Source organism: Rhinoraja longicauda, chromosome 7 (genome assembly GCF_053455715.1).
Source record: "Rhinoraja longicauda isolate Sanriku21f chromosome 7, sRhiLon1.1, whole genome shotgun sequence".
NCBI classification, from domain to species: Eukaryota; Metazoa; Chordata; class Chondrichthyes; order Rajiformes; family Arhynchobatidae; genus Rhinoraja; species Rhinoraja longicauda.
The window spans coordinates 30,302,815-30,374,903 of NC_135959.1; the positions used below are offsets into that span (position 1 = coordinate 30,302,815).

The following is a 72,089-nucleotide window of genomic DNA, read 5'->3' on the forward strand; positions in this document are numbered from 1 at the left end:
GGCTGACGTTGAAGGAGAGATTATTGTCCTGACACCATGTTACTAAGTTCTCTGTATCTTTCTTGGACTCCGTCTCTTCATTGTTCATAAACCAGCCACCACAGTGGTGTCATCTGCAAATGTGTCAATGGATAAGAGCAGAATTTAGCTGCACAGTCATGAGTATATAGGGTGCATAATAAGGGGCTGCGAACACATCCTTGTGGGACACCAGTTTTGAGAATCAATGTTGTGGAGGATCTTTTATTACCTATCCCTATTAATTGTGGTGTAGGGGGCAGGAGGTCAAGGATCCAGTGGAAGAGGGGGTACTGACCCCTTTGGTCCAGGTGTCTGGAGATGAGCTTGGTTGGGATAATAATGTTGAAGACAGAGCTATAGACAATTATAAACATAGACGTATGTTTCCTCATAATCTTGATGTTCCAGCAATGGGCCGGGGAGACGGTGTCTGCTGTGAACTTGTTGCAATGGTGGACAAACGACAGTAGATCAAAGCTATCTGGGAGGCTAGAATTAACGGCACCATGACCTGCCGCCTCAAGCACTTTACGATGGTGGGTGTCAGAGCCGCTGGATGGTAGTAATTAATTGTATAAAGTATTAGTTAGACTCACAGCCAAAGTACTGCTTTCTGCTCATCATTATAGGAAGGATACAAAAAGTGCTAGAAAAGGTATAGTGAATGGTGAGAAAGTTTCTAAGGTTGTAGAAATTTAGTTATTTGGAGATGTTGGCCAAGCTGGTATTGTTTTCTCCAGGACTGTGCAGGTGAAGAATAATTTAAGTGGATATTTCTTTCATTAAATAGACTGGACACATTGTCCTGAGTAGAATGAACAAGGACATAGATTTAGTGTTATAGGTAGATGAATTTATAGACATTAATGACTTGGATGAAGGGATTAAAAGTACCATTAGCAAATTTGCAGATGATACAAAACTGGGTGGTAGTGTGAACTGTGAGGAAGATGCTATGAGGTTGCAGGGTGGCTTGGACAGGTTGTGTGAGTGGGCAGATGCATGGCAGATGCAGTTTAATGTGGATTAGTGTGAGGTTATCCACTTTGGTGGTAAGAATAGGAAGGTAGATTATTATCTGAATGGTGTCAAGTTAGGAAAAGGGGACATACAACGCGATCTGGGTGTCCTAGTGCATCAGTCACTGAAAGGTAGCATGCAGGTACAGCAGGCAGTGAAGAAAGCCAATGGAATGTTGGCCTTCATAACAAGAGGAGTTGAGTATAGGAGCAAAGAGGTCCTTCTGCAGTTGTACAGGGCCCTAGTGAGACCACACCTGGAGTACTGTGTGCAGTTTTGGTCTCCAAATTTGAGGTAGGATATTCTTGCTATTGAGGGTGTGCAGCGTAGGTTTACTAGGTTAATTCCTGGAACGGCGGGACTGTCGTATGTTGAAAGACTGGCGCAACTAGGCTTGTATACACTGGAATTTAGAAGGATGAGAGGGGGTCTTATAGAAACATATAAAATTATTAAGGGGTTGGACACGTTAGAGGCAGGAAACATGTTCCCAATGTTGGAGGAGTCCGGAACCAGGGGCCACAGTTTAATAATAAGGGGTAGGCCATTTAGAATGGAGATGAGGAAAAACTTTTTCAATCAGAGTTGTAAATCTGTGGAATTCTCTGCCTCAGAAGGCAGTGGAGGCCAATTCTCTGAATGCATTCAAGAGAGAGCTCGATAGAGCTCTTAAGGATAGCGGAGTCAGGGGGTATGGGGAGAAGGCAGGAACAGGGTACTGATTGAGAATGATCAGCCATGATCACATTGAATGGTGGTGCTGGCTCGAAGGGCCGAATGGCCTACTCCTGCACCTATTGTCTATTGTAATTAAAAGGGAGTTAAGGGAACATTTTCCATCCAAATAGTGGTGGGTTTCTGGAATTTTACACCTGAAAGATTGACAGGGAAAGAAACCTTTATCACCAGAATGGGTATTTGACATGTAGTAATCTCAAAGGTTTCTAACCAAGTTGGAAAGATTTGGGATCTGGATGGATGATATTATTGATGCCGATGCTTCAGAGTCACATGGAGGAGTACAGTATAAATCAAAGTTGCCTTCTTTCAGATAAAGTGCTCTTTCAGAAGAATGTAACACCTGCTTTTATTTTGTTGTGTTCAGATTGCCTGGTGTCTGGGATATGATTTTTCCTCCAATCAATACCTCTCATTATTTGTTCATTCGCTGTTTATAAGATGACATCCAGTTTTGTTACTACTTTTACCTGCACAGCAACAATAATTACATATTGAGCATAACCCATTCTATGTAAAATGCTTTGTTCCATTAGGTGTGTGTGAGGTGATGATATTTAAATACAGGTTGTACCTACCTACCCATAACGATAGATATTTTCCAATGCATTCAAATATGTTTTACTTTTAATTTTCAACGGGTAAAGGAAAGAGAATATGACTTTTTTTCTACAATTCCAAGGGAATCTAGACTTCCTCTTATCCCCAATGAAGACAATTTAAGAGATCCTTGTGGTGATTTCTCGGAAAACCCTGTAAATCATGACTAAAGTTACTCCATCAGAAATAGTTGGCAAATAGTTTTACTTTGATACGTGATAGTCATGTGTGAAAGAATGGAACTTCAATCATTGCCAAATTCTTCTACAAAATTATATAAACCCAGTAACAGAAAAGAAACAGGAATACTGGACTTTTATGCAGAGATACTCTTTCAGTCACAAATTTAAAAGTGAGGTGGAATTCCTCCAATAAATTAAGCCACATCTCACGTATTTTGGTAAATTTTAATGTAATTTTCACCACATTGACATCAGTATGTGATAATGTAATTGACTTCAACTATAACTCAAATTCTCCCAAGGTGATTTTGAAATTCATGTTCATCTTTTGATAAAATAGTCCACCAATATCCGTTATTTGACATAGAGCCCATATTCCGCACGGCACAAAAGGAATAACTCAGAAAATGGTGAAAATACTCAGTGGATCTGATAGGTGAGAGACCTGCTGCGTTTACCACTATTTTTAGTTTTATTTCAGATTGCCAGCATCTCCAGTGGGTTGAAACTGTTATTAATCTAAAATATGAACTGTCCCTCCCCACAGATGCTACTTGACCTGCTGCATAAACTACTTTTTGTTTTATTTCTGACAACCACCATTGGAAATATTTTGTTCAAATATTTTCCCATTCTTTTCATGTTGAAATATTGCTTTGCCTCTTCTAAAGTCACCTGCCATCTCCTTTTCCTCAACCACTCCTCTGATGGAAAAGTTTTCTAGCGGTCTGATTAATTGTTTTTGAAAATAGTCAATCAATTTAACTCATACCTCACAATCAATCAGGGAATTCAGAAGCTTACACAATGTCTCCTTCAAATCTTAACACTTGGAAGTCCAGTTGATATTCTAGCAAATCTGTGCTGCATATCCTCTCAGGCTTATATCAGATCAGATTGAACTTGAGTCTCTGGAACAGTGAGGTAGCAGCTTCACCACTCACTTACATGGATTGCATCCCCTCCTAGGCCTCTATTATCCTTACAATTGTCACTAAATAAGTATCTCAGAAATAGCCTTTACTCATTGACAAAGAATTACCTCATTTTCTTGTTATGATGTCTAATTGTCCCAATTCTTCCACTAAATTTATTCAAGTTTTATTGTAATTTTATGATCCAGTCCACACTAAACATTGTACAATTCATAACCTGGATATATGGCTTTCTAATGTGTCAGCACAGATTTGGTATTCACTTATTCTGGGTCCTTACGGTTTGCATTATCTGGAGGTACCAGTTCTATCATGCAATGCTTTTATGCACAAAAATTACGTTTAGTACTTTGTGCCTACATAGGAATCAAAAGGTTGTTGGGTGCATTTGGATTTTGGGTGAGTAACGTCAATTGAAAATCAGTTTTACTTTGTGATTTTCAACAATGAAAAAGTGGTGTTTGAACCCCGATTGCAGGAGGAACCTTTTATGACTAACTATAGGCCTCAACTGTAAGAACATTCTGCCTCCAGATGAGGATTTGCTCTCATGTTACTTAAAGTACCAGAACCTACCTGGATTGCTCCCAGGGAATCCAGTAATAAAAAAAGTCAGCAGTGTGCGATGTTCTTCCTTCAAGCAAGTTGTCTTTCTTACCAGTTGACCACACCATCCACTCCTCCTCTTCCCCAGGGTCCTTTGTGTGCCTTGACCGCAGGTACCACAGTTCCAGGGTGCATCTTTGGTGACCAATGAAACATTGGCCTTTGGGAATGAAAGGTGGCTGCCCTAGCGCACCTTCCTGTCATTCAAGGCCAAATCAACCATAAAGCAGCTCCCAAAATTTATCTTGGGAACATTGGGCACATTAGAGATTCTCTGTGATAAGGCCTAACAGCAGACTGGATTGAGTTCCCTGTAACTTCACACATTAATGAATCTGTCTTCTAATGCCAGGACAAATTCCAAATAAGTTCAATAACTTAACTTCATTCCTAAAAGCCTTATCTTAAGCAAAGTGGAACCTTAACAAAAGGCTTCTGGAAGTTTTTGTAAATCATATCAGCAGGCATTTCCTTCCCCACTTAGTTAACTGGTTGGAGTTATAGGGCTATACAGCGTGGAAACCGGCCCTTCACCCAACTCATCAATGCCAACCAAAATTGTCTGACCATAGTCCCGCTTGCTTGCGCATGTCACATATCCCTCCAAAGCTACCTTTTCATGTACCCCAAGTGTCTTTTAAATATTGTAATCACACAAGCCTAAATCACCTCCACAGATAGAGGTGATTAGAAAGTGGTGGTTGTAAGAAAGGATTTGAAAACAGGCAAGAATTTTAATGTGAATTACCAATGTCATAGAGAAGCATAACAAAGAAACAGGCCTGTTGGTCTACCCGATCGTTGCCGACCATCGTTTATCCATTTACGCCAATACTACATCAATCTCATTTTTAAAAAATGATCCCCTTTTCCCCCTCCCCACAGATTCTACCACCTATTCACACATTAGCAGTAATTTACTGTGGCAATTATCCTCCCAATCTGCACATCTCTACAACGTGGGAGGAACCCAGAAGAAACACATGTGGTCACATTGAGAATGTGCAAACTCTACACAAGAGCCGAGGTTAGGATTAAACCATACCATTTCTGATACTGTGAGGCAGTGACTCTACTTGCTTTGCCACAAGGTCAACAAGTACAGGATGGGGAGTTTCCATGGAATGTCAGTGCACTGTTGAGTTCCTCTACCATAAAGACCTAAATATTGAACTGGCTACATTGAACCCTTCCGTATTTTCATTTACAAAATTATTCACATCTGTTTTTGGAACCCATATTTTCACTGTTTACCATTCGACAGCTAATTAAAAAAAAAAAAAATGTTGACCTTTATATCCCTCACAAGATACTTTTTGCTCTTCAGCTCTTCCTATCTTTTCCAGCACTTTGCTAATCTTTAGATTATTCTGACTTCGTGGAACCTGGCTTTCTTTGCATTTTTGCACACTCCTTTCTTTAGTTTCCTCTCACTTCTTTTGTCAGCCATGAATGTTTTATTTGGTAAGCAGAGCTCTTTGCCTTAGGGATATACCGGCCTGCATCAGGGTGCATTACTTTTTGAAACTCTGCCCACTGTGCATCTGCAGTTTCACCCAGTAACAGTTTGAACAGGTTGCTTGCGATGATTTATATTTTTTTAGTATAAAGTTAAACTAAAGTAATCTTGCACAATGAGCACGATATTTTGCATGACCATTTATATATTTTTTTGTACTCGTTTAGTGCTGGTCACAATCATGTCAAGTAGAAGCCCTTTTCTCCATCATCCGCATTGTCTGTGCCACACAACAGAATCAGATGCACAGGAAGTCAGAACGCTTTTCATTGTTGCCTGTGTATACAAAAAGGTTAGTCTACCACGGCAAGGTTGGGCATGTCTTAAAATAGAAACTCAAATTAGTCTGGAATACACAAGAGGGTTATCACAGAAAGCATCTTCAGTGAGTTGGTCTAGCTGAAAGTATCCTTTAAAAAAAAACTTCCTGGCCTGGCAAGCAGTTGGGAAACAGGACACTCGTACTCATCTCTTTTATCCTTCTAGTCACTGCTCTCTTGAATGGCTGTGATTAAAAAAAAGACGAGCAGGTTAAAAGGAACCGGGATTAAGTTTACATTTTTTTATGGAATAAAGAATATACAGACAATAAAGGCTGCAGACACAGAGGCTTTTCAGTTGGGGCACACCCAGGTGCTGCATAACAAGACAAATCTCAGTCAGACTGAGTTGAACTTTTTAAATAAAAAAAAATCACATGAAAAGATAAAAATTGAAAATTACAATTTGCAAATTAAATGAAAGTTGGCCACAAAACAGGCTTTTTAAAAAAAATGGTATCTGAATACAATGATGCCCACTGTACATAGTAGAAGCCGAAAAATGCCGGAGCACGTTAACTAAGTTTAAAAGGTGAAATAGATTAGATGGGGAAGCAGCCTGTCCCATCCAACCCCCCATTGACAAGAGGCAGGACTGCAACCTTTGCATCTCCAGTCTGGATAGTTGTTTGATTACTTAAGCCTGCTGGTCAGACAATAGGAACAGAAAGAATGGCTGCTTCCTTCCTTCCTTCCTGTTCTGTGTTCTGCTTCAGTGAGTAAATTCAATGCCATTTCTGCTCCACGGCAACACCGAACTGCACCGCCGAGTAAGATCAACAAAGAGTCATTCTCAGGCAGCTCCAGCTGCTCGGCGGCAAACCAATGAGCTGTGCAGGACAGGAGCAACACGAAACCCGAGCCGGACGGGGAGCTTAAAGAGAGGCGGGGGTGGGGAGAAAATACATGAAATAGACGTTGACCACATGTGCGGGGGGGGGGGGGGGGGAAAGCATGGGAGAAATGTTGGGGGAAATTGCAAGGAAAGGGGCGCAAACTAAACCAAAATTGCAATGCAAACCCTGATGTTTCACTCAAAATAAGGGCAGGGTCAGGGTAATCAAAACCTTTGGTCCTCCAATTGTTTACAATAGAAGTAATTGCAATGGAAATAAAATACTTAAGGCATTGTAAAGAATGAAAATGCCCCGAAGCCACAAAGAGACCCTGTTTTAAGACATTAACTTCCGACCTTTTCAAAACTCCAGTTGTAATCATTTTCGTCAGCTCTGCGTTATTCCCTGCGGATTTCTCTGAGCAGTAATGTATGTGGGTTCCAGAGCCCTAAGCCTGTTGATTTACCTGGTGTCTGGGTCCAAGCGGTGCAATTTATCATCTCAATCGAAAGCACCAGTGCGGTTGCTTTGGTGGCTCGATTGCAAATATTAACTCAGATGGCTTTAAGGTAGACACCCAATGTGTACATCGGGTGGAACCGAGAAGCAACATTAAATAAAACCCTGCTGCTGCGTACTTCCTCCGACTTCTCTCACATTCTGCCACGTTTTTCAGTTATTGACAGAAACATGCAACATCTGCTTGGAGCCCAGCACTTTCAGAGAGGCTTGCTAATTTTTGTTTGCTCGCAAGGTGTGTGTAAACAGGCAGCCATTCACGAGGTGTCGTTTTCCCATTTAATCAAGTCTTTGTGGAAAACTGCTTAATGCATCCATTACTGGAATTCAGCGTGACTCCCTGCCCATTCACAGCTTCCTGTTCTCTTCAGCGGTTAATTCGTCCCTTTTTAACACAAGAGACAGGAAACATACGAATAGACAGCTCCTCAGGAATACTAATTAGAGGCAGGGAACTGGGGAAGCCACAAGCGGACAAGTACAAAAAGAATTTTTAAAAATTGAAGCAATGGAAATCGCAAAGCATGAAGGAATTAAAATTACATGGTCCAAATGTTGCTGTGATAATTACTGCAAGTTCCTAACTGCATTGTAGTGGAATTACCACATGATGCAGCCTGTCCAGAAAATTGTGGTTATTTTTCTAACCAATTTTTTTTTTGTTGAGAAATGCAATGACTTCTGGAGTCAGATGCTTCAATTTCTTCTGCATTGCTGTTTAATACCGGTAATTGCCCGCACTCTGCATCAATTCATAAACCAAATTCGCATAAATTCCCAATTCCAATTGTCAATTGGCAGCACAGAAACATATTTGTGCATGCTTCACTTCCAGAAGTCCCAATCTGTAGTCCTCAGTGAGTGAGCAGTTTTGATACTTACAACAGCCGCTCTTGTTTTCAGCAAACTGCCGCAAAACTGGAACACAATATCCAGCAATCTGATACCGGATTGCAAGTGTTAATTTTGTACAAATTGCTCCCAGTTATCAAGATTAAAATGCAGAAACGTATATTTCCACCCCCATTCCTATTTGTCAAATTATGTGTGTAACTGGTAGATATGCACAAACTACATTCCCATGGAAACCATATATAACAACTCCTTTAATGTTACATTTTAACCTCAAACTTGTCCGAAGGGTCTCGACCCGCTGAGTTACTCTAGCATTTTGTGTCTATCTTCAACTAACAAGTGACTTATAGATGCAGAATTTGATGATGATTTTGTCCAAACAGTTCATTGGACAAAGTTCACTGTTTTAAGTTTGATTAATAATATATCACCATCTATGTTTCATTGCACCAGGAGGATCCCCATGCAATAATTATATATTGCCAATGCCACATCATTTATTTAAGTAAACCTCCTTTAGATTGCTAAAAGGCGTGTTCCAGTTTTGTGGCGGTTTGATAAAAACAAGAGTCAAGAGTGCAGCTTTCAAGTCAAAATTCTCGTGTGGCTGCATATTAATTTCTATAATTATAACTTTCCTAATGTATTTGAAATAACGTTTTTCAAGCTAAGTTGAGCTATTGGCTGGTGTACACACACAGACATACAGACAGACACAACTGGAGGATTAACAGAGCTGGGACAGTATTTAGACCAGACAAATCTAAAAAACCTTCCCAGGCTTCTCTGCCACAACTTCATATGTAGAGGCCGGACTAAAATTATTTTCAACTTGAATTCCCACCTGCTTTTCTCAGTGTTCAGCATACCACATTAGCGAAGCAAACTTACTGCGCATGGACCCACAATGTCATGTAGAAAATGCAATTAAATCTCAGAAAGTCACATGGGAGAAACCACTTTACTTTAAATATTACTTTAAATCAATTAAAATTTGTATTACTTTAAAAAAAAACTTTCCTTGCTTAGATCAGAGGATTGTCCATTAAACCCCCACTTTGAATATATCAATGATATTCATGTGCCTTCGTGGAGACCTCAATAATCCTGTAAACTGACAGGGTACCCATCTCATTATAACAAATTATACAGTCTTTGGATTTGGAATGGGATGGGCCAATGTCAGGTGGACAAGCAGAAATTTCTCCCAAATCGTATTGCCAGCAACGAGTGAGCTCCCATAAGTTTTTGAACAAGCTTTTTTTTGCACATAAAACAGAGTTCAAAGACTTGAGAAATTGTCCTCAAAGTTACCTAGCTACCAGAGCCTGCAAATCCATTGCTGTAGTTGACACAGCCAAAATGGATAGGAAATACTGACAGATCAATTTGCAATGGTGTTGACACAAGAGCATGACCAAAAATTATGGTAACAATGTCTGGATTGTGAAAGAGGAAATGAATGCTCTCTGCAAAGCTTTATATGTAAATACATGCAGTCGTAATCATTTAAGCAGCAGTTGCAGAAGCATTCATGAATTTCCAGGGCTGCCCTGTAACTTTGTTCCTTAGTAAGCAGCCACATGGAAGTATTGTGCAAATTGTAACTTGGAAAATAGTACAGCTAACCAGAAAACCCCAGGATAACTAAGAGATATTACAAATAACTACAGCTAGAATGGTCGTTACTCAAAACCCATGATGATCGACTGCATGAATTGAATAGGAAAATGACAGCCCGACATCATCAACAGAAACACATTTGCAATGCGTATATCTGCTTTACCCCTCATTGTTGGGATTAGCACAATGCTTGGCATACCATTACTTGATCTTAAAATTATTATTTTGTCTTTGAAATGTAAAATTACTTGAAAAAATGCGATTACGTGCAAAGATTCTCAAACAGAAAAGATTTGTGGTCGTGCAGCATTCCAGATTAAACTAGCTGGTTTTGCCTATGTGCGCTGTGAACATCTGGTATACAGTACTGCAAGTTCAGCCATGGCACACAATTCAAGTGAAACATATGGTGCTCCTGTGCTCAAATCTATTCCATGCAAGTCTGCAAAATCATTCACCATTGCACAACTTCCAGATGTGAAGTGGAATTTCAACCCCCACCCTACCATACACATATACACAGATTTCTGTAATGGCGGGACTGGAGGATGGAAGGGACTGACTGTATTTCTGTATTAGTGCATTAAAAGGATTAATAATTCCAGCTAAGAAAAATGACAGAGCAACTATTTACAAAAATATCTTGAGGTTGACACCCTGTCAGAAATGGTGAAACATTCACATTCTTTTGTAATATTTTATTATCAAACTCACTGAATCCCTGGAGTATGTTGTCAAATAGTTGGCAGAGCTGCAAATAAAATAAATACTCCTGTCCTATTAATGCAGGACATTCTTTCTTGAAAGAAGTTACAAGTACAGCTGTGCTTGACCAGTCTGACTCTCTTAAACTTCCAGCAGAAATGTGGAAGATTAAACAAGGTATTTCAGCAACTGGATCTGTTAAAAAAATATATATATCAAAAGGGGGGCAGGGGGGTAACGCTTTACATTTCTGTTTAAGAGGTTAAAAGGCATTTCTTGGTACCAAACTGCTAAACCTGGGGCCTGAAATGGTGAAAAACTATGTTACAATCCTTCTCATTTTAGTAACATTTTCACTGATGTTAATTAATTTCTCTGGACGTTTGGATCCTCTCAAAGGCTACATCCCCAGTGATAAGAAAAAAAGATGAAAAATACCAGAAATCTGAACTAGAAATAAAAAAATGACAGCAAGCGAATTAACACCACCATAATGCAAGGGAATTAGGAAGCATTATTTTATCTTCTACTTCTGCTGATGTCTGAAGCACTGTTACTCAGACCATTAAACCTGCAGTTCCTCTTTCCAGAGTCTGACTGCCCAGCTACCTACTTTGGCATTTTTAAGTTCCCAATTCCTAATTTCTCCTAAGTAACAATTATTCAAAACTGCACCATGCCAAGAACCACATTTTACTAAACAGAAAATTGGAACATTTTGATTTGCAACCATGGGGGGTCGAAGGGTCCAATCAATTTAGTCTTAAACTGCTAAAGATGGCTCTCAGACATCTTGTAAATGATGAATTTTCATTGGATGCATGTTACTTTCAGTCGAAGTCAAAACAGTATTAGTATGAAGCTGTCAAAAGTTGGGAAAACATCCTGGCACACATTTCCGTTCAACGAGTTTTCCATTTGAAACTTCCCAAAATGGTTAAGTGTGTGTGGAAACGTTTGATGAATAGGAAGGATATATTCATTTTGCCTGTGGTGTTAATTTACATTACAACTTGGGAATAGCTTTGTCCAAATCACTCTGTCGGCCCATTCTACACCTCCTTTCATTATCATCCTGAAATATAGACCATATGTCCTGCAGCTCAACAATCAGCAGAATCCTATTTTTTTTTTTAAGTGATGCTAGGGCTAAATACTGATTACCTGTACAGGAGCCATGATAGCTGTCTGGAACTGAGGTGTTGCAAATATTTCATCAACACTTTTTCTGCAGTTTACACAGTCCAACACTCACACATAAGCTCTGGAGATTCAAAATCAAATCATTCAAGTTTAAAGAAAGTAGACTAAAAGTTTTCAAAGTATTTCCACTTTTCCAACAGCTTTCACTTCAACTAAGACTTCAATGGTGATAGTATGGTTCCTAGACCAGCAATTAAGACAAACTGTAGTAAAGCTCAAAAGATGACTGGACTTATTCTAACAACAAAAAAATTAAAAAACCTCAAGATTTTATTTAACTTATTTAGACAATATATCATGGCTGGAGGTATGACATGATAAATATCTACACAAGCCACAACTTATTGGCTATATCACACAGGCACCAACGAATAGGAATTTAAAGTTTTTCTCAAAAACAGATTTTGTTGTCATTTATCATTGGCCCTGATTTTGAGGCTATATATTATGCAAAATATTTTTTATGATGTCAAACAAAATGATTGGAAAAATGAAGCATTTAAACTTGGGTGATGTTGAAACATTTCATGCAAATTATATATAGCCACAACTGTGTGTAAAAGTAAAATATTTTTCTCCCTCTCTCATAATTGAATCAACTATTGCCGCCCAGTAACGCCCAGTTGAATAGATCACGGTCTGATTCTTGATTCCATTAAGGCAGCACTGAGGCCCAGGGTCTCTGATCCACAGACCATAAGAATAAATGGTCAATAAATGGTCAATTCAAGTATTTTACACAGACTCCAGCTGTAAAGTACACTTCACCCTGTGGTCTGGTTTTGGTTACTTCTAATGTGCCACCATATTCATAAGAAGTCACTGAAACTTCCTGTTCCTTGGCTCACTAATAATAGTCACTTGATAAGATATTAACAAGGTTGCTGCTGCTTTTATAACCTTGTGCACTAAGAATCATGAAAAGTATGAGTATATTAAAAGTAGGTGGTTGGGAGAAGGTGAGAGGGGTAGGAAAGCAAAAGGCAAAACTCGACTTGTTGGGGTTTACAGTGTCAGTACCACGAGTTTCCTACAATATTGCTCTTAATATGTATTATCTAGCTTTTCATATACTATGATTAGTTGTCAGCATTGCTTGCAGGATTTACTAAGTATGCCACAAAGCCTCCAGCACCTTAGCAATGAACTGATGTGAAGGTGTTTTGTAAAACTGTATACCATATTTATAATAACTAAGCCCTAACACGAAGGAGGCACATATATAATATAGAACATATATAAGGAAACACTTAAAAGGCCTTTCCCCAATGGTTGTCAAATGTGAAAGTATGCTTGATAACCAAGAGATTACACCACTTATCTGACTGAAGATTGGCGAATGGATTCAACCAACATGTTTAGCAATGTGTAGGAAGGAACTGCAGATGCCGGTTTAAATCGAAGATGTTTACCTACTTGTTCCTCTTATAAACGAGAGTGAAAACAGAAAGGACAAAGTAGTACACAGTTTGATTTCAAAACGTTAATATATTTTCTATTTTATAATGAACATATGCATCTGATTTGCATCACCCTCATTTTCAGTAACCATGATGTTCCCATCGTTTTGTTTAATGGGTGAATTTGTAAGATGCCTTTTAAAATAAATATTTTATAAAATAATAAAACTTCAAATAAATATTCTTTACACTAACCAATATGTTGAAAAATTAGAAAATAAAGACCGAATTTATGGTAACTGTACAATATACATGATGTCAGGGATATCAAGAATGACATGATGGTGAATTTTGTAAGGTAAAGCATAGCCTAAACGTAATGATCGAATGATTCACATTTGGCTGAATGAACAACATATTAGTATAATATTTTGTAAATCTGCCATTTATATGGCACAATTTTCACAGTCTTAATATTATTGTATATACAAAAATATAACAAATTAACTCTGGCAGCAAAAAGGAGCCATTTGCCAATTTACATATTCTGCAAGAAGTATTCACATACAATACAGAAAGACCAGGAGTGTCATTGCATTACCTTTAGCTTTAGCTTATGGTGCCTCAAATACAATGTATATTGTGTATCATTCTGCTTGATCTAGCTGATTGGATTATTTTTATCCTCGTCTGTGTCGGTTAAGCGAGATGGAGTAAATGGTCAACAGTGGTATCACTGCAAACCATAAAAGTCCCCCTAAATTCCAGAAAATTGCAGTGCTATTACTACACACAGAATATATAAGGCATGTTGAGCTGGTCAACTAAAACATGAGCCCAAGAACAATGGGAGATACCTTTTTTTCTTTTAACAAACAATGGTCGTCTTAATGGTTGTAGATTATGTGGTTTACTCCTTTTAAGGCATTCAGATAAAAAAGGTATCCAGCATTGCGCTCAATGCTGGTACTGTAAATGCTTCCACTCAAGACTACTAAAGGACAGAAGGAAAGTATAGAAGGGTAGCTCAGAAATAGTACCCTCTCCTTTGCAGCTAGGAGGGCTTCTCAAGGTTCCGAGGAGGTAAGCTAGGAACCTTGCAACAAACAGTGTTTGAATTTTTGCAACGGCACCCAGGACGGTTAACCCTATCGTAGCACCCCTGGCACAACTTAAGGCAGCCTTTGGCAGGCAGGTAACACCACAGGCAGGGCATTAAGAGAGACATAAAGCCCATGGCTGACCACCGGGCACAGCAATGCGACTGACTGCAGGAGCACGGATTATCTGCACAGCTGTCTTCTTCGTCATAGTTTGAGCAGTGGTAAAAGACACACTTTACAAAGCAGACGCAGGTCCCATACTCCACTGCATTCTGTGCCGAGCAGAGACACCGCTTCTCGCAGAACCAGCAGGAAGGTAAAGTCCTTGGATAAGTGCATTCCTCACACTTGCATTTCCCACAGTCTTCACATCGGTAGATATGCTTGCCCAATTCTTCTTTGCCTAGAGGTTTCAGTTCATCAGATTTAAAATCCGGTTTGGGTTGCACCCTGATTATCCGATCAGAGACATGGCGAGTTGGTGATGAGCAAGGTCCCAAAAGCCTCTGGTCAGATGATGTACTACTTGTACTTGTCCTTGTGCTACTCCTAGAACCTGAACTCACAGTGCTTGTTGAACGAATTAAAGGCGCCCTCAATGAAGAATGCACATGGTGGTGTTGACTGCGGCTGTTAAGCCGCTGATGGTCTTGGTTGTTATTTAATCCAGGCATCCTTTCATTTTTATGTTGAGAAGATGGTCGGTACACAGACGTGCTCCCTGGCCTCGGGGCAACAGTCGGTCCCTCCGTGTACTCATTAGTGGCTCTTATAATTCGGATCTGATCAAGTGACAACACCTGAACCTGCTGCGCCTGTACATCCCTAGGGTCAGGTTCCATGTGTTGCCTTCCGCTGTCACGCTGCAACAGTAGCAGGGCTGGGGAACCACTGCCATTTTGAGTTCGCGTATCCATCTGTACAATGAAGAGTGATCACTCCAGCAGGCTTAGAACACATCTGAAGTCCTGTAAGAAAGCAGAGAAGAAATTCAGCATTTCATGGAAAAATAGTCAGCACTTTTTACAAAAGCAACAGAAAAAGATTTTTGTTTTAAATTCCTTGTTATTGGAACACCAAGGTTACAATAAGTGCTAAAAAGGAACTGCTGGCAAACTCAGATGGTTGAGCAACATCTGTAGGAGAAAGAAATGTTTCAGGTCGAGACCCTGCATCTCATCCGAAAACGTCAACAATTCCTTTCCCCCACAGGTGCTGCTTGACCTGCCGAGTTCCTCCAGCTGTTTTTGCCCTGGTTTCCAACATCTGTAGTCACTTGTATGTACAATATGTGCTAGGAATTTTAGCCTTTACCTACAGCAGAACCCAACAAATAGTTTGGACTTGCTCCAACATTAAATAATTTTCCTTTCAGCAATTTCACAATTCCATGCCACTATCACCACCTATCACCTCCCCCCCCACCCCCACCCACCCTCCATACTTACTGGATTGACTAATTCTATGTTTATGAAAATCGTGGACATTCAGTACAAAAAGAGTGCAAAAGCCCAAAACAGCCCAGTCACAGCCGCCAAAACAAAAGAGTTGCTTTCCAGCTGTAAAGATTATTACAAACTTTCTAAATCTCCAGACATTGTTAGAAGTTTCAATGGGTTATTTAAATAATGGTATGCTTTTGGGGATTAAGCATGAAAAAACCACTTAAAAGCAGCATCTTCATGTGCCATGTGTACTTTCATGTGGGTTTCCACTTTGATAGTTGGATGTGGAGCCCGTAGCAGATATTTTAGTGGATGATTCCCAGTTTGAGGTGCTGAAAAAGCTTGGCTAAAATGTACTTCAGACTTAATGTAATTCCAATATGCAGTCTGGAACACTACCAGAGCTAATTAAAAGCACAACTCTTGAACAGGACCCTGAGAGTACCACAGCAAGCTCAAGAAGTGTCAAAAAGGGTGCACCCTGGATTGGGAAGCACAATAACTCAAGATGGTTTGCAAAGATCTCTTGTCTTGGCAATCACTAAATATAAACAAGCAGCCATGAAAAAAAAAGTATGCATTCTCTGCACCTCCCCTGAAATTCTAAAATGCTTGGCCAATGATGAAAATGTCTTACCTTTCTTTGCCTAACTGGCACTACTACAATTTATATAGAAACATAGAAAAATAGGTGCAGGTGTGGGTCATTCGGCCCTTTGAGCCAGCACCGCCATTCAATATGATCATGACTGATCATCTAAAACCAGAACCCCGTTCTGTGCTTTTTCCCCCATATCCCTTGATTCCTTTAGCTTGAAGAGCTACAGTGCCCGCCATAATGTTTGGGACAAAGACCCATCATTTATTTATTTGCCTCTGTGCTCCACAATTTGAGATTTGTAATTTTTTTAAAAATCACATGTGGTTAAAGTGCACATTGTCAGATTTTAATAAAGGCCATTTTTATACATTTGGTTTCACATGTGGAAATTACAGCAGTGTTTATACATAGTCCCCCCATTTCAGGGCACCATAATGTTTGGGACACAGCAATGTCATGTAAATGAAAGTAGTCCTGTTTAGTATTTTGTTGCATATTCTTTGCATGCAATGACTGCTTGAAGTCTGCGATTCATGGACATCACCAGTTGCTTGGTGTCTTCTCTGGTGATGCTCTGCCAGGTCTGTATTGCAACCATCTTTAGCTTATACTTGTTTTGGGGGCTAGTACCCTTCAGTTTTCTCTTCATATAAAAGGCATGCTCAATTGGATTCAGATTGAGTGATTGACTTGGCCACTCAGGAACTGACCATATTTTAGTTTTGAAAAACTCCTTTGTTGCTTTAGCAGTATGTTTGGGATCATTGTCTTGCTGTAGAATGAACTGCCGGCCAATGAGTTTTGAGGCATTTGTTTGAACTTGAGCAGATAGGATGAGTCTATACACTTCAGAATTCATTATGCTACTACCATCAGCAGTTGTATCATCAATGAAGTGATCCAGCACCTTCAGCAGCCATACATGCCAAGGCCATAACACCCCCACCACCGTGTTTCGCAGATGAGGTTGTTTGCTTTGGATCATGGGCAGTTCCTTCTCTCCTCTATACTTTGCTCCTTGCTATCACTCTGATATAAGTTAATCTTCGTCTCATTTGTCCACAAGACCTTTTTCCAGAAAAAAGGTTGCTCTTTTAAGTACTTCTTGGCAAACTGTAACCTGGCCATCCTATTTTTGCAGCAAACCAGTGGTTTGCATCTTGCAGTACAGCCTCTGTATTTCTGTTCATCAAGTCTTCTGCGGACAATGGTCATTGACAAATCCACACCTGACTCCTGAAGTGTTTCTGATCTGTCGGACAGGTGTTTGGGGATTTTTCTTTATTTATAGAGAGAATTCTTCCGTCATCAGCCGTGGAGGTCTTCCTTGGCCTGCCAGTCCCTTTGTGATTAGTAAGCTCACCAATGCACTCTTTCTTCTTAATGATGTTCCACTGTTGATTTTGGTAAGCCTAGGGGTTGGTTGATGTCTCAGTTTTATTCTAGTTTGTCAATGTCATTATGGCTTCTTTGACTTTCATTGGCACAACTTTGGTCCGCATGTTGATAAACAGCATTAAATAAACCTGCATGAGATAGCCCAGCTGTTGGTGGTTGTGTAGTAGAAAACAGAATCAGAAAGTTTCTAAAGGTGATGGAAAGACTGGAGGAAACACAAGGTGCTGAGTGAGAGCTCTCTTATACCTGCATTAAGGAGGCAATTAAACACACCTGAACAATTACAAACACCTGTGAAGCCATGTGTCCCAAACATTATGGTGCCCTGAAATTGGGGGACTATGTGTAAACACAGCTGTAATTTCTACATGGTGAAACCAAAATGTATAAAAATGGCCTTTAATAAAATCTGACAATGTGCACTTTAACCACATGTGATTTCTTCTATTACAAATCTCAAATTGTGGAGTACAGAGGCAAATAAATAAATGATGGGTCTTCATCCCAAACATTATGGAGGGCACTGTAAATCTAACTCCCTCTTGAAAGCATCTAGTGAATTGACCTCCACTGCCTTCTGTGGCAGAGAATTTCAGAAAGCCTTTGATAAGGTCTCACACAGGAGATTAGTGGGCAAAATTAGTGTACATGGTATTGGGGGTATATTTTTGACATGGATAGAGAATTAGTTTGAAGACAGGAAACAAAGAGTAGGAATAAACAGACCCCTGTCAGAATGGCAGGCAGTGGCGAGTGGAGTGCCGCAAGGCTCGGTGCTGGGGCTGCAACTATTTACAATATATATTAATGATTTAGATGATGGGATTAAAAGTAACACTAGCAAATTTTCAGATGACACAAAGCTGGGTGGCAGTGTGAACTGCGAAGAGGATGCTAGGAAGTTACATGATGACTTGGACAGGTTGAGTGAGTGGGCAGATGCATGGCAGATACAGTATAATGTAGATAAATGTGAGGTTATCCACCTTGGCAGCAAGAACAAGGAGGCAGATTATTATCTCAATGGTGTCAGATTAGGAAAAAGGGAAGTGCAATAAAACCTGGGTATCCTTGTACACCAGCCAATGAAAGTAAACATGCAGGCAGTGAAGAAAGCTAATGGCATGCTGGCCTTCATAATGAGGGGATTTGCGTATAGGAGTAAAGAGGTCCTTCTGCAGTTGTACAGGGCCCTGGTGAGACCACTTCCGGAGTATTGTGTGCAGTTTTGGTCTCCTAATTTGAGGAAGGACTTCCTTGCTATTGAGGCAGTGCAGCGTAGGTTCATGAGGTTAATCCCCGGGATTACGGGACTGTCATATAAGGAAAGATTAGAAAGACTGGGCTTGTATTCACTGGAATTTAGAAGGATGAGAGGGGATCTTATAGAAACATAAAATTATAACAGGACTGGACAAGGTAGATGCAGGAAAAATGTTCCCAACATTGGGGGAGTCCAGAACCAGGGGCCACAGTCTAAGAATAAAGGGAAGGCCATTTAAAACTGAGATGAGAAAAAACTTTTTCACCCAGAGTTATGAATTTGTGGAATTCTCTGCCACAGAAGGCAGTGGAGGTCAATTCACTGGATGCATTTAAAAGAGTTAGATAGAGCTCTTGGGGCTAGTGGAATCAAGGGGTACGGGGAGAAAGCAGGCACGGGTTACTGATTCTGGATGATCAGCCATGATCACAATGAATGGCGATGCTGGCTCAAAGGGCTGAATGGCCTCCACTTGCACCTATTTTTTATGTTTCTAATTCTACAGATTGACAACTCTCTAGGTGAAAAAGTTTTTCCTCATCTCATTCCTAAATGTCCTACCCCTTATTCTTAAACTGTGACCCCTGGTTCTGGACTCCCCCAACATCAGGAACATTTTTCCTGCATCTAGCATGACCAATCCTTTAAGAATTTTATATGTTTCTTAAGATCTCCTCTCATCCTTCTAAATTCCAGTGAATGCAAGCCCATATATGAATATGCTATACAGTTTGTATTACTGCCCTATCCCCACCACTCCCATTTACACACGGTTTGCAGTGAATATTGATTGGAAGGAAGATAAAAAGGAGAAAGAGTACCTCCCAAAACAGGTAACGAATAACATCCAACAGGGAAACCAAAAAATAAATCCTTTTACAACTCCAGTAAATTAAACAAAATAGGGAGGTTGAATGTAATTTGAATACCAAATGCAACTGCCAAAACACATTGTTTCTGTCAATTCTGTTCTGGGTTATTTTGTTTTGACATAAATACTAGTGATATTGATGCTGGTTACCATATCTGTTTCGAGGTTCTGTCAAAGTAACTAATTAATGAACCTACATGTTTAGCTTAAACTATAAGCGAATCATGACACTTCAATGAATAATATAATAAAAACACAAGACAGAACTCAACTTCCACTAAGTTACAAAATGATATTAAAAGGGGCAAAATAACACAACAAATTAAAAATGTTAATTGGTGGTATCAGAAATACAGGCGAGGAGTCTTGGGTCACTGCATTTTTTGACCCAATACTCTAAAGCTGCAAGGTTCAATGCTCGGTAGGGACACGGACTATATGGATAAGTAGTCTAAAAACTTGGCTATCGTGAAATGTTTTCTGAAAGTTGTGGGTTCTCTGTGAAAACATTCAAGTGCCTTAACACTCGGCAAAAAGTTCACTTTAAAGGGCTGGCATAGGGGAGACAAATTTAATGGTGACGGGACATTTAATTGGTGATAATCTCCGTTTAATGTATTCTAATCACGCACATATTTAATCAAAATCTGGCATCATGCTCGAACTCAGAATATAATGCATATTGTTGGTGAGGCTTTGAACACTAGTCCAAGATCATGAAAATAAAAAAAATAGTGATATATGCAGCTAGTGCCGAGAGGTGACTGTAAATGGATTACGATCTGCTTCTTGCGCCAGCTCACTCTCTCCTTGAGACTCCAGGCAAAGTTTTATGCAATAGAAGTCGAAACGTCCTTTTTTTTTGGTTCAGTCTGACTCCCTTCCCTTTTCCTCTTCATAATAAATAACATCAAACACGTGGAAAGTTTGAGCAGCACCCGCTCCTTTTGCAAACACGCAACCGGATAAGGGGTTGGTTAATGGTGAGGGGGTGGGGGAATTGGAGCCAGTACCCAGCTCCAAAGGCAGGTGAGACTTGAAGTGAGCAAGCAAGCTGCATTCCCAAGACCCAGCATGGGACAAGGGTGGGAAGCGGGGGTATAATCGCTGGGTGGAGCAAAGAGAAGGGGCTAAGGCTTCCTTTGCAAGGAGGGACAGAGATGCACAAGGAATATCGAAGGGGCGAGTGGGGGACGGGGGAATGGGACGGGGAGCAGATGGGGCAAAGAGAGAAATGGGGGGGGAGGGGGTAGAGGGGACAAGGTAAGAGCAGACACCGAGGACGCCTGGGTGGAGGGTCAGGGGCGAATAATCTGGCGGGGGGTCGGGGTGACTACTAAAACGGCGCTCTCGGTCCCAGCACCGGACGAGGAATCGTTGGTCAAAACCGCTTCCGAAACCAAGATTTGTGTTTATTAACATTAAAATAAAATACATCGTCGACCTTCCCATGCATCATAATCGGCCCCTGTTTTAAATGCTGTGGTGTCAACTTGCTTGTGGCAACTGCGAGTGCCTGAACTACCCACTTTCTCTGCACACTTCGTCCCAACAAAATGTTATTTATTTTTTTAAAGAAACTAGAAGCCACGGTGCAAACTGAATCCCAATTGCCCATCCTGTTGACATTTTCAGTGTATTATTCCCCCTGGTCTGACTATACCTTACGGCAAGCGCTCGGATTTCAACATTAACACACGAGTCAAGAAAATGCAGCAATGTTTTCCAAATCAGGAGGGGGGAAATCCCTTCCTAACTTTTCCCTACTGTGCCCCCCGAAACCATCCAATGCAATGGCGCGGAACTGGGTTTTATACATTTTATTATACATTGTTCATTCGCTTTATAAGTTAACGATCGCGGAATACAATTAGCAATTGCTTTCCACGGTGCAACATGTTGCTAAATATGAGTGTATGCATTGAGATTCATATGTTACTTTCGAAGACAGCAACTTTTAAGGCAAGTTTTCTGATCCAACAAACTCATTACTTTTTTTTAAAAAAAAGTGTTCCCAATTCTTAGTAAAATTCACCCAATACCCTTTGAAAGTAACATGAGCACTTCAACCTTCCAATTCATCTTTACGTGGCTTTTAAAAGTTTATCGGTCTTTTAACAGTGTGCTCCAGCCCGAAACAGTTTCTTCATGCAAGTTTCAAGTTCCCTTTTCAACTCACCGTGGCCGCAGCGCTGCTGTCTCTCTCTCTCTCACTCTCTCCTCTCTCGTTTTATGTGTGCAGCTCACAGCCGAAAGCTCCACACGCACAAAAAAAAAAGAAATCGGTTGCGGATCCAAATTGTGGCGGAGATCAGCCGGGGCTATCTGTTAAAAGCATCCAGCGAAGACGAGAAAGGGGTGGGTGGGGGGAGTGGAGGGGGACGGGGTGAGGAAGGTTGGTGACTGGGGAGGGAGTGGGGTAAGAGAGTACAAGGCACAGGAGTCTGTGCGATTGACGATCACAACAGCAGCTGATCGATAGCCAGTCGTCCGGGTGTAGATTTTTTTTTTCTGGGGAGGGGTGGGTGTTGTTGTTGGAGTGAGGGTTGAAAAAAAATTCTTCCTCTTTTTCTGAATGAAGCCAGCAAGAGAAACAGACACGAGGGCGGACGCGCGCACACACGCAGCTTATGGAAAAAAAATGTCAATGTAGGAGAACTTTGCAGAGAAGGAAATCAGGCGCTTGGTCTCATTCACAAGTGGCCCTTCCCCTTGCAAACGCTTGCAACGCCGCTGCCCCCTCCTCTGCCGCCGCCGCCACACGAACCTCCCGACAGATATGAAGTTTGCAAAGTGCTTTAAAGAAGCAGATTTGCTCGAGTTGCTATTAAGTTTTCCAGTGGTTGCTGATGGGTAAATGGCGTCATCTGCATGGGATCGAATAGAGCATTTGTTGTCCCAGAGGATATATTGCATCCGGTCTCTGCCGATTGGTTCTGGGCTCAAATTCATTAGAGTCAGTGAGTGAGAGAAACGGGGTGGGGGGAGGAGGAGGCTCGGGACAGAATATTCAATACGTGCCAGGAAAGAGAGTCCCGCACTGCTTCGACATGCTGCACAGAACAAACCTTTTAACATTGCAATGTACAGATCAGCCTGCTCTTTTTTTTTAAACCCACCACAGTGGTTAAGTAGATATTTTTTTTAATGCTTTAAATCCAAAACAGCAACGAGACTATTATGTCAATGTAAGGAACCCGCTCAAGAATACAAGCCACATTAAAATTTAATGTAAACATGGAAGAAATTTCTAGTGGCCGTTTTTCTTCTTCATTTTCCTTGTAACTGTTAGCGATGATGTGAATACGACTTGATATTATTGCTAGCAAACACCCAACAAACAAACATCAGCACTGCCATTAATTGGACAAACTCCGCGAAAGTTGGTCGGAACTAAATCCTTCACGTTGAGAGACTAAAATAAAACTTGGTACTGTTGTTATAAAAGTTTAGCATTTTATGGCACTTGTGTAAACTTGTGATTACTTATTAAAGTGACTTAACGACTGCTTGTATTCTTTAACTTTCCGAAAACAAAATGAACTGTGGGTGGAGAGGGGGAGACAGATAAAGGATGGGAATTCATGAATGGTGAGATGGCCAAAGGCAACGGGAAGGTCAAAGAAAATGGGTTTTAGAGGGTTATTAAAAGGATGGAAGTCACAAGCAAGTAACTATGGGAAGATCTTCCAAACGACAAGTGCACGTTGATTAAAGGCCTCTTGATGGTGTGGCAGGGAACTAACGTGTACGGCAAAGTCGCACATTTGGATTCAACTCGGCACAAAGACTGATGTAGGCATGGAATAGGCCACTCGCGTAAATTGAAATTAGACCGGAGTGATATACGTCAAGGGGGAAATGTGATGGAGTTATTGGGATGAATGCAATCAGCCAAACTCAGTAGGGAAGGAACAGGTCGGTGGATGGTGATGAGAGAACAAGTAAGGGGTTGATGTAGTCGAGACTAGAGACAGGGGCCGTTAGGAACAAAGAAATCTGTAATAGATTTTTACATATCCTTAGCCAATGAAACTCAGCTCATACAGGGCTTGATGTGAGGCATATTTAATCCCAGAATCAAAGAATTGTACTGGCACAGACGCAGGCCATTTGGCACAATGAGTTAATGCCAGCCATATTCTGTCTCTGTCTCTGACCACTTTTCCCCCACCTATGCCCCCCTCCCTCCACAACCCACTTTCACCATGCAAATTTTGGTCACAAACCCCCATCCCATCATCCCTGGACAAAATACTCTATCCCAACACTACCCTCCGCACCGCCCGCTGCTTCAGATACCGAGATGTTACCCACCTCACTCTTACAAGGATAAAGAGAAGAAATGTTGACAAAGTCATGACTGGATCAGTTGTGATTTTATTGAATCTTCAAGGGGCCAATGAGCTGACTCCTGCTCATGTTTATTTTATTTTTGGAGATATGGAAACAGGCCCTTCGGCCTACCGGGTTCTCACCGGCCATCGATCACCCATTCATACTAGTTCAATGTTAACCCAGATTCTCATCTACTCCCTACCCACTTGGGGCAATTTACAGAGGACAATTAACTTGCCAAACTTTGGGATTTGGGAGGAAACTAGAGTACATGAGAACCCCATGCAGTCACAGGGAGAACGTGCAAATTCCACACAGACAGGTCTGGTACTCTGAGGCAGTAGCACTACTAGCTGTGCCACTGTGTCGCCTTTACTGTTCTTTCTGTCCATATTTTATATTCTGGTTTCGCCACTCTTTGGGAATTATTTTTTTCCGAACCTCCAACCCAATTTGTTCAGGGCCCGATGAAATTTTACTTGTACCCTGTTTCATTTACCTTTCTGAGCTGCTTCTATATTTTATATTTACGATATGAAATATAGAAGATTTTTAATCTCTTTACTCGTTTCTTTGACCCCCCCCCATCACAGAGTCACTGGGACACAGTGCAGAAATAGGCATTTGACCAAATGAGTCATCAGGCACTCATTTACATGGATTTAATGCTCATCTGAAATTCTTCTTCTCACATTCCCATCACCTTCCTCTTGATTCTACTAGTCACCTCCACGTTAAAGGGAATTTACAGTGGCCTATTAATTTAGCAATCCGCATGCCTTTGCAATGCGGAAAGAAACTGGACTACCCAGAGGGAAGGCACTCAGATTTAGAGGGAATATACTAACTCCTCACTGATAACACCAGAGGTCAAGAGTGAGTCTGGGTTACGAGAACTGTGAACTAGCAGCTCTATTCCTTTTTCTTTACCTTTTTTTTCCTGCTCCCACTCCCCCATATTATTCAACCATAATTTAACCTTACTTAAAGTAAAACATATCTTTACTGCACAGGCACAATGCTATTTGGAATTGACTGATGTCTTTAGTTTTCGATCATTATAGATTAGTAATCCGCTAATACTACCCTGTATAGGAAACAAGATGAAAAAACCCATAATTTCTCTCTAAGCCTGGGGTCTATTATGGAGTCTACCGAGAAGCATTCTTATAGGTTTTGTGTTAAAGTCCTCTTCAGTGTGAACATAAAAATCTACGGTGACACTATAGTACACTACTGGGAAAAGTACAGCTGTGTTGGAGGTGCTAGATTTTGGAAGTGGAGTTACATTGAAAAAAACATCCTCTATCTTGGGTGGATATAAAAGATCCAATGGCATAATTTCAACTCAGTATAGAGCAATTTTCCTGGGTCAATATTTATCTCTCAATCAACATTTCTCCATCAGAACACTCAAAAATTATTACATTGCTCCACTTGGAGTATTGCACGCATTTGGAGTATGGTGTACAATTTGGAGTATTGCATGCAGTTCTGGTTACCCTATTGCAAGAAGGATGTGGAGGCTTTGGAGAGGATACAGAGGTGGATTACCATAATGCTGTCTGCTAGCTACAAGGAGAGATTGGATAAACTTGGGTTGTTTTCTCTGGAACATCGGAGGTTGAGGAGAGACTTGATAGAAGTATATAGAATTTCTAGGCATAGATAGGGTAGAGAGTCAGAACATTTTTCTGATGGTGGAAATATCCAACACTAGAGGGCATAACTATAAGGTGAGAGGAGGAAACTTTAATGGAGATGTGTGGGGCAAGTTCTTTACACAAAAAGTGATGGGGACCTGGGTGGTGGTGGAGGCAGATACAATAGTGGCATTTAAGAGACTTTTAGATAAAGACATGGAAGTGCATGGAATAGAGGGATATGGATCATATACAGGCAGATGAGACCAGTTTAACTTGGTACATGTTCGGCACAATCATTGTTGATGAAGGGCCAGTTCCTATGCTATACGGTTCTATGTTTTATGTTGTTTGTGGGAATTTGCTGTGTATAAACTGACTCCCATGTTTCCTACATAACTTCACTGATTATAACTTATAAATATTTAATTCGATGCAAAGGACTTTTGACTATTCTGAAAGGTATGTGAAAGATTCATTGTTTTTTTTTTCATTTCAGTTCAATTCCTTTTTCTTTCATATAGTGCCCTCCATAATATTTGAGACAAAGACCCATCATTTATTTATTTTCCTCTGCACTCCACAATTTGAGATTTGTAATAGAAAAAAACCCACATGTGGTTAAAGTGCACATTGTCTGATTTTAATAAAAGCCATTTTTATACATATTGGTTTCACTATGAAGAAATTCTAGCAGTGTTTATACATAGTCCCCCCATTTCAGGGCACCAGAATGTTTGGGACACAGCAATGTCATGTAAATGAAAGTAGTCATGTTTAGTATTTTGTTGCATATCCTTTGCATGCAATGACTGCTTGAAGTCTGCAATTCATGGACATTACCAGTTGCTGGGTGTCTTCTCTGGTGATGCTCTACCAGGCCTGTATTGCAGCCATCTTTAGCTTATGCTTGTTTTGGGGGCTAGTCCCCTTCAGATTTTTCTTCAGCATATAAAAGTCATGCTCAATTGGGTTCGGATCAGGTGATTGAATTGGCCACTCAAGAATTGACATTTTTTAGCTTTGAAAAACTCCTTTATTACTTTAGCAGCATGTTTGGGATCATTGTCTTGCTGTAGAATGAACTGCCGGCCAAGGAGTTTTGAGGCATTTGTTTGAACTTGAGCAGATAGGATGAGTCTACACTTCAGAATTCATTATGCTACTACCATCAGCAGTTGTAACATCAATGAAGATAAGTGAGCCAGTACCTTCAGCAGCCATACATGCCAAGGCCATAACACCCCCACCACCGTGTTTCACAGATGAGGTTGTTTGCTTTGAATCATGGGCAGTTCCTTCTCTCCTCCATACTTAGCTCTTGCCACACTCTGATATAAGTTAATCTTCGTCTCATCTGTCCACAAGACCTTTTTCCAGAACTGTGGTTACGCTTTTAAGTACTTCTTGGCAAACTGTAACCTGGCCATCCTATTTTTGCAGCTAACCAGTGGTTTGCATCTTGCAGTGTAGCCTCTTTATGTTCATGAAGTCTTCTGCAGACAGTGATCATTGACAAATCCACACCTGACTCCTGAAGAGTGTTTCTGATCTGTCAGACAGGTGTTTCGGAATTTTTCTTTATTATAGAGAGAATTCTTCTGTCATCACCTGTGACGGTCTTCCTTGGCCTGCCAGTCCCTTTGCGATTTGGTAAGCTCACCAGTGCTCTCTTTCTTCTTAATGATGTTCTGGACAGTTGATTTTGGTAAGCCTAAGGTTTGGCTGATGTCTCTAACAGTTTTATTCCTGTTTCTCAGTTTCATAAAGGCTTCTTTGAATTTCATTGGCACAACTTTTGTCCTCATGTTGATAAACAGCAATAAAAGTTTCCAAAGGTGATGGAAAGACTGGAGGAAAGTCTAGGTGCTGAGAGCTCTCTTATACCTGCATTAAGGAGGCAATTAAACACACCTGAGCAATTACAAACACCTGTGAAGCCATGTGTCCCAAACATTATGGTGCCCTGAAATGGGTGGACGATGTATAAACACAGCTGTAATTTCTACATGGTGAAACCAAAACGTATAAAAATGGCCTTTATTAAAATCTGATTTTTTTTTTCTATTCCAAATCTCAAATTATGGAGTACAGCGGCAAATAAATAAATGATGGGTATTTGTTCCAAACATTATGGAGGGCACTCTATAACTCTCATAATTTTATATACTTCTATCAGGCCTCCCCTCTCTGATGCTCCAGAGAAATCAGTCCAAGTTTGTCTGTCATTAAATTAACTTACTTCATGTGGCAATCAGTTTGATGCTACAAAACCGTAACTATCAGACTTGGTTTCCAGGATTTGCAGGCTATGAGTGATGACTTAATTTATTTGTTGTATTAATGCATTGATAGCATGTTCTTTGTTTACATTATATATGTAGCATACCTCTTACGTATCCAAACCCTGTTTTTTAAAATTTAAATATCGTTTTCTGGGATTACGTTCAGTTTTTGGTATTTGGCTGTTTTCCTTCTATATCTAATAATTGACCTTAATTTGTCCAGCTCAATCAGATGTGTAGGAAGAAACTGCAGTTGTTGGTTTAAGCCGAAGATAGACACAAAAAGCTGGAGTAACTCAGCGGGATAGGCAGCATCTCTGGAGAGAAGGAATGGGTGATGTTTCAGGTCGAGACCCTTCTTCAGACTAGTTAGGGAAAAGGGAAATGAGAGATATAGACGGTAAAGTAGAGAGATAAAGGACAATGAATGAAAGATATGCAAAAAACTTTTTTGCATCCTTTATCGTCGTAACTTTTTTGTTTATCTTTCATTCATTGTCTTTTATCTCTCTACATCAGCTTTTTGTGTCTATCTTCAACTCAATCAGACCATGCATTCCCATCCAAGACAGAAACTAAATTACATTTGATCCAGATCTCACAGAAATTTGCAGACTTTAAAATCTATATACTAAAACTCTCGTTTGTTTGTTTGTTCCTGAACTACAGCCAAAACGGTACATGATAGTGCAACAATTTTAGGCCCACCTTACTCACCATCGTCCCTTTGGTGCTAATGGAAGAAGTTTCATTGAAATCGGTGTTATATTTTTAAAGTTATACACATTTTAAAGTTTAAATCCATCTCCTAGCGAGGGAGGGATGGAGGGAGGGAAGGGGGGGAGGAGGGAGGATAACAGGGGTTGAGGGGGATGGAGTGGGAGGGAGGGGATGGGGAGGGGAAGGGGAGGGAGAGGGGAGGGGAGGGAGATGGGTGGAAGGGGTTGGTGGGGGGAGGGGGTGGAGGGGGGAGGGGGAAGGGGGTGGGGCGGGAGAGGGGAGGGGGGCAGGAGAGGGTGCTGCACCAATGCAGGAGAGGCTTGGGCCCAATGGGTCCACTTGGTCTAGCAGTTTCTATTCTTGGGCAATGAAGAATACATATGAAAAAAAAGTATATTTTGAATCATTGGCATCAAAATAGAAGTGCCAAATGTTAACAAAGAGTTTTGCATTGAGATGATTGTGTTATTCCTCTACTTGTCTCTGCTGTACTATGTATTTGATTGTGCAAAGCTTGATTCCGATGTTCTGTTTCATGATCAATTTTGGATCAGATATGGGGTTATTAGAACAGATGTTAAAACCTTGGTCAAGTGGAGGGAAGAAAGGTGGAAAGATCTAGGAAAAAAATCCACACCTTTGGAGGCTGAAGACCCAGCCAGGAGTATCAAATATAGAAATGTTCCAAAGGTCAGGGTTTGTGCAGCACAAATATCCTGGAGTGATAAAGAGGTAGAGGAAATTGCAGAGATAGGGAGGGGTGGAATTTTGGAGAGATTTGAAAGCAAATATGAGATTCAGTAATGCTTATCTGAGGGTAATTTGAGGGTAATGTGTGCCATCTAGTGCAGGAGTATTGGGTGAATTGAATAATATATTAGTACAAGGGTAGGAGAGGATTTTATGGAATAGATAACAAGGGATAGGAGCCAAGAATTGGTAATTCCAAAGATAAAGTTGTGTGGAAAAGGGCGTGACAAATGCATGAGTTGAGGTCAGGATAGAATCAAAGTGGAATTCAGGGGTCTTAGCTGGTGAAGAAATAATGTCTGAAATTTACCTTTGCATGAATCAAAATCTGTGCAATTTTGGTCTCCTAATTTGAGGAAGGACATTCATGCTATTGAGTGTGTGCAGCATCGGTTCACCAGGTTAATTCCCGGGGTGACGGGACTGACATATCATGAAAGAATGGGTCGACTGGGCTTGTATTCACTGGAATTTAGGATGAGGGGATCTTATAGAAACATATAAAATTCTTGAGGGATTGCACAAGCTAGATGCAGGAAAAATGTTCCCGATGTTGGGGGAGTCCAGAACCAGAGATCACAGTTTAAGAATAAGGGGTAGGCCATTTAGGACTGAGATGATGAAAAAAAATTTCACCCAGAGAGTTGTGAATCTGTGGAATTCGCTGCCACAGAAGACTGTGGAGGCCAATTCACTGGATGTTTTCCAAGAGAGAGTTAGATTTAGCTCTTGGGCTAAAGGAAACAAGGGATATGGGGGAAAAGCAGGAAAGGGGTACTGATTTTAAATGATCAGCCATGATTATATTGAATGACGGTGCTGGCTCGAAGGGCCGAATGGCCTACTCCTGCACCTATTTTTCTATGTTTCTATGTGACAAAAGTTTGATTCAGTTTTGGACAGGAGTTGTCAAAGCAAGAAACACAGCAACAGGTAATTTTTTTTTAAGTTAAAGGAAACCTAACTGAATCTGGTTAATTGTATTGGATTCACAGGCTGGGGCATGCAAAGGAAGGTGCTCTAAAAATGGTGCAAGCCTAACTTGTCTTGCAAAAACTTGCTTCTGCATCAGTGGTTCACACTATTATGAACAGATGCGTCAGTGAGGATAACAGAAATGGGCTTGAGACTTACGTGTTACATTGTTGGATGTCACTGCAGTTCTAAAGATGTTCCATGTGACAGATGCATTGAGTATCTGAAAATAAAATCATGGAGGCCTTGATGTATGTGGTAAGGAATTTTGCAAAAGGATTTAAAAATAAATTGTTCACATAACCTTGGTGCAAAATGGTAGAATGTCTTAGGTTTAATCTTTCAGTATATCAACACCAAAACAGTCCTTTTAACCTAAGCAATCCCTGGACTTGCCAAGCTGCATTCTATGCAGTCAAAGGTGTCTCATAGAGTCATACATTGTGGAAACAGGCCCTTCGGCCCAACTTGCCCACACTGGCCAACAATGTCCCAGCTGCCCTAGTCCCACTTGCCTGCACTTGGTCCATAACCCTCCAAACCTGTCCTATCCATGTACCTGTCCAACTGTTTCCTAAACGATGGGATAGTCCCAGCCTCAACTACCTCCTCTGGCAGCTTGTTCCATACACCCACCACCCTCTGTGTGAAAAAGTTACCCCTTGGATTCCCATTAAATCTTTTCCCCTTCACCTTGAACCTACAGTATGTAATCTGGTCCTCGATTCCCCTACTCTGGGTAAAAGACTCTGTGCATCTACCCAATCTATTCCTCTCATGATTTTGTATACCTCTATAAGATCTCCCCTCATCCTCCTACGCTCCATGGAATAGAGACCCAGCCTACTCAACCTCTCCCTATAGCTCACACCCTCTAGTCCTGGTAGCATCCTCGTAAATCTGTTCTGAACCCTTTCAAGCTTGACAATATCTTTCCTTTAACATGGTGCCCAGAACTGGATGCAATATTCTAAATGTGGTCTCACCAACGTCTTATACAACTGCAACATGACCTCCCAACTTCTGTACTCAATACTCTGACTGATGAAGGCCAAAGTGCAAAAGCCTTTTTGACCACCTTATCTACCAGTCTGATCTAGATCATTTTTTACGAAAGCACAAGGGGAAAATGTTCAAGCAAAACTTAACGCTGTAATATTCCTTCCAGCATGGCCCGAAAGTTGAAATGCGTCCTGCATCCTGTCCACATAAATCTTTCAGGTTTCAAACAGAATTTATAATACTTTTGTTATAAGTGTTTTTTTATGCCCCAGGACAAAAAAAAGTATGTGAATGTCACATGCTTTGGAATTTCTTCTTTCTGTCATCGAGGTTTCATATACAATTTCATATACAATTAATTATCAGAATCAGAATAACCTTTATTGTATTCCGAAAAACAAGTCTTTTGGACGAAATTCTGTTACCCACAGTCCAACACAGTCTCAATAAGAGCAATAAAAATAAGCAAGAACACACACAATCACAAACCAACACAAAACAAAAATAAAAAGAAACATCCATCACAGTGAGTCTCCTCCGGTCACCTCCTCACTGTGATGGAAGGCCAGAATGTTTTTTCTCTTCCCCTGCCGTCTTCCCCACCCTGCGTCAGGCTGTTGAAGTTGCCACGTTCCAGGCCGCGCCGGACAGTGAAAGGTCTGCAGCGGGCCGACCTAAGCCCCACGATTCGGGGCGGGCGAAGACGCTGCCGCTGCACGTCGGGGCGGTCGTGGCTCCCGACATTTACAATTAATTATGTAAAACATCAGATAGAAGGTGGAGTTTGAATGCGAGAGATAAAGCAGCATTTAAAAGACCAATTGATGCTGCATTAAAATAACAAATGGGCTACAGAGTTGGTGAACAAGAATAATTTAAAAGGATATGCACATTATTCACTGTGACGTTTGCTTTTTCACTTGACAAGGAGCCCACTTGACCATTCAGCCAATAAGCTTATTTCTAAGTTTCAAGGGACCTTGTTGACCAATAAGTAAAATGATATTGCAAATAACATTTTTCAAATTGTTTTTCAAATTATGTCGCATTTTCCTGTAATTTCTTAGTTATTACTTTCTTTTTGGCTTTCGATATTTTCAGATCAGGAATTTGCTAAATACTAAATTATTGTAAAATGTGGGCTGTGAGAGTAGATTTATTACCATAGTAAGTTACAGGTCAGATTCAATTCTTCGATAAAACATTATATTCGGTAGCAATTTTCAAGCTCCTTCTTTTATCAGCTTTACCATGTGAATTAAGCAACTGTTATGATGCTTTTGTCCATGAGAGGGAGCACTACTGCACACCCTGTTACACCATGGAATGTAGACACAAAATGCTGGAGTAACTCAGCGGGTCAGGCAACATCTCTGGAGAGAAGGAATGGGTGACATTTCGGGTCGAGACCCTTCTTCAGACTACACCATAGAAGGATTGGGTCATAAAAATTAACTTAATTCGCCACCCCCCCCCCCCCCCCCCCACCCTACTCATCACACTCCTTGTCACCCTAGTCAAAGGGTCTCATTTATAAATGGTTAAATAATTCAGGGTCAAAGACACCAAGGAATCTGAATCTGCAAGCACTGATTTTTTAAAATTATATATTAGATGCAAAAATGTATTTCATTACTAAGCAATAAACAAACTGATGGAGGAACTCAATGTTTTGGTTTGGGACTTTCCTTTAGATTGATCGATGATACTGCATCAGTCTGAAGAAGGGTTTTGATCCCAAGCGTCATCTACCCATTTCCATCTATATATGCAACCTGACCTGCTGAATTCCTTCATATATTAATTCATTCTAAAACTATTTGGGGGAAAAGAGGATGAACCCCTTAAACTGTCTCCCCTCAAGTCAAATCAAGTTAAGTCAAGCCAAAGACGAGTTTAAACCAAGAGATTTGTGCAGAACTACACAAGTATGAAACAAGCCTGTAGTAATTCAAGAGGTGGTCCATTGCAGTGATAAGATTAGTGATGTGAAGGACTTTTGAAGATCATGATGGATGTAGGAAAATAGCTTTTCCTGAACATGGTGGTATGGGACTTAAGGCATCTGTATCTCTTACCTAATGGTAGCAGTGAGAAGTGGGTATGGCACCATGGTGGGGACCCTTGATGCTAAATGCCATGTTTTTGAGGCTGCATCTCATGTAAATGCTTTTGATGGTGGGGATGACTGTGCCCATGATGGAGTGAGTCTACCACTCTTTACAATCTCCGGCATTCCTGTGCATTGGACTTGCCATACCAGGCCAGGATGCAACCTGTCAGGATCAAGTCTACAGTGCATCTGCGGATGTTTGTTGCAATATTCGGTAACGTATGATATCTCTTTAAGAAAGTAGAGGCACTGGCATGATTACATCTATGCGCTGGTCCGAGGTGTTAATGTCCGGAAATTTGAAGCTGCTAACTTTCTCCATCGTTGACCCACCAATGAAAACAGGCATGCGATCACCAGACCCCCACGTTCTGAAGTCTGCAATTAGTTCCTTGTTTTTTTTGACATTGAGTGAAAGGTTGTTGTTGCGGCACCACTCAACTAGGAGTTCCATCCAGTTGGGAAGGGAGGTACAGATATCTTCTATAGTATAAGACCATCTCCCTTCTATCTCAGCAAGCAGCAATTAGTAAATAATGTTTGATGATTGGCATCACAGTTTTATTATTATTTCTTTTAATTGATATTCTTCAGTTTTGACCATATAGCCCAACAGTATCTGGGGACTGGGTTAGGCACAAGGGATGATCAAAAAGTTAGTTGGCTATTTGGTGATTCCTTGTAAATGTGTTTTTTTTTAGATACAGCATGGAAACAGGCCCTGCTGCCCATCAATCACCCGTTCACACCATTTCTGTTATGCAGCGTTCTCATCCACTCCCTGTACATTGGTGGCGATTTTACAGAAGCCAATTAACCTATAAACCTGCGCATCTTTGGGATGTCGGAGGAAACTGGAGCACCCAGAAGAAACCCATGTGGTCACAGGGAGAACGTGCAAACTCCACACAGACAGTACCTGAGGATTGAACCCAGTCTCTGGCGCTGTGAGGCAGCAGCTCTACCAGCTAAGCCATTGTGCTGTCTACTATTGTTCCATAAGAAATAAATCAAGCCTAAATTGCAATATCTCACAGCTGGGTTTGATGGGGCTGGGTTGCCCATTTCCCTTTTTGAACATGATCATCAAATTGATTTAGTTTGAATGTACTGCCATTTACCAAAAGCTACCAAATAATTCTTACCAGTGCATCATAATCCTTTCTCTACAATTCGGTGATCCCAGTTCATTTGTTTTGAGTAGCTTTAACATGTCTACTTCCTGTGCATCATTTATACTACTGCCCTTAATTGTACTTTGGTTAACACTGTTAGGCGAGGTCATACTGCTCAAGTCCCCTCCCCTGTGAATACTTGTAGGAAGTAATCTTGTAGAATATTGATTATCCTGTGTGCATCCTGTGTTTAAACTCTAATTGTTTTTATTCGCATTCTTATCTTTTTGCTGTCCTTTCATTGATTTTATTTTGGATTAGCATTGGCCATATTCAGTCTGATTGTTTTCTATTTGTTCCTCCAATCTTCCTATTAGCACATTTTTGCTTTTAGTTACATTCCTCTCAGTTAACTCCTTGTCACTTTTTCCTATAGAATTTATAAAGAACTAGACCAAGTGGACCCGTTGGGCCCAAACCTCTCCTGCATTGGTGCAGCACCCTCTTCTCCCCCTCCCCCTTCCTCTCCCCTCCCCCTCCCCTCTTCCTCTCCCCCCACTCCATCCCCCTCAACCCCCCTTATCCTCCCCCTCCCCCTCCTTTCACCCCCCTCCCTCCCCCCTCCCCCCTCTCCCCTCCCTCCCTAGGAGATAGATTTAAACTTTAAAATGTGAATAACTTTAAAAATATAACACCGATTTCAATGAAACTTCTTCAATTAGCATTAAAGGGATGACGGTGAGTAAGGTGGGCCTAAAATTGTCACGCTATCGTGTACCGTTATGGCTGTAGTTCAGGAACAAACAAACAAACAAACAAGGGTTTTAGAATATAGATATTTCCCCCCTGCCAATAAGTTTTATCTTCTTGATAAGTTTTATTTTCTTATATTTAGCCTGCATTTTCAAATTTATGATGGGTGCTGGTGTAGAATTCCACATTGTCCATTGCAACTGAACTGTTCACAATTTCTATAGTGATTTCATGTTTTTCCTCCTCAAATACAGTGAATAGTTCATGTTGCATAGATTTTCCTTTTTTCCTCTCATGAAATGTTACTGAACAAACTCTACCAATTCAGTTTGTTTAGCTGGTCCCTCATTTAATTTAAATCTTTTTAGAAAATTGGATTTGTTTGGAAACAGTGGTGTTAATCTACTGCATCTACAACATTCATTTACATGGAGCTTGCCGGTGTCTTAGAGAGCACTGCAGGGCATTAGACATTGGAAACACTGTGCTGCAGGAAGCAGAATTAGGAGAGAGCAAAAGCAGAATCTACAAGGAAGATCTTGGGAAAGGTGGACTGATAAAATGGATGTGCTGAGGGAAAAACTCCATTTGGCAAGAACACAGTGAAGGAATGGTCACAAGTAATGGAGGCAGGTAGTAAGGAACATTGGTAAGTCAATAGGGGGAATATGCCAGGATCTCTAATGGGAATAATTTATGAAGCTGGAGAGGGGAATGATCATAGAATGAATTGAAATGAGACTTTCTGAACTCATTTCTCTGGACTTGGGAAAAGAGTGGTGAACAGAAAAATCAGTAAACTTCCTCTCCTTACTTCTTTGGGGAAAACCCCCCTCAGAATTTAATTCTCTTTTTCTTGGAGATGGTAAGTACTCTGGCATATGCATGAGCTTCCCATGGCAATGAGGTGACCTTAATTGTGTGCACAAAGGAAATCCACAGTTTTCAATTTGCAGGAAATCATTTTATCGGGATTACCAGGTTGGTTTTATAGACTAAATTGTTCCACAGTACCTACAACATTTACTAAAAGAAACGTACATTTCTGTACTGAAAGTTTGCATCCAACGAAAAGAAAACAAACACCCCCGGCATCCCAAAATCAAAATAACTGTTCACGAAGGCAGTTTGATGGACATCCATAAACCAGGACACCTTTTCTATCCCTGCTAATTTGCTTGGGTAAAATGAAGTGAGTGTCTGCAGCCAAATCTGTGCACAATCAACAAAAGTACAGTGCATGTCTTGCCATTCTCAGTACCATGAGCGCAGTTGCATTAACCTCTAATCAGAAACTTTAAATAATATGAGTTTGAAAATCTATAGGGCAGAATATCCTAGTTTAAGAGTGCTGACTTCGCCAAAATTTACTGGGTCTGCTCGGTGCAGCCAATGCAAAGGTTCTCTGGGGAAGGTCCACAGTCCAAGGCCATTACAATACTGGACATTGAGGGGCTGAAACCCATGGGGCCATCTCTCAAACAAAGGAAGGGATATCACTTCATGGGGCCATAGGAATGGCAATGGTTCTGTGCATAAATAAAAAAGATGTGCTCACACAACCGTGTATAAAACCAGCCACATTGAATGTATAGATTGACATTAAGAATGTTTCAAGAGCTTTACACTGTTCCCTACATATTTTTGTTGTGAATAAAGTTTATCATTGGAATAAAAATATTGTTTAGTCAGAAGGCAGATCCCTAAATTATCCTTCAGTGGTTGCCATTTGTAACACTGGAGCACCTTCTACATACAGGCTGTAGAAAAGATTAAACCATCCATGGGGGGAAAAAGGTACTTAATTGTATGCTATGGTTTTATGATGTTGCATGAAAATCCCAAAGAAATTTGCTTTCACTCATTTATTGCTAATATTGATGGGTTAAAATTAAACATTGATAAATGACTGGTAGCACTTCTTGCCTACACTACACTCTTTTAGTTAATTATTTTTGAATTAAACTGTTGAAGAAATGAAAAGGAAGCCTTCACTTTTAATGTATTGTGTTTTATTGGGCAGTGTGCATTGTAAGATGCTTTCTTTAAAGCTGAGAGTATTGCTTGATCTTAGACGTCACCTTTTTTGCTCCGAGGGATATGCTATTAAGGAGGCACCATATCTACAGCAGTGTTTGTCAACAGGAATTTGTCGCTTCAAGCCATGACCTCCCATTGCCACAATGCCTTTGAAGGAGTGTTTGGCAGGAAGCAGTGAGGTGTGAATGATACTGGGCGAAGTGAGCAGGAAACTGCTTGAAATACATTCAGGTGGGAGCCAACACATTTGCAAGTCAGCTGGGTCCTTCCTGACTGCAGTGCTGGCCAAACTCTTAAAGGTAACCTTCGCTTGGTGCAAGCAAATACCTTTTGACTGCACTTCCTCTACATAACTTAATCTTTATCTCTTTAATCCAGAGATGTTCATCAAGTACTGCTGGAAGATCATCAACTCCACCCCAGGGAGGGCACATGAGTGGTGGTGGTGTTTTGTTTAAAGATAGTTGCAAACACTACTGACTATACTGCGTATGACACTTATGAAATATATCAACACTGAGAATGCCTGAAGTGTTGTTGCACAGTTTATTTGCTTTTTAATATTTTTATTCTGACTAAAGTTTATTTTTGGAAATAAAAAAATCTTTACCCCTTTAATAAATGTATTCATTTTTATGGATTTTGTAATCAGTCTGCTCTACTCTGAGTAGCTTCTATTCAGCTCAGAAACAGCCCCTTTAACCCATTGAATAATTGTTGATCATCAAGCACCCATTGATATTAATCCTATTTTTTCCATGTGCATCAACAACCTCACCTCCCTGGTAACCCTGATTATTTTACCATCCTACACCATGGGTACTGAACAATAGCCAGTTAGTATACCAGCCTGCAGATCTTACACATGTTGGATGAATCCAGAGCAGGGGAAACACATGAAATCATAAGTAGAGCAAGCAAACTCCACTCAAATTAATCCTACAGTCAGGATTGAACCCTTGACTATGGTGTTGAACAATTAAATAATTAACAGGAGGAGGAGGTTTCCAAAATCATCTCCACCCATGCTGCTGGTGGGGGCCAACATGTTAGTATTCAAAAGATCATGTGATAGGAGCAGAATTAGGGCATTTGGCCCATCAAGTCTACTCCGCCATTCAATCATGTCTAATCTATCTCTCCCTTCTAACCCCATTCTCCTGCCTTCTCCCCATAATCTCTGACACCCTTACTAATCAATAATCTATCTACCTCTGCCTTAAGTATATCCACTGACTTTGCCTCCACAGCCTTCTGTGGCAAAGAATTCCACAGACTCAACATTGCAACACATTCACTATTGCAGCTAGGTTCTCCAGAACTCAGTGTGCTGAGTCACTGGTTGGATTACGAAGCCATTCATAGTGATGAACACTGATGTCCCCCATTAATAGCACATCTTGTGTTCTTTGAGTGCTGTTCAATGTGATACAGTATATCGACTGAGGGAGGACAGGAGATGGCAATTGGGGGAGACTACTTGCTCGTGTTTAATTTATTGCATGAGACTTCATGGGGTCTGAAGTCAATGCTGAGGACTGTTCATTCCCGCCTGTGTGCCAGAATGCTGCCACATATGTAATATCCCCCCCCCAAGTGTCTAGGTGTGCAAGAGCCATTCAGGAACACAGAATGCAAGTCTTTTGCATCTGTTCTTTTGTCTGTTTTCTCACTGTCTAATTACTCCCATTCACTCTTGACCAGATAACCTTGTTTACCATTTATCCCCATGGTCAACTCAGTTTTACCTTATCAGAGACATCTGCCCTACAATTTCACAAGCTTCTTTCGTCTCCTTCCCAGTTCTAATGAAGGGTCTACTATCTGAAACTTTGTCATGTTCTCTTCCCACTGAGTATTTCCAACAATTTCTAATAACATCATCAAATACGTCCCACCCCAGTCATTCCTTCTTCACACTGCTCCCATCAGGCAGAAGGTACAGAAGTTTGAAAATAAGCACCACCAGACTTTGAATCAGCTTCTTCCCCTCTGTTATCATGCTTCTGAATGGTCCTTCCATAATCTAATGTACTGCCTGATTCATCTCTAACCCATTGCGGACTTTGTAGTTTGTCTATGGATACGATGCATGACAATGCTGTGAACTATATTCTGCATTCTGTATCTACACCTTTGGTCTACCTATTGTACTTGAGTCTGACTTGATTGTATTATGTACAGTATTATATCATTAGATCGGATAGCATGCAAAACAAAGCTTTTCATTGTGCCTTGGTCACACGTGACGGTATTAAACCTAAACTCTATGGTTTAGAAACTTTCCACGAGTTCAAAGATTTCAGCTTGCATGATTCAAGGAAAATTCAAGCAAGTCCATCTTTGCTTGCAATGTTTTATTTACAACTACTATTTTAAGTTGCTCCTAAAATTGCATCTTCCCTCATGCTTTTCACCTGGTACATTTTTACTGAAGAAACCCATTAACAGTTTGATGCTGTAACATTGTTCAAATGGGCAAATGTCCTTAGAGATACACATCCGTGTTAAAAAGAGCGCCAAAAGGAAGTAGTAGTCAATTTGAAAAGTCCGGGAGCAGAGCAAGGACGCCCGTTGGCTGAGCAGTAAAGTAAGTGCTAATCACAGTTGAACAGGCAGTTTAAAAAGAGCGCCAAAAGGAAGTAGTAGTCAATTTGAAAAGTCCGGGAGCAGAGCAAGGACGCCCGTTGGCTGAGCAGTAAAGTAAGTGCTAATCACAGTTGAACAGGCAGTTTAAAAAGAGCGCCAAAAGGAAGTAGTAGTCAATTTGAAAAGTCCGGGAGCAGAGCAAGGACGCCCGTTGGCTGAGCAGTAAAGTAAGTGCTAATCACAGTTGAACAGGCAGTTTAAAAAGAGCGCCAAAAGGAAGTAGTAGTCAATTTGAAAAGTCCGGGAGCAGAGCAAGGACGCCCGTTGGCTGAGCAGTAAAGTAAGTGCTAATCACAGTTGAACAGGCAGTTTAAAAAGAGCGCCAAAAGGAAGTAGTAGTCAATTTGAAAAGTCCGGGAGCAGAGCAAGGACGCCCGTTGGCTGAGCAGTAAAGTAAGTGCTAATCACAGTTGAACAGGCAGTTTAAAAAGAGCGCCAAAAGGAAGTAGTAGTCAATTTGAAAAGTCCGGGAGCAGAGCAAGGACGCCCGTTGGCTGAGCAGTAAAGTAAGTGCTAATCACAGTTGAACAGGCAGTTTAAAAAGAGCGCCAAAAGGAAGTAGTAGTCAATTTGAAAAGTCCGGGAGCAGAGCAAGGACGCCCGTTGGCTGAGCAGTAAAGTAAGTGCTAATCACAGTTGAACAGGCAGTTTAAAAAGAGCGCCAAAAGGAAGTAGTAGTCAATTTGAAAAGTCCGGGAGCAGAGCAAGGACGCCCGTTGGCTGAGCAGTAAAGTAAGTGCTAATCACAGTTGAACAGGCAGTTTAAGTGAGAAGTCAGGTAAATTGGACAATCAGGCAATTTAAATTGGTGATATAAGCAAGGCTTACAAAAGGGTGCAGCCCTGTTCAGGTGCAGCCCAGTGAGGGAAGTGCGAGTCTTTGGCTGCGAGTCTTCAGCTGAGGTGAGGAGGATACGATTGTTTTAAGCCAGAGCTGGTTATAGGCACAAGGTGATGGCGGAAAAGTTGGTGCGGTGTGTTTCCTGCAGGATGTGGGAAGACGGGGACGTCGCTGGAGCTTCTGGGAGCTACACCTGCAAGAACTGTGTCCAGGTGCAGCTCCTGAAGGGACGTGTGGTGGAGTTGGAGAGGCAGTTGGATGACCTCAGGGCCATCCGGGAATGCGAGAGTTTCCTGGACAGGACCTATTGTGAGGCTGTCACGCCAAGGGTCCAGGTCGAGCGAAGGTGGGAGACTGTTTCAGGGGGGAGTGGACGTGGACGTGGACTACAGGAGACCCCAGTGGCTGTGCCTATTGCAAATAGGTATACCCTCTTGGGAACTGTCGGGGCAGAAGACGTTTCCAGTCCGAGTGGCGGAAGTCCGAGTGGCGGACCTGTTGGCAAGGATACCCGACAGGGGAGACCGAAGTCTGGAAGAGCCGTAGTGGTCGGTGACTCCATAGTCCGAGGGACGGACAGAAGATTCTGTGGCAGCAGGAGGGACTTGAGGATGGTCTGTTGCCTCCCTGGTGCCAGGGTTCAACACATCACAGACCGGCTTCAGAAAATCCTAGCGAGGGAAGGCGATCAACCTGAAGTCGTTGTGCATGTGGGCACGAATGACGTCGGGCGGAAGAGGAAGGAGGTGCTACAGCGGGAGTTTAGAGAGTTGGGAAAAACGCTGAGAAGTAGGACGTCGAAGGTAGTTATCTCTGGACTGCTACCGGTACCTCGTGCTGGTGAGGCCAGGAACAGAGAGATGGAGGGTATGAATTTATGGCTGAGGGACTGGTGCAGAGAGCAGGGATTTAGATTTCTGGACCACTGGGATCTCTTCTGGGCTAGGGGTGACTTGTACAAAAGGGACGGGTTGCATCTTAACAGCAGGGGGACAAACATTCTGGCAGGCAGGTTTGCTAGTGTGACACCTGTGGCTTTAAACTAAGTAGTGGGGGGGAGGGGTTAACAAATTGTGAATATGAAGATGAGGTAAAAGGGAATACAGGAGATATTGCAAAAGACTCTCGGAAGAATGGGAACAGAAGTTCTAGAGCGGAAAAGAAATTAAGGGCAGGGCCAATTGTGAACGATGTGAGAGGGGAGGTAAATACAGAAGTTAAAGTGTTGTACTTAAATGCGCGTAGTATAAAAAATAAAGTGGATGAGCTTGAGGCTCAGTTAGTCATGGGCAAGTATGATGTTGTAGGGATCACTGAGACATGGCTACAAGAGGACCAGGGCTGGGAACTGAATATTCAGGGGTACACAACGTATAGAAAAGACAGACAGGTGGGCAGAGGGGGTGGGGTTGCTCTGATGGTAAGGAATGATATTCATTCCCTTGCAAGGGGTGACATAGAATCAGGAGATGTTGAATCAGTATGGATAGAAATGAGAAATTGTAAGGGTAAAAAGACCCTAATGGGAGTTATCTATAGGCCCCCAAACAGTAGCCTCGACTTAGGGTGCAAGTTAAATCAGGAGATAAAATTGGCGTGTCAAAAATGTAATGCTACGGTGGTTATGGGAGATTTCAACATGCAGGTAGACTGGGAAAATCAGGTTGGAAATGGACCCCAGGAAAGAGAGTTTGTAGAGTGCCTTCGAGATGGATTCTTAGAACAGCTTGTACTGGAGCCTACCAGGGAGAAGGCAATTCTGGATTTAGTGTTGTGTAATGATCCTGATCTGATAAGGGGACTAGAGGTAAAAGAGCCATTAGGAGGCAGTGATCACAACATGATAAGTTTTACTCTGCAAATGGAAAGGCAGAAGGGAAAATCGGAAGTGTCGGTATTACAGTATAGCAAAGGGGATTACAGAGGCATGAGGCGGGAGCTGGCCAAAATTGATTGGAAGGAGGCCCTAGCAGGGAAGACGGTAGAACAGCAATGGCAGGTATTCCTGGGAATAATGCAGAGGTTGCAGGATCAATTTATTCCAAAGAGGTGGAAAGACTCTAAGGGGAGTAAGAGACACCTGTGGCTGACAAGGGAAGTCAGGGACAGCATAAAAATTAAGGAGAGGAAGTATAACATAGCAAAGAAGAGTGGGAAGACAGAGGATTGGGACTCTTTTAAAGAGCAACAAAAGTTAACTAAAAAGGCAATACGGGGAGAAAAGATGAGGTACGAGGGTAAACTAGCCAATAATATAAAGGAGGATAGCAAAAGTTTTTTTAGGTACGTGAAGAGGAAAAAAATAGTCAAGGCAAATGTGGGTCCCTTGAAGACAGAAGCAGGGGAATTTATTATGGGGAACAAAGAAATGGCAGACGAGTTAAACCGTTACTTTGGATCTGTCTTCACTGAGGAAGATACACACAATCTCCCAAATGTTCTAGGGGCTGGAGAACCTAGGGTGATGGAGGAACTGAAGGAAATCCAAGTTAGGCAGGAAATGGTTTTGGGTAGACTGATGGGACTGAAGGCTGATAAATCCCCAGGGCCTGATGGTCTGCATCCCAGAGTACTTAAGGAGGTGGCTCTAGAAATAGTGGAAGCATTGGAGATCATTTTTCAATGTTCTATAGATTCAGGATCAGTTCCTGTGGATTGGAGAATAGCAAATGTTATCCCACTTTTTAAGAAAGGAGGGAGAGAGAAAACGGGTAATTATAGACCAGTTAGTCTGACATCAGTGGTGGGGAAAATGCTGGAGTCAATTATAAAAGACGAAATTGCTGAGCATTTGGATAGCAGTAACGGGATCGTTCCGAGTCAGCATGGATTTACGAAGGGGAAATCATGCTTGACAAATCTACTGGAATTTTTTGAGGATGTAACTAGGAAAATTGACAAGGGAGAGTCAGTGGATGTGGTGTACCTCGACTTTCAGAAAGCCTTCGACAAGGTCCCACATAGGAGATTAGTGGGCAAAATTAGGGCACATGGTATTGGGGGTAGGGTACTGACATGGATAGAAAATTGGTTAACAGACAGAAAGCAAAGAGTGGGGATAAATGGGTCCCTTTCGGAATGGCAGGCAGTGACCAGTGGGGTACCGCAAGGTTCGGTGCTGGGACCCCAGCTATTTACGATATACATTAATGACTTAGACGAAGGGATTAAAAGTACCATTAGCAAATTTGCAGATGATACTAAGTTGGGGGGTAGTGTGAATTGTGAGGAAGATGCAATAAGGCTGCAGGGTGACCTGGACAGGTTGTGTGAGTGGGCGGATACATGGCAGATGCAGTTTAATGTAGATAAGTGTGAGGTTATTCACTTTGGAAGTAAGAATAGAAAGGCAGATTATTATCTGAATGGTGTCAAGTTAGGAGGAGGGGGAGTTCAACGAGATCTGGGTGTCCTAGTGCATCAGTCAATGAAAGGAAGCATGCAGGTTCAGCAGGCAGTGAAGAAAGCCAATGGAATGTTGGCCTTCGTAACAAGAGGAGTTGAGTATAGGAGCAAAGAGGTCCTTCTACAGTTGTACCGGGCCCTGGTGAGACCGCACCTGGAGTACTGTGTGCAGTTTTGGTCTCCAAATTTGAGGAAGGATATTCTTGCTATGGAGGGCGTGCAGCGTAGGTTCACTAGATTAATTCCTGGAATGGCGGGACTGTCGTATGTTGAAAGGCTGGAGCGATTGGGCTTGTATACACTGGAATTTAGAAGGATGAGGGGGGATCTTATTGAAACATATAAGATAATTAGGGGATTGGACACATTAGAGGCAGATAACATGTTCCCAATGTTGGGGGAGTCCAGAACAAGGGGCCACAGTTTGAGAATAAGGGGTAGGCCATTTAGAACGGAGATGAGGAAGAACTTTTTCAGTCAGAGGGTGGTGAAGGTGTGGAATTCTCTGCCTCAGAAGGCAGTGGAGGCCAGTTCGTTGGATGCTTTCAAGAGAGAGCTGGATAGAGCTCTTAAGGATAGCGGAGTGAGGGGGTATGGGGAGAAGGCAGGAACGGGGTACTGATTGATAGTGATCAGCCATGATCGCATTGAATGGCGGTGCTGGCTCGAAGGGCTGAATGGCCTACTCCTGCACCTATTGTCTATTGTCTATTGTCTATTGTCTATTGTCTATTAATTCATCAATTTGCTTTAATGTATTATGGCAAAAGCTGTTGGAACCATGGCTTTGTTCATCCACTGTTATGGAGTTTTCTTAATTATTTACTACAATTCTTTTGTATATCAATGTCACTATATTTGATCAAATACCAACATATAATTTGAAGCTAAGAAAACCATTGATGGCGGAAAGGAAATTGCTATGAACTAATCTAAACTACGGAAAGGATTCCAAATTATTTTGTTTAATTTTGGACAATTATTTTTTGTTATATTTGGAAGAACGGATGAGTCCCTCACAGCTGTTAACATTTATTCAAATAACACATGGAATGGAAGCTTATTAGATCTATGCTAGGGATGATTAAAACAGCATTATTCCTGAAGGGACCTGTTCCAAATGTAAAACATTTCTCCCACCTGCTGTCAGTCTAGACCCACCCATCTCTTTCCCACACATACCTCCAAACCACAACACCTCTCATTCACCTCCACACCTCAATCCCCGGTAAGCATTTTGCTTCAGATTTATATTGGCATAAAATACTTTGTTATCCTGTCAAGCAGGATGATATGATATAGTTATTCCTAACATATTACTATCTATCACTATCTATCACTATCTATCACTATCTATCTATCTATCTATCTATCTATCTATCTATCTATCTATCTATCTATCTATCTATCTATCTATCTGTCTGTCTGTCTGTCTGTCTGTCTGTCTGTCTGTCTGTCTGTCTGTCTGTCTGTCTGTCTGTCTGTCTGTCTGTCTGTCTGTCTGTCTGTCTGTCTGTCTGTCTGTCTGTCTGTCTGTCTGTCTGTCTGTCTGTCTGTCTGTCGTCTGAATCCAAAACATCACATGTATTAATTGTTTTCCATTTTTTTACATTCAGATGTGTCCAAGAAAATGCAATATTAAAGATAGTAACAGAGCAGCACACTGTAAGGCAGCAAGTAGTAGACTTGGGACCCACGTTCCCAAGCGCCAGGGACCCACGTTCGATCCAGATTAAGAGTGCTGTCTGTACTGAGTTTGTACTTTCACCCTGTGACTGCATGAATTTTACCCGGGTGCTCCAGATTCTTCCCACACTCCAAAGACATGCAGGCTTGTAGGTTAATTGGCTTTGGTAAAATTGTATATTATCCCTAGTACGTAGGATAATGCTAGTGTATGGGATGATCACTGATCGGCACCTACTTGGTGGGTTGAAGGGCCTGTTTCCACGCTGCATCTCTAAAGTTTAAAGTCAAAAGTCTAAAGAAGAAATGTACTGAATGAATATATGCATCGTATTACGAGTTCCATTTGCTATTTTCAACTTGTAGAAAATGTAATTCTTAAACTGGACATAAAGACGTAATCAACTGCAAAATAATGCCATTGGGATTTTACTACCACTCACCCACATGAACATCAAATAAATCCTTGATTTTGCCTGCAGATACAGGTAAGAGCTTAGCTGGGACCAGTGAGGTCTTTCTAATGCTCTCCCGAGATTCTTCTTGTAATACTAAACTGTGAAGCTAGAGAACGTGAAGAGAAAATAAAGAATCTCAACACGATCTGCATTCATGCCCTCTCCAGTGGTCAAAGGTACTGTGATCCTAACAGTGCCTTTCACACTGCACCACTTGTGTTGTGCAGTCATCTGATCTGATTCTGCACACCTGAATTTCCCACCATGACACGATTCTGACTTCAAACATGCTGCAAGTTGAGAATGACCAAATAGATGGCAAATAATTCTGCACAATGTGGAACTTTAATGCAACTGGGCCAATGATACTGTAAAACTATGGGCCTCATATTTTTAGCAGGAGTCACACAATAAAAATAACAACTTACATTTATATACCATCAAAGTGTTTCTGAGGTGCTTCACTGTAACAATATCACATAAAATGTAATAGCAAACCAAGTGAGGAGAGGTGAACAGATGTTTATTTGGAGATGTAGGTTTTGACAAGGTGGAACTGCATTGAAAAATGATAATATGCACTTTTAGCAACCGGGCTAAGGAAATGGTGGTCATAGAAGTGGCTAAGACTGAAGCAAACAGAGATTTTAGCTGGGATTGAAGGGGAAAAGATGCAGGGTGAGAAAAAACAATGGAAGGATCCAAACATAAAAAAAAGGTTTTTTAAAATTTAGGCATTGCCAGGTTGAGCCAATGGCAGCATAGCCAGAACAACCAAACAAGACTTATTATGAAGAAAAGGAATAGGTGACGTTACAGGTTGAGATTTCTTCAGCGTCTGAAGAAGGGTCCCGACCCGAAAGGCCACCTATTCCTTTTCTCAAGAGATGCTGCCTGACCCGCTGAGTTACTTTTGTGTCTATCTACGGTGTAAACCATCTAGACAACAAGCACAAGCTGTTAAGTTGCAAGTAACATTCCCACATAAAAATGCCAGGCAATGACCAATCTACAACAGGGTCTAACCATGAACACTTATCATCCAATGGCATTATGTTGCTGAGAAACCAACATTAATATGGAAATTATTATTGACCAGCTTCAATGACATTCAAGAACTTGCACATCATCTAATCAAGAGTCAAGGGTTTTATTGTCATATGTCCCAGATAGAACAATAATTTTTTTACTTGCAGTAGCACAATAGAATATGTAAACATAGTACACTGTAAACAATATAATAAACAAGATAAAAGGTTCAGTGTGTATATATATATATATATATATACACACATACATACAGCCACACATGCACACACAAACACACATATATATGTATATATGCACACACACACATACCCAGACATACGTATAAAAACAAACAAACAATAATAGAGCAATAATAATAGAACAAAGCAGGTTGCTTGATTGGTACCCCAACAATCACTCTAAATTTTAATTCCTCTTCGTGCTGGTACACAATGGCTGCAGTGCACACCCTCTACAAAATGTACAATAACTACTTTGTTAGGCTATTTCAACGGCAGCTCTCAGACATGTGACTTATTTTGCCGAGAAGGACAAAGGCTTCAGGCATCTGGGACAACCATCCCCTCCTAGTCACGTATCAGTGGGATGAGGAAATATATCACCAATCCTTCATCATTGCTGGGTCTAAATCCTGTAACTCAAAGACCCACAGCAGTGTGTGAATCGTCTCCCCAAAAGGAGAGCAGTCGTTCAAGAAAGTGGCTCATTGCCAACTTTTCAAGGGCAATTAGGAATGGGGAATAAATGTTGAACTTTCAATTCATGCCCAGTTCTCAATAAATAAATAAAAAATAAAAAATAAAAAATTTAAATAAGTGTCAAAACTGCTGTGATCAGCAGTTAAAATTGTGTAAGTGTTATCAAATCAGATGCTGCAGGAAATTTGATAGTTACATTGGCAGCAGCAGGATTGCATTGTGAGTATATTGTGAACTTGCAGAGACACTGTCTCACAGAGTCAGAGACCCGGGTTCGATCCTAACTTCGGGTGCTCTGGTTTTCACCAACATCCCAAAGACATGCGGGTTTGTAGGTTAATTGGCCTCTATGAATTGCTCCTTGTGTGTCGGGAATGGATGTGAAAATGGGATGAAATAGAAATAATGTGAATAGGTGATCGATGGTCACTGTGTACTCAATGGGCCAGAAAGCCTGTTTCCATGCTGAATCTTTCAATTATTCTGACCATGACTTTAATTACTGGTTTACCCTTTTTCTATCTGACGGCCAGGAGGTTTACTCCCGGTTAAAACTGCGCCCAGAGCCCTGATCTCATAATGTCCAAACTGACCAGTTTCTTGCAGTTTTCTTCTAGATACCACAATCCAATTCTGAACTTTGTGAAAAGGAAATTGAAAACTCACTGTTCTGTGGATTTTCTCTGCATCATTACATCTTAGAATACAGTTAGACCTGGCAATTTGATGCAAGGCTGGAACAACAGGAGGTAGGAAGGGATTGTTCAGTTTATTTCCCTGCTTGACCCTTGCTGTTTAATAATACTCTGAGGCCCCTGCAATCATGCTGATGCACAGAACCAGCTGAGCATGGTCATGGCGGACCAGAGAGTCAGGAAGAAGCCACTTCCTTTCTTTTCTGGCTGCATGGATATTATTATGCAAATACTTTCTTGACGGTAGAACCAGCCAATCCCCATCTACTAACACTCTCCTCTGCCTAGCAGAGCTGGTTCTTACCCTTAACAACTTCTCCTTTGACTCCTCCCACTTCCTCCAAACCAGAGGCGTAGCTATGGGCACTCGCATGGGCCCTAGCAATGCCTGCCTCTTTGTCGGGTACGTTGAACAATCCCTGTTCCGGGCGTACACCGGCCCCAACCCCGAACTCTACCTCTGCTACATCGATGACTGCATTGGCGCTACCTCTTGTACTCATGCAGAACTCCATCCTGCCCTTAAATATACCTGGACTGTCTCCGACATCTCCCTCCCGTTTCTGGACCTCACCATCTCCATCACAGGAGACAGACTAGTGACTGACATCTACTATAAACTCACTGACTCACACAGCTATCTGGACTACACTTCTTCCCACCCGGTCTCCTGCAAAAAGTCTATCTCCTACTCCCAATTCCTCCGTCTACGCCGCATCTGCGCCCAGGATGAGGTGTTTCACACTAGGGCATCAGAGATGTCCTCCTTCTTCAGGAAACGGGGCTTCCCCTCTTCCATTATAGATGAGGCTCTCACTAGGGTCTCCTACATCCCGCAGCTCCACTCTTGCTCCCTCTCCCCCCACTCGTAACAAGGACAGAATCCCCCTCGTTCTCACCTTCCACCCCACCAGCCAGCGTATCCAACAAATCATCCGCCAACATTTCCGTCACCTACAACGGGACCCCAACACTGGCCATATCTTCCCATCCCCTCCTCTTTCTGGGTTCCGCAGAGACTGTTCCCTCCGTAACTCCCTGGTCCTCTCGACCCTTCCTACCCAAACCACCCCATCCCCGGGCACTTCCCCCTGCAACCGCACGAGATGCAACACCTGTCCCTTTACCTCCCCCCTCAACTCCATCCAAGGACCCGAACAGTCTTTCCAGGTGAGACAGAGGTTCACCTGCACCTCCTCCAACCTCATCTATTTCATCCGCTGCTCCAGATGTCAACTTATTTATATCGGCGAAACCAAACGCAGGCTCGGCGATCGCTTCGCTCAACACCTGCACTCAGTCCGCATTAACCAATCTGATCTCCCGGTGGCTGAGCACTTCAACTCCCCCTCCCATTCCCAGTCTGACCTTTCTGTCATGGGCCTCCTCCAGTGCCATAGTGAGTCCCACCGGAAATTGGAGGAACAGCACCTCATATTTCGCCTGGGCAGCTTGCAGCCCACTGGTATGAACATTGACTTCTCCAACTTTAGATAGTTCCTCTGTCCCTCTCTTCCCCTCCCCCTTCCCAGATCTCCCACTGTCTTCCTGTCTCCACCTATATCCTTCCTTTGTCCCGCCCCCCTGACATCAGTCTGAAGAAGGGTCTCGACCCGAAACGTCGCCCATTCCTTCTCTCCTGAGATGCTGCCTGGCCTGCTGTGTTACTCCAGCATTTTGTGAATAAATACCATCAATAACACAAGTCACTTGTTTACATTTTGAGATGTTTCAGTTAGATCAAATCTGCAGCAGACTATCAGATCACAACCTTATTCCAATGATGAATATTGGTGACATCCGATCCTCAAACCAGAAGGAACGTTAATGCTGCAAACAACATTACAATGGAGAATAACAACACCTGTTTCCATTAATTTAAAAAAACATGATTTTGACATTATTGATTTAAGACATACATACACGATTAGGTTAGGACCTATAGATATTTCAGGTAACACGAATTTGCTGTGTTTAAGAAGAGCAAAAAAAAATTTGATGGAATCTTGAAGCATTGCCATGATAAATAGTTAAATCCATACAGGCTTGATGCACTGTATTACTTTTCCTAGAATCAGATCAGAACTGAATTGTGTGCAAATCAGGTATAACTTTGACCTTTTTATTCAGCTTCCATCGGTCCACTGTAATAGAAAAATTGGCATCTCTATCGAATTTTTAATACAGAAAAATTCCCCAAGGTTGTTTCTTGAGGTTGCTGACAAAAATAGAATATTAGCCAAAGCAAGATGATATTTTATCATATTGTAACATTTGAAAAGCGGAAAACTTTTGAAAATTAACTTTATAGGTGAAGGATATGTTTGTTAATGGTGTCTGAAAATTAATTCAGGCAATTTGAATTCTCAAGTCACATTAATGGCTCTCTGAATGACTCTCAAGCTGATCGATTTTGGAAAAAGAAGCCTATTATTTTGTGTTGCAATTTCTTGACAGGATCCTGTATTCTCGTTGAATAATATTTCTTTATTGGATTTAAGCAAGAAGATTTTTATTGTCAGAAATGGTTATCCATCGTCTCCCCGATCTCTCTGGAGTTCTTAGGGGAAGTGGTGAGGGTGGAGACTGGTACATTCTTTCCCACTGTGGTAGGAAGTTGGCAAATATTGACGCACATAAGACTGGAGAGAGGAGGCAGGAATTGTTAGCTCCAGAAGGATCCAATCCAAGATCCATGTTAAAAAAATGCTTTTGTGGTGCACCAAGACTGGGTAAAGTCGACTACAGATTTTTATTGCTCTAACATATTAAAAACTAACAGATTTCCCTCTGTTCCAGTACTCTTGAACAATTCTTTCCCTTGTATTGCATCTTTTCCCTGTATTGCATTTTTCCCCATCCATCATATGAGCATGCCATTTCATTACCATTCTTACTTCAAGTATAACTTAATCTCTTGCATGCTGCCTTCAGAGTTCCTATCAGCACCATTCTCTCCCACTGTCAATGGGATCTACAGGTCTCAACAAGGCAACTAATATCAACAAAGACCCACAATACTTTGCTCTCACCCTCATTCCATTGTTACAAGTTCACAAATTATAGTAGTAGAATCAGGCCATTCAGCCCATCAAGTCCACTCGCCACTCAATCATGGCTGATCTCTGCCTCCTAATCCCGTTTTCCTGCCTTCTCCCCATAAATGTTGACACCCATTCTAATCAAGAATTTGTCTATCTTTGCCTTAAAAATATTCTCTGACTTGGCCCCTACAGCCCTCTGTAGCAAGGAGTTCCACAGATTAACTACCATCTGACTAAAGAAGTTCCTCCTCACCTCCTTTCTAAAAAAGCACCCTTTAATTCTGAGGCTCTGACCTCTGGTCCTAGACTGTCCCACCAGTGGAAACATCCTTTCCACATCCACTCTATCTATGCCTACCTATTACCATTGGGAAGAAGGCCTGAGAACTGTTACCTATAAGTTCAAGAACTGCACAAACCCGTGAACATTGTGCAACATTAACCACAACACTACCTCAGGACAGGACTACTATGGACTTTGTACTACTAAGTTGCACTAAGTTGCACTATGTACTTTGGCTTGCAATATCATGTTCCAGTTTACCTAGAATAACTGATCACGTATTGCATATTTACAGTATTAGTTATGTTTAATGTTCATGTAAAGCTGTAGCAAGTGACAACTTCATTGTTGCAATTGAACACTCTTGACTCTTAACTCTTGACGAGTTAGCGATCACAAAATGAAATGTTCTCTGATGAATCCTTTGTCACTTCATATTTCAGCCCCTTATGTTTCAATCAACATCCCACAGTCCCCAAACCTGCTTGTATTTAATTTACTTTCCTTCTCAGCACAAGTACAAGGATCAGACATGTGGATTTTCCTTTGCACTAGATATTCATAAATATCCTCTCTTCAAGCAGCAAAATATGGGCATAAAATTTCAATAAGGCATTTGACAAGGTTCTGCATGGTAGGCTGCTCTGGAAGGTTAGATCGCATGGGATCCAAGGAGAGATAGCTGAATGGATAGCAAATTGGCTCCTTGGAAGGAAGCAGAGGGTGATGGTGGAAGGTTGCTTCTTGGACTGGAGGCCTGTGACTAGCGGTGTGCCTCAGGGTTTGGTGCTGGGTCCGTTACTGTTTGTCATCTACATCGATGATTTGGATGAGAACATACAGGGCAAGATTAGCAAGTTTGCTGATGATACAAAAGTGCGTGGTTTTGCAGATTGGGCCGAAGGGCCTGTTTCCACACTGTATCACTCTATGACTCTAGAATATAGTTGGATAAGTGTGTGATTGATGGAGGAACAACGAGCAGTATGATCCTATTTAAAATGCAGCCGCATTCTCGTCAGATCATTTGTGCCTGAGTATTCAAATTTCCGAACAAGGCCATGTTGCAAGCAGTCAGTATGAGCTCCGCCGTACACCAAAATATTTTTTATAGAGTACTTGGTGACATACTGAATCTCCTCAAACTTCTGAGGAATGAAAATGTTGGTGAGCTTTTTTTTGGTCGCATCAATATGCTTGGCCCAGGACAGATCATCATAATTGTGTATGTATATGTCACACATGCCACGTCATCAGACACTTGAGACTCTTTCTACACTCGTCCGCGGAGCTATTAGGAGTTACACCTGCATTTAATCTGCTCCCTTAATCTATCACTTGGTATAAATACCTGAGATCATCACCAATTGGGTGCCGACTAATCAGTTCTGCGTTCTGTCGGTTCAATATCAGTTCTGAATTCCGTTGGTTCCAGGTCTATAGTTTTCGGTTCCATTTGTGTTTAGGTTTTGGGTTTCCTTCAGTACTTCTCGGTGAGCCTGCATTCGAGTCCTTTCCATTTCTGACAGTATGCCCGGTATGAAGCTATTAACTCTCTCCACTAACGTTCTGATAATGGGGACAGATGCATGTTCCCTTGGCTTTCATCAACAATCACCTCCTTTGTTTTGCTAATGTTGAGAGCAATATCGTTGTTCCAGTACTACTCAACTAAATTGTAGATCTCCCTTCTGCATTCTGAGTCACATTAACTGTTATTCATCCAAGGCGGTGGTATTGTTGGCAAGGTTAAAGATAATGATGGATGTGTGTCTGGCTACACAGTCACGGCTATAGAGGGAGCAGATCCTAAAGTACCTCTACTCTGATGGTCAGTGTGGAGGAGGTGTTATTGCCAATCTATACTGACTGAGGCCAGCTCAGTTCTGCTGAAGCATCGGAACTCTAGTTATGAAAAGATAACTTCTTGCCTCATGTGAACAGATGTAGGATTTACAGAAAAGTCTGCCATGTATTTCAGCACAGGGTTTTTCAGTAAGTATGGAAGAACTCAATGCTATCTGACAAAGCATGCTTACTCTGCACTGTGCCTTAGAGACAGTTGCCACCTCCAGCAAACACTCTTGAAGTCTCTCAGTGTCTTGGCTCACAACCTTCACAGGGACCATCAAGAGTTCTACCACTTTCAGGATTGCACCTATTTTTATTTTAGCTTTCTATCTTTCTGACAATTCACTTTATTTTTACAGGCCTATATTATTTATGTGATCTTGATTCATTCCTTTTCATTTGTTTCTTGAAAGATTTGGGGATTTGTGCTAATTTTTGTAACCTCTTTCGTAGCTTTGGTTTTTAACTTTGTGCAATGAATGTAAACCTGCAATAGTAAATCACAAGCAGAATGAAATTAACTCGGGAAGGATGTAATCAGCATGCAGACTTAATGTCAGCCACTTAACAAAATTGCACAATCAAAATCCGGCTCCATATGTTGAGGAAGAGCTTCCTGACACCAGTCCTGTATGCCTCGAGTCTCCTTCAGCCCAAATCCCATCAACTAATTTCAAGTGATACACTGGATTCGCTGTAAATCAAGCCATAACTATCAGTTAATGTCAATTCTTTGAAATAAGTCAAGAGTGAAGCGTTTAATTGTCATATGTACTGACAATGAAACGTTGAAATTCTCTCATGTTGCAGTTTAAGACCCGCAAATACAATAATATACTGATAAATACTTAATAATCAAACATACAATAAATTAATAACTGTGATACAAGGTAACCATGATGGTGTAAACACCAAAGTCCATAGAGCAATGAAAGACACAGTCCACAGTAGATCACAGTTTCTGAGGTTAGCATTGCGCAGTTTTCAAGAGCCTGATGATTTTGAAGAAGAATCTGTTCTTGAACCTGGAGGTCATGCTTTTGAGACTCTTGTTCATTATTCTTGATGATAATGTTAAATCAAATTCTTTACCTTCAGTCTGAATAATCACACGTGATACTGGATTAGCACATCAGATTTATTCCACCATGGGGTTCTTCCCCAAGAGGATCTCCAGACTCAATACTAGTGTCTGAAAAGATCTCAACTCAGGGGAGGGGAAGAACAACTTCTCCACGATTGTTTACTTTTTAGCATAGATTCTCAATAGTAGTGAAATGAAAGAATGGCCAGGGTTGTGTGGGTTTTTGATGATATTGGCCACCTTTTTGAGGCAGTGCCTCCAATATATCCATTTGATGGTGAAGAGATCGATACCTGTGGTGAACCAGGACAGTTTCTCCCACTCCTTGTAGTCTTCTTTGTTCCTAGGCATTTAAGTCATGGAACTAGGCCCTGATGCAGCATGCACTCTACTGTACACCTGTGGGAGTTTGATGGTATTCAGCGACATACCAAATTTCTTCAATCTTCAAAGTAAGCAGGGAATTGATGAGCCTTCATTGTGATTACATTAATGTGAAGGCCCAGAGCAGATCTTCAGGGATATACACGTCCAGGAACTTGAAGCTGTTGATTCTCTACCGCTGTCCTGTCAATGAAGACAAGTTTGTAGATACTTGGCTTTCTCCTCCTGAATTCACCAATCAATTCCTTGATCTTGCTAACGAGCAAGCTTGTTGGTCTGGCACTATTCAGTCAAATTTTCAATGTGCGTCTGTACTCTGACTCATGGTTACCCATTATTCATCCACCAATGGTGCTACCATCGGCAAGGTTAAAGGTGGTATTGGAGCTGTGTCTGACTACACAGTCAAGGGTATAGAGATCACAGAGCAGTGGACATACAACACAGTCTTGAGGTGCTCCTGTGTTAATGGTTATTGAGGAGGATGTGCTATTACTCATTTGAGCTGATTGCCAGTTGGTCTGCACAATTTTAAGAACGTGGTCAGATACACCATTGGGGTCAGATGCTTTCTGAGGGTTCAACATCATGAACAATCTTCTGACATCAGCCTTGAAGACTGAGACTACAGTATCACCAGGGGCTATGGAGGCCCGAGAAGGTACAGCCGTGTGTTCTCCCTTTCAAACCAAATAAAGGAAGCATTGGCTTGCCCAGGAGTGATGCCTTGCTGTCACTTGAGCTATTATTTGGTTTCATCTTGTAGGAACTAATGACACACAAGCCCTGTCAAAGCTGCCAAATGTCCAACATACAGTGCATTCAGAAAGTATTCAGACCCCTTCACTTTTTCCATATTTTGTTACGTTACGGCCTTATTTTAAAATTGATTAAATTCATTTTTTTAATCATCAATCTACACACAATACCCCAGAATGAAGAAGTGAAAACAGGTGTTTAGAAAATTTTGCAAAGTAATTGAAAATAAATAACTGTAATATCACATTTATATAAGTATTCAGACCCTTTGCTGTGACACTCAAAATTGAGCTTAGATTCATCCAGTTTCCATTGGTTATCCTTGAGATGTTTCTCCAATTACAACTTGATTGGAGTCCACCAGTGGTAAATTAAATTGATTGGACATGATTTGGAAAAGCACACACCTGTCTATATAAGGTCCCACAGTTGACAGTGCACGTCAGAACAAAAACCAAGGCATGAAGATGAAGGAATTGTCCTTAGACCTCCGAGACAGGATTGTGTCGAGACACAGATCTGGGGAAGGGTATAAAACAATTTCTGTGGCATTGCAGGTCCAGAAGAGCAAAGTGGCCTCCATCATTCTTAAATGGAAGAACTTTGGAACCACCAGGACTCTTCATAGAGCTGGCCGCCTGGCCAAACTGAGCAATCGGGGGAGAAGGGCCTTGGTAAGGGAGGTGACCGTGAACTCGATGGTCACTCTGACAGAGCCCCAGAGTTCCTCTGTGAAGATGGGAGAACCTTCCAGAAGGACTACTATATCTGCATTACTCCACCAATCAGGCCTTCATGGTAGAGTGGCCAGACTGGCTTTATGGTTAAGTGGCTAGAGAAGCAACTCTCAGTAAAAGGCACATGTCAGCCTGCTTGGAGTTTGCCAAAAGGCACCTAAAGGACTCTCAGACCATGAGAAACAAGATTCTCTGGTCTGATGAAACCAAGATTGAACTCTTTGCCCGAATGCCAAACATCACGTCTGGAGGAAACCAGACACTGCTCATCACCTGGCCAATACCATACCTATGGTGAAGCATGGTGGTGGCAGCATCATGCTGTGGGGATGTTTTTCAGTGGCAGGAACTGGGAGACTAGTCAGGATCGAGGGAAAGATGAACGGAGCAAAGTACAGAGAGATCCTTGATGATAACCTGCTCCAGAGCGTTCTGGACCTCAGACTGGTGTGGAGGCTCACCTTCCAACAGGACAATGATCCTAAGCACACAGCCAAGACAACGCAGGAGTGGCTTCATGACAAGTCTGAATGTCCTTGAGTGGTCCTGCCAGAGCTTGAGAGGATCTGCAGAGAAGAATGGGACAAATTACCCAAATACAGGTATGCCAAGTTTGTAGTGTCATACCCAAGAAGACTTGGGGCTGGAATCACTGCCAAAGGTGCCTCAACAAAGTACTGAGTAAAGGGTCTGAATACTTATGTCAATGTGATATTTCAGTTATTTCTTTTTAATTACTTAGCAAAAATCTCTAAACACCTGTTTTTGCTTTTTTATTATGGGGTATTGTGTGTAGATTGATGATTTAAAAAAATGAATTTGAAAATAAGGCTGTGATGTAACAAAATGTGGAAAAAGTGAAGGGGTCTGAATACTTTCTGGATGCACTGTACATATTAAATATGGATTTAAATGTTTTTACTCACTGAAAGCACTTGTAAATCATAATAAGTAAAACCATGAACATCGTGTGAGCTCACTTGGACTAGGCACCCTTAATTAATAACATAAGGTCCGAAGAGAAAAAATGTGATATACAGCAATTCTTCTTTCATTCGGATTCATATGGCATTTGCTTTGTAGGATGTGCCAAGGTTATCTCATTTTGTCTGATCCAGTTAAGGCTGTGATTTTGACTAGGGAATTCAGCTTGGGGTTTTAATACCTTTGCATTATTTTTCTTTCCAATATACACTTGTATTCCTTTTGCCTTATTTTTCATTACTGAGTAGGATTCACACGCTACACTTTGGTAATGTTTGAAACTCTTCTCATTTTATGGTCCATACATTGAGTATTAAAGAGGTTTTCATAGATATGGTAACACAATAAGGCAGGTTGATAACCAAGAGTCAAGAGTGTTTTATTGTAATATGTCCTGAAATGGAACAATTTAATTCTTACTTGCAGCAGCACAACAGATATGTAAACATAATAATTGGTAAACACCATAATGAACAACAAAAAAGAAGTTCTGCAGTTTGGAGTCTTTAATAGCCTTATGGTTGTTGGGGAAAAGCTGCTCCTGAACCTTGATGTTACAGTTTACAGGCGAATGTACCTTCTTCCCGATGATAGGAGTGAAATGAGAGTGTGGCCAGGGTGGTGTGGGTCTCTGATGGTGCTGGCTGTCTATTTGAGGCAGAGACTCCTGTAGATACCTTCGGTGGTGAGGAGATCAGAACCCATTATGGACGTGGCAGTGTTCACAACATTTTGTAATCTTCTTTGTTCCTGGACATTCGAGTTACCAAATCAAACTGTGATGCAACCAGTCAACATGCTCTTCACTGTGCACCTGTAGAGGTTCAAGAGAGCATGAATCGAATGAATCGACATAAACGGAGCTTCCCCTCTTCCATTATAGATGAGGCTCTCACTAGGGTCTCTTCTACATCCCGCAGCTCCGCTCTTGCTCCACCTCCTCCCACTCGTAACAAGGACAGATTCCCCCTCGTTCTCACCTTCCACCCCACCAGCCAGCGTATCCCACAAATCATCCGCCAACATTTCCGTCACCTACAACGGGACCCCACCACTGGCAATATCTTCCCATCCCCTCCCCTTCCTGCGTTCTGCAGAGACCGTTCCCCCCGTAACTACCTGGTCCACTCGTCCCTTCCTACCCAAACCACCCCATCCCCGTGCACTTTCCCCTGTAACCGCACGAGATGCAACACCTGTCCCTTTACCTCCCCCCTCAACTTCATCCAAGGACCCAAACAGTCTTTCCAGGTGAGACAGAGGTTCACCTGCACCGCCTCCAACCTCATCTATTGCATCCGCTGCTCCAGATGTCAACTTATTTACATCGGCGAAACCAAACGCAGGCTCGGCAATCGCTTCACTCAACACCTACGCTCGGTCCGCGTTAAACAAACTGATCTCCCGGTGGCCGAGCACTTCAACTCCCCCTCCCACTCCCAGTCTGACCTTTCTGTCATGGGCCTTCTCCAGTGTCATAGTGAGGCCCACCGGAAATTGGAGGAACAGCACCTCATATTTCGCCTGGGCAGCTTGCAGCCCAGTGGTATGAACATCGACTTCTTTAGATAGTTCCTCTGTCCCTCTCTTCCCCTTCCCCTTCCCAGATCTCCCTCTATCGTCCTGTCTCCACCTATATCCTTCTGTTGTCCTGCCCCCCTGACATCAGTCTGAAGAAGGGTCTCGACCCGAAACGTCGCCCATTCCTTCTCTCCCGAGATGCTGCCTGACCTGCTGAGTTACTCCAGCATTTTGTGAATAAATACCAAATCTTCTCAGTCTTCTAAGGATGTGGAGGCATTCATGGGCTTTCTTTGTGATTGCATCGATGTGCTGGGACCAGGACAGATCTTCAGAGATATACACAGCCAGGAATTTGAGGTTTTTGACTCCGTCATGTCGATGAAAAAAAACGTTTGTGGATTCTTTGCTTCCCTTTCGCAAGGTCAACAATCAGTTCCTTAGTTTTACTGATGTTGAGACCAATGCTGTGGTTCTGGCACCATTTGGTCAGTTGAATCATCTGCCTCCTATACTCTGGCTCGTTACCATCTGCAATTCATCTAACAACGGTGGTGTCATCGGCAAATTTGAAGATGGAGTTTGAACTATGTTTGGCTACATAGTCATGAGTAGGGCAGGGAGCAGGGTTCTAAGATAATAGATGAAATTACCAAACAATTAAGACATTACTTTAAGGTGAGAGGAGCAAAATCAAAAGGAGATGTGCAGAGCATGGTTTTTTATTTATGCAGTGATGAATGCTTGGACCACACTACCAGGGATGCTGGTGGAAGAGGACACAATAGTGGCATTGAAGAGGCCTTTACAGAGCCACATAGACATACAAAGAATGGAGGGATATGGATCACATGCAGGCAGAGGAGATTAGTTTAACTTTGTGTCATGTTTGGCACAGACATTGTGGGCTTAAGAGCCTGTTCCTGTACTGTACTGTTCTATGTTCTAGATTCTATTTTAAAGAAAATATAGTGTAATGGGTTGCTATGATATGGAATGCATTATTTGCAGATGATGGATCATCTTCATTAACATTCAGAAGAAAATTGTATTTCAATTTAGTTGCAAGGGTATTACATTATATTACAATTTAGTTAAAGAACAGAGGGTGGACGTAAATGGACAGCTCTTTCAAAAGGCTAGCATTTACACAGTAGGCTGATTGGTCTTCTGTGATGTGCGATGTGTCTTTACTTCACTGGTATTATATTCCACAGATTGCAACCTTCTGGTTATTTGACAGCAAACAGCAATCTTGTTGAACTAACAGTTAAAGCAGCTTTTAATGGTTTTTCAGGCAGTGAGAAAAGCTGCATGATGAAAACTTAGCCTAAACTCTGATAGTTGGGTATGCTCTGACCCACTTCAGCTGCAGCTGTTTCCCTGAACAAAATGTAGTCAAAGGTTTATTGCCTTTTTTCCTTGGAAGACTGTACACTGTTAAGAGTTTTGCAGTGAATTGAGAAGACCACTATCGTGCGGTTTGCGTTCTCGTGCCACTGACCTCCACTCTTCATCGCTGCGTTCTGCTCCTTTGATTGGCAGGCACCCAGGAATAAAGGACAGAGGTCAGGAGCCTGGGAGCACAACCCTGAATGTCACTGAAATTAAGCTCGGTGGCAAAACTTTAATTACCTAAACGCAGACTGGACATTGGGGGCCATTTTTCCAGTTTTTCGCTGCTCTGAATTTCTGGTCGTAACTTTATTTATCCTGCTACTCTGCAGCCCAATTCGACCAAATTTGGAAATAAAATGCCGCTCCTTCTTTGCATTTCAGGCTAAATTTTAGAGAAATCACAGACATGCAAAACATGCCTTGAATATTCTGCAGATCACTGCGGCTTGTAGTGCAATTTTTTTTTAAAGCGTAAGAAGAAAAATGGAAATAAACAGACAATTAGGTCATTTCCGCCAATGCCAGAAAGTAATTAGTATGTCTCTAAATCAAGGAGAAAAGTTAAACATGATGCAAATGAATTCAGCCAAAGTTTGAGACCGTTTTCTGCATTACTCCATTGTGCTTTTCCCACGTATAATCCAACTAGTCTTGCACCTTTGGAGAGGCTGATTGATATTTGTATACATGCATAGGCCCTTTGTCATTGTGTTTGCTTACACCCTTACTTTCACCTACTTCCCCCATTTGGCAGCCTGTTGGAGTTCTTCCTGCCTTGAATACCAGATTCCCCAGGATTCATGCCCAGTCATTAGCACCCAGTCCCCCACTGAAATTATGAATGAAAAGGCTTGTTGTTCTTTACAAATAATGCAGGCTTCCTCCGTCAGTCAAATTCAAATGGGACTGGCTGCAAGACAAAGGTTCCCACATGATGGACAGCGCTCTCAGCATGCCATCAATGCACAGGATGTTTTGTTTTATGAACACAATATAGGTAGAGCCAGTTCAGCTATGTCCACAGTTTCTCGAGTACCCCTTAAAAGAAGGCAGGAAAGGAGCCAAAGTCAGTTCTGCCTGAGCAGCACTTATGAACATTTTTTCCCCATTCACAGCAATGTATACCTTTAGTAAGGCAGCTCAGGGAAAGAAAAGGGCAGGCAGCATTTATTTGGTTTTGAATGCTGTGCTGTGCTGTGCAAGAGAGCGGGTCGCATACCACGGAACAGCGTAGGCCCCAGCTGGGAAGGCCATTGTCCTTGGCTCCCTCTTCAAACTGGGGGAAGGAGGAGTAGAGGCAGATTGGGGGAGGGGGGGGGGGGGTGGGGAGGGAGGGTGGGGAGGGTGAAGAGGCAATTGACAAGTTTATTGTTCTGGCTGCAGCCCTGCTGCTTTAAAACACTCTGAGGTCTCAGTCACATGTTGTCAATAAAAACTGTCAGAGCTGACAAGTGAAGAAGTGCTGTTCAGGAAACAGCTTTTACCCTTCATGTGGACAGGCCTCAGTGACTTCTCCTGTCCCCTGTCTGCCACAACCATCTCAGCCAAAAATATCCTTGGAGCCATAATTTATGCTTGTTTCCTAAACCATAAAAGTAACAGCTGGTTATCTTCCCATTTCTACTTTTATTTTAAGAAGTAGAACAGTCAGATTACTTTGGCATCGGAGAAACAACATGCTGAAGTCTAGCATGTTACCTTTGTGACGTAACATTTGACCCCCAAACCCCGTTTTAAACAAAATATTTTGTGTTTTAATTAGGATTTGGGATTAAGATGTGCTTCAGTTTGCAATATATCACAGGAGACAGATGTAAAATGCTGTAGTGAGGCACAAGAGTTATATTTGCATGGAAAAGTATGTTTAGGTTCATTTTGATCCCAAATGTCCAGTTGAGAAATAACAAATCAACGCATCCAGAATTAAGCCTTGTGCCTGATTTTAATTTATTGTTGACCAGAGCACTGAGCTTCAGCACACTTGCTTACCTGCAAAAAAATAAATTATTTATTACTGCATATTTCTGAAGTTCTACCTATCCACTTAGTATTGCACTTTGATCATGGCACAACACTTGTAAGCAAAGTTTTTTAAAATTTGCATGCCTTTCTTTATGTTCATGTTGTTTTAAATCAATACATTAATTGTGCCATCAATCGAAGATTTTCTGTTTACAATGCATCAAGGGCAGTCATGCTCCATTTTTACTCACTTTCATATGAGACAAAGTTTGTGCACATTGTCGTCTCTCAACTACATTCAGGCCAGACAGGGTCGGACCACGTGGTGTTAGAGTCTGCAGTGTGGAGGCTGTGGGCCTGGTGCTGAGCCTGGAACTCAGATTGAAGAAGGGTCTCGACCCGAAATGTCACCCATGCTGCTTGTCCCGCTGAGTTACTCCAGCATTTTGAGTCTATCTTTGGTTTAAACCAGCATCTGCAGTTCCTTCCAATTACATTTTAATTATTCACCTGATCCTGAATAAAGAGAATACAATGTTTCCACTCACACCGACTGGATCCAGTTTAAATGTGGAAATGTCTCCAATACTAAAAAAAATAGTTTGCATTTATATATCGACTTTCATATCCTGCGTGTTTCCCAAATTGCCTTATGAAGTGATCAAGGAAACAGTCGTTATTGTTATGTGAGTAAATTTGCATGCAAGCAGTTTAATGTAAATTTTTAAACACAGACCAACTACAGATGTGACTCATCATTCCACTCATGCTGCTTGTCCGAGACACACAAAAAATATTGCTTTGAAATATTGCCCAACTGCAATCAATAAAATCTTGTCAGCCATCCACCACTTGCACACAGCCATATTTCTATTTCATGCACTTGTTCTCAGACATATTGTTAGCTGTTATGATATTATTATTGTCCAGACCAGATACATTCCACTAATGATCTCAATAATATAAACTTTCAAAATGCTGTTCCTCTTCATCACATTGATGATATGACATTAATTGTTTTCCCATGGAGTATTATGCCGCCAATACCTTCTTTATTTTACACAGACTTTTTCTATTTATTGTTTTGTGGAACTTTTGTGTAATTTATGTATATATTTTATAAAATATTTCTGTGTGTGTTGTCTGAGTTAATGTGGTTGAGAAGTCACTACAAGTACGTTTTTCATTGTACATGGCACTTGTGCATATGACAAAAAATTCGACTTGACATAAAGGCTACATCCTGTAGATCCTTCCCTCCAATATCTCATTATTATTCAACTCAGATGGACCATCAATAATCCTCCGAAATACTCCATGCAACAATACTGCAGGGAAAGTTAAGTTTCCGTTATGTGTTCACACACATATCTCTTTTACATCTGTTTTGAAACACAAATAATCTTTCACTGCATAACATATTTCTCATGAAGCTTCCTTCTTGAACCATTGGTACAATCCCATCAATTGCATTCCCTCACTTTTTCCATGTAATCTATCGTTTCTCAACTTCACTCTCATTCTCCTACTATTCATCGACCCCATGGACGATTTATAAGCCTATGTGATCACAGTGAGAACATGGAAGGTTAGTCAGAAATACCACTAAATCCATTTCAGTGAACTTATAATGCCACCATTAATAAATGAAGAAATATAACACAATTTCCATTGCAAAAAATAATTTTAGCCAGTTTACACATTTGTACAACATGAACATCTTGGAAAGGTGCAAAGATAGGAAAGGTTTAACAGGGATATGGGTCAAACACAGGTCAAATACAGGCAAATTGACCAGCATTGGTGGTCGACTTGGGAAGCAATTTATTTAAATAATAACCAATTAGTTACGGGGCTGTAACCATTGGGCAGCACAGAGGCACAGTGGTAAAGTCGTTGCCCTACAGCACCAGAGATCCAGATTCAATCCTGACTATGGGTGCTGTCCGTAAGGAATTTGCACATTCTCCCTGTGACTGCAAGGATTTTCTCCAGGTGCTCTTGTTGCCTCCCACACTCCAAAGACGTGCAGGTTTGTAGGTTAATTGGCTTTGGTAAAATTGCAAAATTGTCCCTAGTATGTAAGATAGTGGTAATGTATAGGGTGATTGATGGTCGATGTGGACTTGGTGGACCATGGGCCTGTTTTGCACGCTGTATCTCTAAAGTCTAAAGTCAAATTTTCTCTTCACGATTCAGCTTCCACATCTCCAAAGGGCATAATGATGTAACCCACTCTTCACAGTTATGACGTAGCAACATGACTGAAATTCATCTCCTGGATCGAGGAACAAGTATAGCAGAGGACAATGGGGGCAATATCTGCTGTGTCAGAAATTCTGTCAAATATGGTGGATTTAATGAAGGATTTTATAAACTGTAATTCCATTAGTTTCAGAAAGGTAACAAGAGAGAAATAAAGAGGAAAATGAAAGGGATATTGGATAAGGCTCAATCAAAAGGACAATCAAGGAAGCCCCTAATTACCAGAATCCACTGATTTCCATATTGTTCCTCGAAACTGTATCAGAAAACTCCCCAGGCAGTCAAAATTCTTGTAAGGAGTCACTAAAGTGACCACAGTTCGATGAAGTTAAGTTATGGATAGGGATGGAGAGGGTCCACATGTGAAAATGCTCAACTGGGGTAAGGCCAACTTTGTGGGTATGAGGGAAGCTCTTGCTCAAGTTGACTGGAGCAGGCTATTTGAGGGGAAAGGAACATCGGCCAAGTGCGATGTTTTTAAAAGTGTGCTGTCAAAAGCTCAGGAGATGTATATCCCCGTTAGAGTGAAGGGCAAAGCAGGCAAACATAAGGAAGCTTGGCTGACGAGGGAAATTGAGGTGTTGGTCAAAAACAAGAAGGATGCATGGAAAAGACAGCTGGGAACAAGTGCATCCCTGGAGGAGTTTCGAGAACTACGGAGTAAACTGAAAAAGGAGATCAGAAGGGCAAAAAGGGGCCAGGAGATAGCTCTGGCGGGTAGCATTAAGGACAATCCCAAAAGATTTTATAAATACATAAGGGGGAAAAGGGTAACTAGAGAGGGAGCGGGACTTCTCAGGAAACATAGAGGTGTTGAGCTACAGGAGATGGGCAAGATTCTCAATGAGTATTTCTCCTCTGTTTTTACTGAGGAGAAAGACAGTAGCACAGAGGAACTTGGGGCAGTCAATGGAAGTGTCTTGAGAGCAGTCAGTATTATCGTCGAAGAAGTACTGAAAGTACTATCGTGTATGAAGATAGACAAATCTCCAGGACCGGATCAGATAACCAAGGAAATTGCGGTAAACTAGAGAGGAAATTGCGGGAGCCCTGGTTAAAATTTACAAGTCGTCCTTAAATACAGGAGAGGTGCCAGAAGACTGGAGGGTGGCAAATGTTGTGCCTCTTTTCAAGAACGGCTGCAGGGAAAATGCTGGGAACTATAGGCCGGTGAGCTTAACATCTGTAGTTGGAAAGTTACTAGAGAGTATTCTGAGGGATAGGTTATACAGGCATTTGAATGGGCAAGGGCTGATTAGGGATAGTCAGCATGGTTTTGTCTGTGGGAGGTTGTGTCTCACAAATCTGATTGAAGACGTGACCAAAAAGGTCGATGCGGGAAGAGCTGCAGATGTTGTGTACATGGATTTCAGTAAGGCATTCAACGAGGTTCCGCATGGTAGTCTGCTTTGGAAGGTTAGATTGTATGTGATCCAGGAGAGATAGCTGAATGAATAGCAAATTGGCTTCATGGAAGGAAGCAGAGGGTGATGGTGGAAGGTTGCTTCTCGGACTGGAGGCCTGTGACTAGTGGTGTGCCTCAGGGTTCCGTGATGGGTCCGTTACTGTTTGTCATCTACATCAATGAATTGGTTGAGAACATATAGGTCAAGATTAGCAAGTTTGCTGATGATACAAAAGTGAGTGGTTTTGCAGATAGTGAAGAAGGTTGTGAAAGATTGCAGCAGGATCTGAATCGATTGGCCTTGTGGGCTGAGGAATGGTTGATGGAATTTAATACAGAGAAGTGTGACGTGTTGCATTTTGGGACGTCTAACAAGGGCAGGATCTACACAGTAAATGGTATGCCTCTGGGGAGTGTTGTAGAGCAGAGGGATCTAGGAGTGCAGGTGCATGGTTCATTGAAGATCGAGTCATAGGTAGATAAGGTGGTCAAAAAGGCATTTGGCACATTGGCCTTCATCAGTCAGAGTATTAAGTAGAGAAGTTGGAAGGTCATGTTGCAGTTGTATAAGACGTTGGTGAGACTGCATGTTGAATATTGTGTTCGGTTCTGGGCACTGTGTTATTGGAAAGATATTGTCTCTGGGCAAGATAGAGTCTCTTGCCCAGAGTAGGGGAATCGAGGACCAGAGGACATAGGTTCAAGGTGAAGGGGAAAAGATATAATAGGAACCCGAGTGGTAACTTCTTCACACAAAGGGTGGTGGGTGTAAGGACCAAGCTGCCAGAGGATGTAGTTGAGGCTGGGACTATCCCATCATTTAAGAAACAGTTAGACAGGTACATGGATAGGACAGGTTTGGAGGGATAAGGACCAAGTGCAGGCAAATTGGACTAGTGTAGGTGGGACATTCGTGGCCGGTGTGGGTATGTTGGGCCGAAGGGCCTGTTTCCACATTGAATCAGTCTATGACTATGACTCTAAAGCCACTTTCATGCATTTTCTGAAATGGAAGGGAGTGGAGCAAATGATCTTGGAATATTGGGGTTTATATTATCAAATGGATTTTCTGTGGGCGTTATTTTCTGCAGAAGCTTCTTTATTTCTGCTGTACCTTTCCTTGGTGTCTCCCTGTGCAATGTTTGAATGCTTTCAGGATGGGGTTGCCAATGTTGCTTAGATCTATAATATGATGAGTTTAAAAGAACGAGGAGTTAATATTGATACATAAGTTCCTGAGGTGGGAGAGGGATAGATGGAAAAATGTTTCCACTGATGGGAGGATCTCTACCTGGAGGATACTGAAAGGTGGATCGTTGGAGGTATTTGAAGAGGAGGTAGATCATTTCTTTTAGAAACCAAAGAAACGGGGACTATGAGGAACTGGCACAAATAGAGGAGACGAGCCCAAAAGCAGCAAATTAGCCATAATTATGTAAAATGGTGGATAAGCATTTATTTTTCTTACTTTCTGATATTCTTAGCTGTATCATCATTCCAGTCGTACAGCTAGAAACGGGTCATTTCGGCCCAACATATCCATGCCAACCCATATCCCTCTAAACATTTTGTCTCCATGTACATGTACATGCCCTAATGTCTTGTAAATGTCCCATTCCTTCCCTCCAGAGATGCTGCCTGTCCAGCAGTTTGTGTCTTGTAAATGTTGTTATACTACCTGCCTCAATTTCCTCCTCTGGTAGCTTGTTCCATATACCCACTACTGTCTGTGTGAAAAAGTTGCCCCTCAGGTTCCTATTCTTTCCCCTCTCATCTTAAACCTACGAACTCTGGTTCTGCATTCCCTTACACGGGGTAACAGATTCTCCACCGATGCTGCCTGACCGTTTGACTTCCTCCAGCAGTTTGTTTCTTGCTCAAGATTCCAGCATCCGCAGTCTCTTCTGTCTTCATCTGGCTGAATTATATTTTATCTGTAGCATAACAAAAAATGAAATGGAGAAACATAACATGCTTTCATCTTGTAAATTGAATTAGGTACTTCTTTCCATTTGTTCAATGCAACCAAATTACCAATTGATCATAGAATGAAAATGGCAGTTCTGTGTGCGTACATAAGGACCCTTCTTCAGACATCCGTTCCTTCCACCCAGAGATGATGCCTGTCCCGCTGAGTTACTCCAGCGTTTTGTGTCTATCTTGTGTAAATCACAGAACTGCTATTTTCATTCTATGATCAATTGGTAATTTGGTTGCATTGAACAAATGGCAAGAAGTACTTATTGCAATTTGCAAGATGAATATATTATGTTTCTCCATTTCATTTTTTGTTGTGCTGGAGATAAAGGATAATTCAGCCGGATGGAGACAGAAGAGACTGTAAATCAGCACCTGCAATTCCTTCCTACACTATGTGTGTACATTGTATGTAATGTGAAATTGAAGTGCAGATGTCTGTGTCTGTGAGGCGCATAATCATGGAAGCTGCTTGGTGCACAGAAGTGATGATGATTCCCTTTGACATTACTACATTACAAGTAGAAAGCCAATACTTGATGTTGGATCATGATTGGAAAAGCAGGCGTAAACCACTGAATAAAGACATAGAAGTATAATTCCGAAGCCCATTCTTATGGCTTTCAGGAAGCCCTCCATTGAAGCTAGTTGTGGAATTTATCTTACATTGTACATGTTGATGGGAGGAGGTGCAGCTGAGGTTTATGACGTCTCTTCGGCTATCTGTCTCCACTTCAGTGATGAAGATCATTTACCAGGGAAGCATAAGTACAAACTTGTGTTTCTAAATTCTCATCCCTGGTTCATGGATTTCACCTGAGTGCTGTTACTTCAAATGACACAATTGATGAAAATTGGCTTTAAGTGTTGAAGATCATGGTTGTAAGTCTTCTTCTCCCATGTGACTCCTGAAATGTATGCAATTATTGCATGCTGCAGTTGAAGTCCAGGAAAATGCAGCATTTATAGGCAGGACACATTACCATTCATATGCATAAGTGTTCCATCACATCCTTGTCAGAAACTGCAGCAGGAGAAATGAGCAGCAAAATTTCAGCAAGCATTTTCACACACTGTGCAAGTTCTAGTTTGTTGAGTCAGAGGAATGATTGTGCGAGCAGGAGCAATGAGATTGGCTTCTGGTTTATTAGGCACAGAACTAAAGCCAGCTATGGTCACCGTGACCAGAAGTTAATATAACTCATTCGTCAACTGTATTTGCGGTAAGATGGAACAAGATTTCTGACCTCTTCCGCTCAGCTAACAAGGCAGTCTCTGCCGGATCCACATTAAATCTTTGGATCCAAAGTTGTATCAAAATGACACCATATACTGAAATGCCGGAATCATGCAGTGCATGTTTACATGAACCAAGATTTATGGTCTGAATGTACTCCAGTATTCAGATCTTGTCACAGACCTGACAAATACTGCCTGCTGTGAAGAGTTGTGCTTGGACCAGTGTCAAATCCTGCAGCAAAATGAAGCCTGCATTTAGTTGTTAATAATCACAAACAGACCACATTATTTTATGTGTTCTAACTATTCAACAAAATTGGAAATTAGTTGGCTCCATGAAGGTGGCCATGAATTTATAAGTTTCAGTATCATATCATATCATCATATATATACAGCCGGAAACAGGCCTTTTCGGCCCTCCAAGTCCGTGCCGCCCAGTGATCCCCGTACATTAACACTATCCTACACCCACTAGGGACAATTTTTACATTTACCCAGCCAATTAACCTACATACCTGTACGTCTTTGGAGTGTGGGAGGAAACCGAAGATCTCGGAGAAAACCCACGCAGGTCACGGGGAGAACGTACAAACTCCTTACAGTGCAGCACCCGTAGTCAGGATCGAACCTGAGTCTCCGGCGCTGCATTCGCTGTAAAGCAGCAACTCTACCGCTGCGCTACCGTGCCGCCCAGTAACGTGGTGTTTGCACAGAAAGCTATGGCAGTAGGATTTATCAGAACTGTTTATATTAATTCATTGGCATACTCCTTGATGCAATACATGGTAAACAAATAAGGATGAAAAATAATACTGCAAATAAAAGAATAAATATCCCACATATGATTCTAAATACAAAATAAGAATTCTGCTGCTGTAGCTCAAAACTCTGTTTTTAATTGAAATACAATTCAAGAATTTATATGGATAATTATGAAAAAAGTGCAGTGGGTGGAAAATATGTAAGCTAACATTTCTCCAGTATCAATAAGATACAACACAAGTAACGGGCAAGGTATAACCGAGTGCCTTCCATTTAACAGGAAAGTTATTGCTTCAAGCTTCACATGGCATACGTAATGAAACCTTTCAGAATGTAATAGGGAATTAAAGAATAACTTTAAGATTGCATGTTTTATTAAATCATGTTTGTATATGTCCTAAATATTTCATTATCAAAGTTTGGACACAGATCAGAGTTTGTGAAAATTAGAGCAAGCTCCAACGTTAACAATAATAATGTATGAGATAAGTCTGTTGGGCATTTTGGTTGAACAGGAAAAAAAGAGAGAGGGAGAGAGGAAGAGAGAGAGGGAGGAGAGAGAGAGAGGGGGGAAGGGAGAGGGAGGGGGAGAGAGGGAGGGAGGGGGGAGAGGGGGAGAGGGGGAGAGGAAGGGGGAGAGAGGAAGAGAGAGATTGCTTTGGGGGGTGGGGGGAGAAAGGTGGAAAAAGAGAGGTGGGGCTGAGGCAAAGCCTAGCTAGATAGGTGGACACAGGCAAGGGAGGGTGAATTTCAGATGAGTGGAGTAAGTGACAAATGTTTGAAGTGAAAAGTGGACAAAAGGATAAGGAAAGAAAAGGAGGAGTGAAATTTAATGCCAAAGGGAGGAATATGGGGGGGGTAGAAGGGGGCAAGATGAAGGGGAAATAAGGGGGATAAAGGGAAACATGGCATGCAGGGATGAGAGCAGAATGCAAGGAGGAAGGGAAATGAGGAAGGTAACTGGGGTGGTGGAAGATTGTGATAGGAATGTGTGCACTGGGAGTCATTACTTGAAAGTGGAGAATTCAATGCTCATATCGTTGTGTTGTAAGCTATCCAAGCGGAATATGAGATGCTTTTCTTCCATCTTGCATGTGGCCTCACTCTGGCAATGAGGGAGACCAAGGATGGAAAGATCAGAATGGGAATGAGAAGGGGAGTTAAATTGGTTGGCAACCGAGAGCTTCAGCAGACTTGGGTGGATAGAACACATGTTTGTTGTAATGGTTGCCCAGTCAACAGTTGGTCTTGCCAAAGTAATCAGAGTGGGAGCACTGAATGCAATAGACGATGAGAAAGATGACCTTACCTTACGCAGCAGACAATCATGTTTGGTTAAGGTAGAATTAATAGAAAGATCAGTAAATTATTCAAGTACCAGGGAAACAATTTTAACATTTTGGGAAAAAGAGAAAAGAGATGTGAGGCAATGCTTGTTAACACTGACTATTTAAC

General features: G+C 41.6%; 1 protein-coding gene across 1 annotated transcript; it reads right to left on the bottom strand.

Annotated features, from left to right (window-relative positions):
• Window positions 1-12,049: 12,049 nt before the first annotated feature.
• Window positions 12,050-22,624, bottom strand: spry2 (sprouty RTK signaling antagonist 2). The gene is made up of 2 exons (XM_078403028.1): window positions 21,944-22,624; window positions 12,050-15,153 (listed from the first exon to the last, which is right to left on the bottom strand). Exon 2 carries the CDS (start codon window positions 15,100-15,102, stop codon window positions 14,137-14,139), a length of 966 nt encoding a protein of 321 aa, XP_078259154.1. The 5' UTR covers window positions 15,103-15,153; window positions 21,944-22,624; the 3' UTR covers window positions 12,050-14,136.
• Between the last annotated feature and the right edge of the window lie 49,465 nt (window positions 22,625-72,089).

Excerpts from the sequence above, each read along its gene's own strand:
- spry2 (XM_078403028.1), bottom strand. The coding sequence starts at position 15,102 with ATGGATACGCGAACTCAAAATGGCAGTGGTTCCCCAGCCCTGCTACTG.